The following is a 72,089-nucleotide window of genomic DNA, read 5'->3' as shown; positions in this document are numbered from 1 at the left end:
GGAGTAGACACGTGTACAATCATTGAAGCTATCCATAGGCATTTGAGATGACAGCTTGTACCTTTGAGAAATGTGAGAGTCACCTGGTCTCTCTATTACCTGCCAAAGGCATTGGGGGGGGGAGGGGGCTAGAAAACCTTCCTTTAAACATTCTCCTTTCTCTTTCAAACTCCCTCTGTGGTCAGAGGATGGCCACTGACCATGCTGCTAAATGGCTCAGTGGCAAATTAGTAGACATATCTACCCCCCCACCAAATTAAAGTGTTTACAGTAATGCTGAGTTCCAAGTTCCTCTTTATGAAACATGGGCCCATCCACCTTGTGTCTATTCTTCAATTCCTATTTTCATTCACATCCCCCACCCCCCAGACCTCACTTACAGACACAGTGTGACTCTCACACAATCATCACTCCCTCTGTCTATCTGTGGGTCACTGAAGTAATGTCTCCCTTCACAACGGATCACCTTCACAGGGAAGTTTTTACAAGTCCATGCTACTCAGAGGCACACCCTTTCTGCTCTCAAGTTCCTTAGGAAATGGCCTGAAATGCCAGCATGACAGCATGCTTCCATCTCCCCAGGAATGTGCAGACCTCGCCTGCATCTGTCCGTTAGGCTAGCTCGGTATCTCTGGGCATTTGTGCAGTTGTTCTGAAGGCTTGAGGTGTTTATCTCCCACAGGCAGCTGAGCTGCCTCCCGTTTCATGAGCAGAGCAGTGGAATGCAGTGGAAGAGACCCAGGCCTCCGGCCACCCAGATTAGAGAGTTTTGTGCTGAGGTCCCTATATGGCTGTGTTAGACTGAAGGACCGGCTGAAGTCTGTGTTTGTTCCTTGTTTGGGAAGCGAGTGGGAGGGGAGCGGGCTAAGGGGCTATATAACCCTTCTGTCTTCGGCTTCCCTGAACACCACCCAGCTGGAGAAGCCCGGCCAAGCACTGTCAGGGTAAGTGGCACCAGCCCAGGGATGTGACTTATAGATTTAAGTGGCTCTTTTATTACCCAGTATAATGAGATGCTGTCTGCAGAGATTTGGCTGGATTCATGCACAGATATTTTTGAATGAAGATGGTTGTACTAAAATGATTGTAGCTTTTGGCTGTAATGATCTAATATTAAAGACAAGATTAATAGGTTGCTTGGTGTGGTGGAAGAGGTGGAGAAAAAGATAGGATGAAATTTTATTCATGCTTGCCACCTGTGAAATCAGTTTACACAGCTGCTAGGACCTTGCAGAACCTGACAGGTCTGCACATGAGCTGTTTTCAGTAAGTTATACATACGTATTTAGGCAAGAGAAACTCTGAGATTTGCTCGTGGTTCAGATTCAGCACAGATTTTTCACTGGACTGTACTTTTGGTTTCGCTAAGGTGCCTGAAAGTGGATTTTGGAAGTGAACAGAGGATAGTTGCCTAGTCCCTGATTTGGGCTGAATTTGTGTCTTTGCTTCTGGACTGCCCTGGCTCCAGTTGCTAGTGTCTTATGTTGGAAATCTCTATCTGGTCAGTGTAACTGCAAATTTAAGTCTCAGGATCTGCATCAGTGATCCCTTGCAGCAGAGCACAGCAGGTGACCAGCTGAAGCATTCTTTGCAAAGCTGAAGGGAGCAGCGCTTACATCTGACAGCTGTGTGTCTCTGCCATGGGACATCTGGTTTGCATTTCTTTCAGCTTAAGTTCCTCTCAGCCTGTTGAGGCGAGCGTGACTATAACGCCAGCCCTGCCATCCCCATCCCCGGATGAACTTCGCTTGCAAATCAGGGCTTGGCAGCTTCTGCAGGACTGGAGTTTTCATGCGGAGATTTTCCTTGCATTTTGTAATTCATGACTAAATATGGTTTGCATTTCCAGACCAATGAGCTGGGAACTGTAACGTTCTCTCCCCCTCCCCTCCCGCTAACGACTCATTTTTGGCACAGATGCACGCTCTGGTCTGTTGGAGCAAACCCCCTGACCCGGGTGCAGTTCCAAAAGCAGCCGTTCCAGCGTGTTTTACCTAATTAGGAAATGCTTTGCTCCAAACTGAGCTGCTCATTCAGGTTCGATAAGAGTTCTAAACTCCCCAGCCGGCTCTTTTGCGGGGCACAAAGGCATCTTCTTTATGGCAGTACTCCTTTTAGAGATTATAAAACTCTTCCTGGGCATTTTTTGTCAAATAAAAATACATTTACTGAATTTTGAGAAATTTGCATTCTGCTGATGCTTGGGGCCAGGCAACTTTCACTGAGTATATTCAAATACTCTTCCCAAACCATCACTGCCCAAGAAAAAGGTTGTTAAAGGACATCCCTATGTTTGTGGTGACTGTACCTTCTTCTTCTCAGACCATCCTGAGTCTCAGTGTTTTACCCTGTTTTCAGCCCTTACTTTTGCTTTTTCAAGGGTGCATGGCACAGCCTCAGAGATCCTGCTGACTCCTTGGTCCTGGCCGCCTCTGACAGACACGGTGGCCTCTTAGAGCTGCTTCTACCTTGTCTCTTTTCTAAAGCTGCATAGTCTGCTGGAAAGGAAGCCAAATCACAGGAATGCCAAACATAATTCAGTGTCTGGGGAAGCAAAGGATGAGCCATTTATAAATTCCATTCTTGCAAGTGAAATTCACATGTTGAAAGTTTTCATTCCTAAGCCTTTGGCAATGTGGAAAGAAAGCAAAGATTAGAAATAGAAAGATAAGAATAATGATAATAATCATAGAATGATATGAATCATAATGACGATAAAACTTCTATTAAGGATTTATACAGGGTGTCCCCAAAGTCACCATACATAGGGAAAATGGGAAATTGTATGTAATTTGTAAAGGTAACTTTATTTACAAAATATTCACTGTCAAATTTTACAAGATATTTACAAAATATTCTCTAAATGTTGTCCACTTCTTTGTAAAATTTTATGATGAATATTTGTATATATTATATAGCTACAATTTTCCATTTTCCCTGTGCATGGAAACTTTTAGGAGACTCTGTAGCCTGCAACTGTAAATTATTTAGGAAGCATTTTTAAAGAAATTGAATCTCTATAATCACTGCACAAGTAACGTACCATCCTGATTGCTGTTTGACATTTATGGAAATTGTGGTGTAGAGGTATTAAATGACTTATCACATCACACAGCTTCCAAGTGGTAGAGCCCTGACTCAAATGTATGTAGACACATTCCAGAGTCCAACCTTGGAATCACTGTAGTCTTATAATTTCCATTGTCCTGAAGCTTATCAGCTCAAGGATCTTGGACAAGTCACTCCAACTCCTCAAGTCTCGATTTCCTTGCTTATCGGTTGGAGATAATATTGACATGCTCTGATTTTAAAATGTATCATCTCAACTGAATTTTATAATCTCTGAAAGGATCATGCTACCTGAAGCACTTCTGTGGAAATTATGGGTATTTAGAAAGGAGCAGCTTTGATTGTGTGAGAACAGTATGGCTGAACTCCAATGATAATAGCTATTTTCTTTTCCTACTTCCTAGAAGTTTTCTTGGAAGCTAGATTTGGATGTGCAATCAATTTAAAAGATGGTGAACCTCAACTTGAAACCCTAATTGAGATCTCAGTGCCAGGCAGAGACCTCTGCCTGGGTGTCTTTCCCTTTCCAGAGCACTGCCACCTAATTCTGCTCAGAAAAATGGAGGAGATTCTGAACCGAAAGCCAAGGAGTAGTCCAGGGGTATCCAAGGGGCACCCCATCTCTGCTTAGTGCTCCGTCCCTGGCACCCTGCATGCCCTCAAACACATCACTTCCTCTGGGTTTTCTTATTTGTGAGAATGAGAGCATTGGATGAAAAGGTCTTCTAATAGGCCTTTAATTTCCAAAATTTGTAAGTGGCTATTTCTGCTCTAGCCAATTTTGTCAAAGGATTCATGCTTAAAAGTGAGTTATTTAAAATTATGTTTTATTACTAAAAACATATATGTTTATTTTAGAACATTTTAAAAAATTACAGAACCCAGAGAAGATAAATAAAAACACTTACACAACCAACCACCTCAAAATAACCCTAGTCAATGTCTTGCTAAATAGGATTAATCTCTTGCAATACAAAAAATATATGTTTAATGGGAGAGTACAATGTTACTGTCTCTAACCTATTATGCTTACATAAGAACATAGCTTATCCTTTATCTCATCCTTCTTAATGGCAGAAAAGTATTCTATTACATGATGTGTAATTCATCAGACTCACCATCACTGGTTGCATTTTTAGTTTAACAGTGATTTTTGTTAATGGAGGATAATCACGACCCCTAAAATTTAAAGCACCTTCTTAGGAATTTTTTCATTTTAATTTTTCTCTGAAGGTAAAATGAAGTCTTCCAGATCCAAAAAATGTTTTTATCTTTAAAATTCACATTAAACACATCGACATTTTTAAATTTCTAAATTTTCATAGGCTGCCCCTCCCTTGAAAATATGTCTTTTCGGAAAAAAAAAAAATGCAAAATGCCTATAGCCTATCCAGAAAAACTTGTGTGTGGGTTGATACAGACAAGAAACCCTAGATATTTTGTTAACATGTAGAAGCGACTCAGCCTTGAGAAGGTTTGGTCTCCAAGTCTCAAATTTCTGTCTGTGCTCTTCAGTTCTTCATTCTGTCACTGGGTTGGCCCATTATTAAAGTGATCATGAGAATATGAGATGCACCAGTCACTGTGCTAAGGGCCGGTTGTATAAACATGGGAGGCGGAGTTTCAGCTTATCAGAAGGTTATAGTCTAATTAAGGAACTTCGAGTGCTAGGAGAACAGAGGAAACCCCCAAGCCCAGCCTGGAGGTGAGAGTGGTCAGGTAAGGGCCTCGCCTGCTCACCTGCCGCGGGGCTGCTTCCCCCTGTCTTCCACAGAACCGTGTAAAGCAGCTCCACCATGTGTGAAGAAGAGGACAGCACTGCCTTGGTGTGTGACAACGGCTCTGGGCTCTGTAAGGCCGGCTTTGCTGGGGATGATGCTCCCAGGGCTGTTTTCCCATCCATCGTGGGACGTCCCAGACATCAGGTGAGCAAAATTCTGATTGGAACAGAGAGAGAACCGGGCTACAGATTAGGTCGCTTCGTGTCCATGTGTAGTCACAGATTGCTTATCACTCTCTGACCAGAAGGTGGGTAACTGTTAAAAATATGCCTTTGGCGATTGATGTCCAAGAGTAAATGCCAGTTTCATATAGAATGTAGACAGATTATCTGGTGGCTGTCTATCAGATGTAAGGTCTGCCCCCTTTCCAAGTGTGCTTGTCAAACTACAGTCATCATCATCACTGTCACATAATCATCATCAGAAATAGCTAAAAGTGCTGGGCATGGTGGCTCAGGCCTGTAATCTTAGCACTTTGTGAGGCTGAGGCTGCTGGATTGCTTGAGCTCAGCAGTTTGAGGACAGGGTGAGCAGAGTGAGAGCTTGTCACTAGTAAATATAGAAAAACTAGCCTGGCATTGTGGTGGGCACCTATAGTCCCAGGTACTTGGAAGGCTGAAGTAAGAGGGTCACTTGAGCCCAAGAGTTTGAGGTTGCTGTGAGCTAGGATGCCACAGCACTGTCCCCAGGGCGACTGAGTAAGACTGTCTCAAAACAACAAAACAAAACAAAGTTAAAAGTTATCCTTATGTATACCATAGCCACTCTTTGGGAAGAAACTAAAATAAAAGCCCAGGTCACTCAACTTCATGGAGTTTGGTGTTAGATGAAAGCAAGCCTTGAGACCAAATGAAATTCTACATAACGTCAGTCATCAACAAAATATACTTGAATAGCCACATGGTAATTTTACATACTGTGTATAAGCAGAATATTGGTGGCAGCTACGTGGTAAAAATCTTTTCCACATCAGACATGCATTTTGCACACTGAGGTTATCTGATGGATGTTTCCGGCTCTCAGCTTGGCGTCTATGCATGAGAATAAGACATAGAAGTCTCGAGCAATGAATGAAGCTTGTGTGTTGAACTTGGTGCAGTGAAGATAATTCTGCACGAACCACTATTTTATGGATCCGTAGGAGCTATGAGTGTTTTGCACTTCTAAAATAATCAGTCCAATGCAATTTAAAATCTAATAATAGGGAATTTTTTAACCTTCAACAAAATGATTTTTTAAAATGCAGCTGCTTGGTTTAGGCAAATGTCTTAAAACTTGATTAGTATGGGTTTATCCATCAGAAATCAAGCATCCAGTGCTTATTTGTAGACGTAATGCTTTTGCTAATAATGATTAAAAATATAAAAATAGTATTCATGTACTTTTGGGTATGTGGCAACTTTAAAAATATGGTTTAAAGGACTTATAAGAGGTACAGTTTCATCTAACTAATATATAAAATTTGATATATGCTTATGACAAATGATTACTGAGTGCTAAGATCTGGGCCAGGCAATTTGTTATAGTGGTGAATAAGACAGAGCCGATCTCTGCCCTAAGAGAGCAGAGGAAGGAATAGATAGAAGATAAAAATTTACAATACAATGTCGAGTTGCCTTTCCCACAGTGTTGCTTATTATTTGGAGGCTGATTCAGTTCTGTTTCCAGTCAACGATGGGATGTTACTTAAAAGCATAATGACAGTAAGACTCCTATTATTGTTGGTGCCAAAAGAGGAACTTGCCACTCAGTGATGTAACCTTCTGTGCTTTGATTGTAATCATTCTCAAGTTTTGGGAGAGTTTGACTCAGACTGCACTGAATCTTTTTTAGGGGGTGATGGTGGGAATGGGACAAAAAGACAGCTACGTGGGTGATGAGGCACAGAGCAAAAGAGGAATCCTGACGCTGAAGTACCCCATAGAGCACGGCATCATCACCAACTGGGACGACATGGAGAAGGTAGGGGAGCTGGCCGCAGCGGCAGCCCTCGGTGCACAATCCCCACAGCTGCTGAGCTCAAATTGCTGGGGGAAAGAGCTGGCTAGCATTGCTCAAGTGCTCTTTCATTTGTGCATGTTTGTTCTGGGTTGTTACTCACTGAAAAAAAAAATCCTGAAATATTCCCTTGAAAAAAAAACCCTCTTGCCTACTAGGATTCATAAACTGATTAAAGGGAGACAATCCTATAGATCGGAACAATGGCCCTTTGCCAGGGCTGGGAATTAATGGTCTCTGTTGATCATGTCCACTGGATCGCCCTCTAGGACCAGCACTGGGCGAGCAGGGTCATGGAGAATAAGCCTTCCTTTAATTTTCATCAGAGTCTGCATGTCTATTCCTCTCTGCACAACAGGGCTAAAGAGAAGTTGAAAACCTGGGAATAGCCTTAACTAGCCCATTCTTGAAAACTGTTCACCAACTCATTTTGAATATCTTAAAGAAAGGTTTTTAAATTTTTCACCATAGAAAAGAGGACTAGTCCATTCTAGATTTAGCACAGTTCTGAATGCCTGTCAACATACTGACTGGGTATGGTGGCTCATGCCTGCAATCCCTGCACTTTGGGGGGGCCAAGGTAGGAGACAGGAGTTCTAGACTAGCCTGGGCAACATAGAGAGACCCTATTTCTACAAAAAGTAATTTTAAAAAATAGGTAGGCATCATGGCACACACATCTAGTTCTAGCTACTCACAAGGCTGAGGTAGAAAGACTGCTTGAACCCAGAGTTCAAGGTTATCATGAGCTATGATGGTGCCACTGCATTCCAGCCTGTGTAATAGAGTGAGACCCTGTCTCTAAAAATACATTTTGCAAAATATTGAAGCATAATAACCATTCTCAAAAATTTTTAAATAAATAATTTTAAATCATTCTTCTCTGTTGCACTAAGAACTTATCTTTCAGGTACATTTAGAGCTAACAAGAACAGGATTTAATCTTAGGATTTAATCCTAAGATTTTGATATTTGCTATTAGGTATTTTAGAGACACCAATGATCAAGGAAAAACTGCAAGAATTATGAGAAAGTGACAAAAAAATTTTAAATGCAGCAAGATGTATTAGAACCAAAACATCTGGCCTTTCATTTATAAACTCATCACATACACACATATATGTATTAGTTAAAAGAAAAACATATACTATTGCTAGAATGTATCAGTAGTAATGCTTAAACTCTATCTCTCTACAAAAATTGCTTATCATTAGGTTTGCTTAATCTAAGATTCTAGATTTGGTGAGACTAAAGTTTGCTGGGAGAGGAAGACATTCATATCAGTGGAAAAATAGTTTCTCCATGGAGCTGACAGCATTTCATCAACAGAATTGCTGTTGCTTGTTGCTCCCAGCAAGAGATTATTAGTATAAAAGAATCCTTATTGTGGCCGGGTGTAGTGGCTCACTTCTGTAATCCAGCACTCTGGTTGGCTGAGGCGGGCAGATCACCTGAGCTCACAAGTTCAAGACCAGCCTGAGCTAGAGCAAGACCCCATCTCTAAAAATAGCTGGACGTTGTGGCGGATGCCTATAGTCCCACCTACTTGGGAGGCTGAAGTGAGAGAATTGCTTGAGCCCAAGAGTTTGAGGTTGCTGTGAGCTATGACTCCGTGGCATGCTACCGAAGGTGATAAAAAAAAAAATCCTCATTTCTAAAACTTAAATTTAAAGTAGCTTCTCCGGGAGGAGGAGGGAGAGTGAGAGAGAGAGGCTGGCTGTTATGACTGGCGGGCTTTCTTGAACACTCTGCTGCTTTTACTCCATCAAAGGAACAGAAATTTCAGGAGTATCATTTCCTTTCTAAAAACCACAAATTCAAAACCAAAGGAACTGGGACAAGATAGGATCTTTCAAGTGGCCTTTGTTAACTTATAAATTAATCAGCAGTTTTTACCAGCAGTTCTTGTTTTGTTTCGTTTTAATTCTGGGTGAATCTATATTCCTGGTACTGGCAGAGAATGTTCATGCTCTTAAAGATTAATTAATTTACACCTTTCACAATCATTTGTTCTTTTTGGTATTCAGGAAGTAAAGAGGGTGCTCTGCCTTAAAATGAATGTACCATGTTCAAAGTACACTCACACCAACACTCCACCCACAACCACGGGCTTCTTTGGAAACAGAGGAAGTCTAAATTGGTGACCCTGAATGGAAGGTCCAGTCTGTGCCAACAGAGAAAGCTTCTCCCAGTCCTAGAGTGCAGAGGGGGTGGTGGGTACGAGAGGCAGGGAGTCCTGTTCTCTTCTCCACGTACACTGCAAAGGGCAATTTCTCTAGAAGCGTTAATAGTGGCAGGCGGGTTTTGAGATCAGCCCCATTTATTCACATACGCATTCATTTGTCCTTTTACTTATGAAATGAAATCATTTCCCATGAACATGAACTAAAATGGAAAGAGGAAGCAATGAAGATATCGTTGAATAACAGTGACATTGACTCTGGGCCAGCAGCTGGGTTGAATATGTAGGACTCTAGGATCCTCTTATTTAATTTGTACAAAGACCCAGTGGGGTACATACTAATTCTTTTCATCCACCTATTACCAGGCTGGAGCTGAGAAGGGTTAAATAGTTGCCTAAGCTCACAGAGCTGAGAAGTGGAGTTTGAATGCAGAGCTCCTAACCACTACACATCCTGTCTGAAGGACCTGGGTACTCCCTCTATTTGAGCTTCTGCATCTGTCAAACTCTGGGCACATCATGAGTGCTTGTCATTTTTCCCTTGGACTCAGTCTCAGTCAGCTCATCCCTGTCCCTTTTTGAGATCTGCAGTGCCCACAACCACATGCCATTGTCTTTCTCCTCTGTCTCCCCCCTCGCTAGATCTGGCACCACTCTTTCTACAATGAGCTTCGTGTTGCCCCAGAAGAGCATCCGACCCTGCTCACTGAGGCACCCCTGAACCCCAAGGCCAACCGAGAGAAAATGACCCAGGTAAAGATCCACCCTGCACCCAGCCCTTTGGGGTTTGGAGAAAGTCCTGTTAGTAAGGGCTAATGCAGGACAGCAGAGAGAAGGCCCGAGCCAGCAGGACATCAACAGACGTGGCAACCTCCTTCCTGCAGGATCCAGCCCTGTGTCTCCAGGAACAATAGGAAATTTAAAAGATTTCATTGAAAAGGGGACATGTTAGGTTAAAAATGTCTAAGGCACCATTTCAAAAGGCAATAGAACGTGCAGTAGGATTTGGGTTCTGGAGTCAGACAAAAAACTGGATCTATTACTTATCAGTTAGGCGACCTTAAAAAACTCAGTTTAGTTGTCTGTGAAAACTCAGTTTAGTTGCCTGTACGTTGGGAACATTATTAGTACTATTTTCAAAGGATTGAATGTTATATCATGAAGATTAAGGTGGCAAAATAATAAATATGTATCATGATGCCCTAATAAACATCCAACAAAAAATGTTATTATTATCATTATTGTCACTTATCTGAAGTTCAACACCTTACAGGAAAATACCATCCAGTCTACCAGGCAGAAGATATTTTTAGTTTAAAAGAACTATTAAATAATAACATCTAATATCAGTTCCCCACTTGCTATGGTCAAGCACTGGGATCAGTATTTTATACACATTGTCTCTTTAAATCCTAACATTGTGAAACAGGAACTATTATTATCCTGATTATACAAATCCAGAAATAAAGCTCAGATACAGTAAGTGATTTTCCCAAGGTCACACAGCAAGAAATGGCAGAGGCTGAAATTAGCCCCTGGTCTTTCAGCTATGGAGAATTATAAATGTAAACAATTGCAGGGCCTTTCCCTTAGAGGAGGTTTTGGTGATTACACCCACATAGTTATTAGCAGGGGAACCCCTGTCTGCCTGGGGACCACTTCACAGAGCAAGAGCTATTGTTTCTCATGACAGTTATAGCTCCTGTGAATGGCATGAAGGCAGAAGAATGAGTGAGAACTATGGCTCTAGAGCAAATGATGTCAGACATTCTGGTTAATGGACAAGGACCTTGCAGATGGAGAAATAAAGGCCCCAGGACATCTCCTGATGTACAGACTTCTCATGAGTGACCTGAAGGGACTCTGGCTCTCTTCCTGTCCCTGGACTATATGAGCTGGGGCAACAACACTCATACATGGTCCTCTGTTATGACCTGGCAGCTCCTGCCTTCGAGGAATCAGGGCCCCTCCTACCGCAGCCAGAGGGGCCTCAGGTCCTAGGGCTACACTGACCCAACAGCAACAAAAAAAGTAGAACAGATTAAACAGAACCCCAGACAAAACATAGAACTGGGGCTAATCCCAAGCAATCTGAGCCTTAGGCTTAAAATGTCCCTTTCTTTATCCCAGAGAAATCAAAACATGGATGTTGTCTTCTTTTTTGGCTTTGATGTAGTTAATAAGTCTTGGGCTGTCTACACTGGAAGAGCCTAAGAGCTCATCTAGTTTGAAGTCCTCCCCTGCTATAGTTGAGAGACCTGGAATGACGTTCCCATGAGTCAATTATCAGTTTGGAGAAGTCTCCCAGGTCACTTTCAAGTCAGGGCCGGGGCCTCCTCCTCCCCTCCCCATCCATCCAGCCACCCAGGTGATGATCTGTCCATTCACACCTGCAATTCTCCTCTTAAGTGACCAGGGCTGCCTTGACCCTCCTTCACCTTGGTCCCCTCTGTCCAGAGCCAGGCAGGCCCATCTGCATTCGTCAAGAAGGTGTGCTCTCTTGAATGTTCTTTGTCAGCTAGGCACCGACCCTAACTCAGCTCTTTGGATTGCTTTGCAGATCATGTTTGAGACTTTCAATGTCCCAGCCATGTATGTGGCTATTCAGGCAGTGCTATCCCTCTATGCCTCTGGACGTACAACTGGTATGTGTCTGGGATGGTTGGGGGCGGGTGGGGGGTGGCTGACTGCACCACCAGTGATGGGATTTGCTGGTCATATGCACAAGGGGGTGACAGATGGGGGGGGAGAGTGAGTTAGAATCGACAGGGCCGTTCTCAGCCCTAAAATCAGCCCTTGTCCTCCCATTTCTAGCAGGACTTTTTCTACCGCTTCCCTCTTCCTGCCCCTCCCTCTTTCATCTTCCCCTGCCCTCTCCCACCTCACCTCTCCTAGCGAATGCCCTCTTTCCTCCTATCCCTAAAGAGGCTTGGCAGCCCCTCCCCAAGGCTTCCTTCTGCTTGAACAGCAAGTGACCACTCAGCATTTGCTGTGGTGACTTCTGTCATGCCCAACTGTCCCCCAGGCATCGTGCTGGACTCTGGGGATGGCGTCACCCACAACGTGCCCATCTATGAGGGCTACGCCCTGCCCCACGCCATCATGCGCCTGGACCTGGCTGGCCGAGACCTCACTGACTACCTCATGAAGATTCTGACTGAGCGTGGTTATTCCTTCGTGACTACTGGTGAGGCCTGGGGAGATACGGGGGCAGGACATGGGGTGTGTGCTGCTCACGGTAGCATCCGGAACACAGTCACTCTCCCAGGAGACGATGGGATGAAGACGTGCAAATAGCTAGGCCTGAATGATGACGGAGCAAAGCACAGCCTGTTTTGCTATGTGAGACTGCAGAATGATTATGCTGTTTCCTGGAGGAGAATAGTTACAGCCACCTACTGTTATGAGCCGGTCAGAGTTGCATTACTTGAACATTTTTAAGTCCCTTCCCATTAAAAAAAATTTTTAAAAGATTAGGTAGGGACTAAAAATGGCATGATGTGGTGATTGGTGACCACGGGAGACATCTAGACAGGACTTGGGTCCCAACTCTGCCACTTACTAGCTTTGTGACCTTTGAACAATTTAGCCAACCCGCTATGCTACAATATCTTTATTTGTAAAATATTAATAGACCCTATATCACATGATTGTTATGAGTATTAAATTATAATGTGTGTGGCGTGCCTGCTGCAGAGGAAGCATTCAATAACGTTAGCTGTTTTTTTGCCAGCACAGTGGACAGGAACACGTGTACAGGCGTCTTTCAGTCTCAGCTGGTGCACCACATTTTGCTCCACAAGAGGGCAGTGTCGGGCACCGCCAGAAGCATTGGATGTCCTGGGCTCCTTGTGGCTCCAGCCTGCCTTTGCCCAGTTGGAATTGTCCAGATTTTTAGATTTCTGGACATGCCTGAGGCTTATTTCTAGGCTCTGAATTTAAGCCCTGATGATGTTTAAGTCTCCATTTGCAACATGGAGTTGAACTGCTTTCCTCCTCCGCTTCCCACAAAGAATCCCAACATGCCTCCAAACGATCGCAGGGGCTCAGTTGTAAGCAGTAGCCCAGAGCTTCAGAGAGCAGAAGTCTGGAAGGCACAAGGCTAGCTACTGCTTCCATATCACCTTCACTGTGCACCGCTAGAGCCTTCTGGACTAGGTCTGGTCTTCAGCAGGCACTACCTCTTTCTGGAGGGTGTTAAATGGGCAAAGGGTATGAGCTGCACTGTACCTGGGCCAGGCAACATGATTTCTGAGGCTTTTTGGAAACTGGGAAGGCCCCAGAGAGCTGACTCAGTCCTGAAAATGCAATAGAACAAATAGAGGGTGATTAGTTACCCTAAAAAAGTTATGGCACAAAAGGATCCTGACTCTGCACTTTCTCTAGCCAGCTCATTTTGTTCCTGTTCTGGATTTTCCAGACTACATAGACTGCGGTCTATGATGTGTGAGGCTCTCAACTCGGAGGAGAGGTGGTTCTCTGGCAGTCCTACAGCGTTACTATCAGCTTGGAGTTTGGACTGCAGACTACTGACCTGACAGTCTTTTCTGAGAACGTGTATTGAGGGAGAGACTGAAGTAGGCAGGTAGATCTTCACGACGGCACAGACCCTGATGCTTGCCATGTTTGTATCTGACAGCTGAGCGGGAGATTGTCCGGGACATCAAGGAGAAACTCTGCTACGTAGCTCTGGATTTTGAAAACGAGATGGCCACTGCTGCATCCTCCTCCTCCCTGGAGAAGAGCTATGAGCTTCCTGACGGGCAGGTGATCACCATTGGCAACGAACGCTTCCGCTGCCCCGAGACCCTGTTCCAGCCGTCCTTCATCGGTAGGCAGCAGACCCCCCTTTCCTGAGAAGGGGAGTCACCTTATTCTTCCGTATCCGATCAGCCTTGGCTACCAAGGCCCTTCTGACAAATGACAGGATCCCTAAGACCAAAACATTTCCAAACTAGGGGCAGGGAAAGCATTACAGTTTCAAGGTGAGAAGAGGTGAGCAAGCTGGGAAAAACACTATGTTGCAGTCAAGCCAAGAAAGCGTTCTTGGTGTATGGTGAGAGCATGAAATACTGCCTGGGCTTAGGACACAGTGGAACCATAGGGTGTGCTGAATGCTGAGAATTGGGGAATGGTGGGTAGGGGCGACAAAAATGGGGGAACCCCCACAGTGAACCTGTCACTACATTAGGACGGAGACAGGTTTGCACAGTTGTTTACAGAGGCAGGAGCTGGGAGGGTGAGCCTGGGTTTAAGCCTTAGTTCTACTTGATCTTGGGAATGTCGCTTGGCCTCCCAAACCTCAGTCTCTGCATGTATAAATGAAGACTGTAATGGTCCTCACGATACAGGACGGCTGTGAGAATTGCATGAGACAAATACAGAGCATGTAGCCTAGTGCCTGGCGAAAATGAGCGTTCGGTAATCACTAGAAACTGTTAGGAATTAATGATAATTAGATCCTACTATTGTTAACTTTATTCTTATCTCACAGCACAGCAAAAAGTGAAGGACCACCTAGAGGTTTTCTTTTCAAAAGATCCACATCAGAAATTAACAAAAGATTTAGCCAAAAACACTTACCAAAATTGGAAAAAACAAGCCTTTTCTAAGTAGAACAAAACATTTTTCTGATGATTCAGCACCATTTGGCTTTCCTGGGAGAGAGGATGGGGGGCAGCAGCCAAAGAGGGACTTGGCAGAATTCTGAGGGGCTGCAGTCCTGGCTCAGTGTGGGAACACTTGCAGGGAATCTGAGGCTTCATCCATCGTTTAAAACAGTGAGTTTCAGAGCAGTGAGTCTATTACAAACAAATCAATGATGTTATGTTGGGAGCCCCACCCGGTGGATGCTGCCCCCTCCTCATTAGGTGGGAAGCGGAGGACAGGGATGATAACAAGGCCCTGTGGTCTCCCCGGCAGGTGGTTCCTACATTATTATGCCCACCCAGCCCCTGTCGGTGTAAGATCATCCAGATGCTCAAGTCTGGTCTTCCATGTCTAACGTGTTTATCTACCACCCAAGGACCATGGCCTGTGTCTCTTTTCCAGGGATGGAATCTGCTGGCATCCATGAAACCACCTACAACAGCATCATGAAGTGTGACATTGACATCAGGAAGGACCTCTATGCCAACAACGTCCTCTCAGGGGGCACTACCATGTACCCTGGCATTGCTGACCGGATGCAGAAGGAGATCACGGCCCTCGCGCCAAGCACCATGAAGATCAAGGTACTATTCAGGGACAGACCCGCTGGCAGTGCTCCCAACCACATGAGAAGGACTCTTCAAAGACCACATTGGGGTCACATTCACTTGGGGTTTCTATGGCTAGGCTATGGGCACAAATCCACAGTCCTATCCTTCACAGGATGTAAGTTGATCCAGTTCACACGAAAAAGTGAATAATTTCATACAAAATTTGATCTATATTTATCCTTAGCTCTCAGCTACTTTCAGCAGCTTCAGTCAAGGTCAGCAGAGCTCCCCATGTGCTCATATCTCTTCAAAATATACGCCCTTTTTTGTTCTTCATGGCAAAACAGTGTATCTCACATGAAGAACATATTTTAAAAATACAGCTGAGCTAAACTTATCTCTGAAGCAGTTTAAACACTATAGATACTGTAGCTTACAATTTCTTCCCCTACTAATGTGACCCGTCTCCGTGGCCAGGAGTTAGACTTCTACCTTCATCTCTGTCTGGCACACCTTTTGATGTAAGTGCTCAGAAGCACAGAATGACTCTAGGATAACCAAACTCAGTGCCTGAGCCACTCAGGGCCCCTATCTGGTGTGAGTTTTGCATCCCAGTCAAGGCAGAGCAGAGATCAAATGGAGATCATTCTTTAGAGGCAAACTTACATGTGGCTGGTGACTTCTCAAAGGCTCTTATCACTCTCTGAAGTCAGAAGGCCATGCTGGGAGCCTGTGACCTGTGTTGCAGGAAAAAGGCAGAGGTATGAATCTACTGCAGTTCACACGCAGGAAAAGCATTGAAACACATTCTCTGTTATGTATGTGCCCTTCTCCTTTTGTGGAAAGGGGATACAGCTAACATAACAGAGTGTGCCAGACTGAAACATGCTCGCTCTGTCTCCATGGTAGGCTCTCACAGTTCTGCCCTAAAAGGCTTCGGGATGAGAGGAGAGGGACAGTTTCCCAAAGGGTTTGTGCTTCTTGGCTTCCCGTCTGATCAGCTCTAGCTCCCTCTTACTCCACACGGGAGGAGCAGGACAAAGGCAGCTGCTGGGTTCCTATGGAGCCAGCTTAGTCCAGGGCATGTAACAGAGACAGGCTGTCGCCAGAGTTGGGCAGTTGCTAGTTCTCCGCACTTGGCTTCTTGAACAGAAATGGATGTGAAACTCTGGGCCCCAGTGTGGTGAGAGAGCGTAGAGCACCATGAAATACCTGGGACATGAGGGGAAGATGAAACTAGATGATGGGAACTTAGAGTTCTTTGCAACTTTTCTGAAAATGTAAAATTATCCCCAAATGAGAAGACTATTTTACAACTAAAACAAAACAAAATCCTAGGGGAACCTCCATTTGAGAATTGGGTCTGATATTGATTTAATCAGTGTGACCTGGGCCTACTTAAACCTGTGTCAGCCACAAGCAGGTAATAAAGGAGTAATTTAATATTTACTCTTCAAAGTGCTTATAGGAATTAAATGAGTTAATACACACACATAAAATGCTTGGCATAGTGTCTGATACATAGGAAGTGCTCGGTAGATGACAGCTCTTTGTATTAAGAAATAAACGCTCAATGAGAGCTTGGAGGATTAGCAGAAATCAAAGCCTTTAGCCACAGTTTTCACTGCTCTCTGTGCCTAAGCCATTCGTTTATTTAAGAAACACGAGGAGAAAACACCAGCGCAGGCAGCCTCAGAGGGCACTCCTGCAGGGGAAAGTTCACCCCCACAGGGGACGATGGGTCTCTCGGTGTTAAACAGGGCAGGTGGGCAGAATCTCAGAGAGCAGCAGGGCCCTCAATCAGGTGAAAGGAACACTTGCCTACTAAGTTCTGGCACCATTGAAACTTCTCCTTTGAAAACCCTGGCGTTAGTTCCTGCAGGAAGTGTGTGTCACGCTGACTTTTGAGGTAGAGCTTATGGAAGTCAGCGGCATTGTCATGGTTTTCAAGTGGAGGCCACAGCACGTTTTAGGGCCACCATTCTGTGTGTTCAATGACAGGGTAGGGGAGTTATGAATGCTTGGAATCGACTGCGCAGAGGAAGCCAGAGAAACAAGAGCGCCAGCTGGGGGATCTCTGCAGCCTTCTGCAGCCTTCTCCCACCCCTAGCATTAACAGCCAAGCGGCTCTGCTGAGTAGGAACCACAGGCGCGATGTGGACGTGGGCGGACACCCAGGTGCCCGCCTCCTGCACTAACGACCCTTCTTTCTCATCTTGGCTGACAGATCATTGCCCCTCCGGAGCGCAAGTACTCTGTCTGGATTGGCGGCTCCATCCTGGCCTCCCTGTCCACCTTCCAGCAGATGTGGATCAGCAAGCAGGAATACGACGAAGCCGGGCCTTCCATTGTGCACCGCAAATGCTTCTAAGGCACCTCCCTGCTCTCTGCCTCTATCACACAACTGTGAATGTTTTGTGGAATAATGCCTTCAATTCCTTTCCAAATCATTCCTAGCCAAATCTCTGCCTCGTTACCTATGTGTTTTTTAATAAATCTGAAATATGCTACTGGTAATTTCCAGCGTGTGCCTCTCTGATCAAGGCCCGGCTGATCGCCGGCTTTAGGGGGACCTCGCCTCTTGCAGGGTGGCTCCCTCTAGTGGTCAGGCTGAGAACACGGCATAATGAGGATGGATGTGTTACTCAGGCACAGGACAGAATCGCGACATTCATAAAGGGAAGTTCCACGTAAGTTCTGCAAACCGGAAGAATTTGAGAATACACGAGAAATTTGAAAATTAACATGGATTAAAGTGTGTTAATGGGATAATCCACACTGCTTCATAACTTGCAAAGTGATTACATTGCTTTCGCTTATAATCCCAGTATGTTGATAGCCTGATTGGTGAAAACAAAAATAACAATTATACATACACACACGTACACACAGGGACACATATAGAGACAATTATATCTCTTGAAAGTCATATATATTAAAAGTTGCACACACATATACACATTCCCCGTGTATATAGATACGTATATACATATATGTGTGTGACTTTTAATATACAAGGGATAACTTTAATATGTAAGATATTAAACATATATAGATATAGAGATATGCTATGCCTTTTAAATTTATTCTGGGAAACAGATTTTTCTCTTAAGCACAGAGAATTATTGCATTAAAATCTTACTACATATCTGTACCATCTGTACAGATGATTCATATCTGTCTTTGCAAAGGGTACTATGGATATATTCACCCCAGAAGGGATGGGGCAGTTTCCAAGGACTACAAGTACCAATCATCAAATTAAGGGGTATACACATGTTGCCCGTCATTTTTTCTTCAAAACCATTCAGGGAAAGTATTATCAGCTCACTTTATAAATGAGGAGGAGAGGTTACTCCAGAAATGCAATTTTATAGGGGAGCTACCAACTTCAACTATTCCATTGCCCATCTGGGCTTGCAGGTACAAAGATGTTTTAAAAAAATACCTTCCCTGCCTGTAAGGGTCCTGTAGTCATAGAGCTCTTCCACCCAGGCTGGTTAGCATGCTTGGTGGCCTCCAATGTGTAAATGTCCAAGGGGGTCAGTAGCCACTGGCTGTCCTGAGGAGTGTGCACTCTGTCTGTAGAAATACCTCACTATAGAAATCTTAGGGCCCAGGATTTAGCACTTGTTTGGTCCAGAAAACCTGAGCCTCCCTAGTGTTCTCTGGCCCTCTGACATGGTTAAGTCAGAAACTACAAATAATAAGAGCTGGCATGTCCGGGGTGCCTGCCGTGACCAGGCCCTGTACCAAGCTCTTTATGTTAGGATCTCATATTCTCCTACAATGGACCTAGAGATTTGTATTACTGACTTTTTATGGGTGGACGAGGTCGCAAGTGGTTATGGAGTATCACCCAATGGCACCCTGCCAGCAGAGGCTGTATCACCTTGCTGCTATTGGAGCTTAGTTCCAGCCTACGCTGTTAGTCATTAGGCCAGCATTTCTCAAAGAACAGGCCTCATCGGGAGTTCATTTTAAATGCACAGAGTCCTGGATCATAACCAATGCCTGCTGAACTAGAACCTCTGGAGCTGAGGCCAGGAAGCTGAGATTTAATCAGATTTCCCTGACGATTCTTATGCACATTAAAATTTGAGAACCACTGTAACACGATTGAGAGAAATTTTCCAGTTGCAAATTCATGCTTATCAGGCAAGGACACTCCACAGCCACTAGACTTAAACTTAAGGGTTAATGTATAAGTATTTGCCACCAGATCTTTTTCATATTGCACGCAAAAAATCACCAACCTTTGCTGGCTGCCGTCACAAAGGGGTTTGCTTTAAGTCAAACAGTTCTGTTGTACTTCCCATCTGCCACCAGAGGGCGCGAGCTTTCTGGTAAAGGAATGGGTGCTGGGAGCAGCCTCTCAAAGGAACAGGTTTGCCCAGAGGCAAAACTCAGGCAAAACACCCACCCAGTGTGCATTAGGGAAATGTTCTTTCCTTGTGAGCCACTTAGCCTCAATGCCTAAGCACCCTCCTCTCAGACACAGATCATTAATTCCTCCCCTGGGTTGAAAGAATGCCACTGACTTGAGTGGCCAGCTCACCCCAGGTGGCAGAGTCTCTTGGAGGAGCTTCACATGAATCTTCAATTTATCTCCAGAGGAGATGAAACCAGCAACATATAGATATGGCAGCCTTCTGAATCCTCTTCTCTCTTCTAATAATAGCAAATTAGACTCTGGAAGGAAGGGGGCACACCTTTCTTGTATGATGGCAATTTTCCCATGATGGGCCCTTCACAATGCCCAAGGATGACATAGGTTTCTAATGACATTAATTCACACAGGTAGCCTTTGCTGTGAGCAGATGCACTATTTACTGGCAAAAAAAAAAAATCTTTGTTGTCATCATGGTATCATTTGTGCACCCAGGAAACCCTCTTCCATAGAACTATCAACACAGAACAGTCTGGAGAAGAATCTCTGGTTGAAGTTGGAAGGGGGCTATCTGGGCCAACACACACTTACAGCCTGACTAGAAACTATTGCTGCAACTCAGTTTATTTAAAAATAGACACCAAAAAAAGAAGGGAATGGGACAGCCCTGAGATGTGGTTTTTCCATATCAGAGGAACATCTGGTTCATACTTAAGCCAGATGTTGAAGTACTGTTTATTCCTGGGAAAGCTGAGTCATTTCAAGTGATGTTTGAAGAGCACTGTAGTCTAGGATAGAGAGAAGCGTGACAGAAAGACAACAAGGCAAGGTTCTGCCTGGATGGAACTTAGAGATGGGAAAATGGGCATTAAACAAGAAGAGGGCCCAGTGTACAGATTACAGAAGAAGCGATGCATGAGGCATATCCCTTACAGCCCAGGGCGCTAACCTGAGCCAAGGAGAGGCTTCCTCCCTGGGAAGGTAGTGCGTAAGCAGAGACTAAAGAGTAAAAGTTGAGTAGGGAAGCAAAGCAGAGATGGGCAAGGTGGAGGGGCTGAGGTTGGGGAAGGGAAGCAGGGCACACATGGGGCGTGTTTCAAGCAAAGGCCTAGAGACGGGAGAGTGTGCTGCTCAGGCAGAACTGAAAGGAGAGCCTCAAAGAAGTGACCACACATAGACTTTAGAATGTGACTATGACTTGGCTACAATTTTCCAGGGTAAGAATTACAACATTTTCTACATGAAAAGTGTGTCTTGAAACAGGGACAAGTCATGATGGCAATGTTGAACGAGAAATGTGCTTACCTCTGAATTGTCAGTCTATTCTGAAACTTTCATCTCTCAGGTTCATTCAATTCTTCATCTCGTATGTGGAAAGTGAACATCCAAACCCCCCACTTGTCACTCTAATTTATTCATAGAGGCTACAGCTCTTCTAGAGTGTTCTGGTAGCAACTCCATGCTGGAGAGAATGTAAAATATCACTATTTTCCTGATTGGGTTTATAATATATGCTGTCTTCAAGGCAAACCAATGATGGAACAGGCTACTTTATGGTGCAGTTACTGGCAGTTTTTCGGAGGCCTAAAGGTCAGGTGTCCTCTCCTTAGGGAAAAAATGTAGAGCTACAGAAGTACAGAAACGTCCTTTTCCATTCTTCTCAGATCTTCCCTTTTATGTCATTTCCTCCACATTTATTTTGGGGTCTTGGTACCATCTCAATGCATTGAGTCAGTTACTTTTTTCCCGTTCCTTAGATCTGTATGCATATGCTAAAGCCTGTACCTTCCTAAGAAATGGCCTAAAATTATTTAACTTCATGCTTTCCTTTAAAAAATGGCATCACCTACTCAGGCAAAAATATATTAAATGAGTAATTTCTAGCCTTCAAATTTAGCATTAGCCATTGTTCTTAAAACAAATTGTGGTTTCAGATGGATGTTTCAATAGGGTCATGCTCCCTTGTAAATGCGTGATAAAAAGGAAAAGCAATATTTTATTTAATTTCAAAATATTAAGGGGGTACATATGTTTTCATTACATGAATACACTGCATAAGGCTGATGTCAAGGCTTTCAGTGTATACTTGTCATCAGGACAGTGCTTACTGCACTTAAAAACCATTGTTTTGGAAGGGAGATTAGTGGAAGGAGGGAGGGCATTTGGTGGGATCTCACCTAATGTGTACAATGCAAGGGTATATTTCAAAATAACTAAGAGTAAATTTTAAATGTCTTACCACAGAAAAAAGTAAGTGAGGTGATGGTTCTGTTAATCAGTTTAAGCATTCCACATTGTGTATCACATCATCACCTTGTACCCTATAAACATTAAATAAGAAAAAAGATAAATATATCAAAAAGCACTGTTTTATTAAAGTGCTATTATTACTGATAGCTCTCATTGGTTGTTCTCTCTGTGTATGTCTAATGTCTAATCCTACCCAGCCAAAACAGCTGGGTTGACCATCCTTGATAAGATCAGATTCTCCTTCTAGTGAGTTTGATAAAGACCTGGGACAAGTGTCCCTCGATACTAAGAGAGTGATAAAAGTGAGTAATTTCTCAAAGTCTCTGACATCTTCATCATCAACTGTTTTATCATTAAAAATTAACTTTAGATTGTTCATTGCACCTCAATTCATAATAGCCAAGTCATGGAAGAAGCCCACGTGCCCACTGATCCATATACCATGGAATACTATGCAGCCTTATAAAAAGAAGAAGCCTTTACCTCTTTTATGTTTACATGGAGGGATCTGGAACATATTCTCCTGAGTAAAATGTCTCAAGAATGGAGGAGTAAGTATCCAATGTACTCAGTACTTCTATGAAACCTACTTATATTTACTCCCACTTTCTTATGAAGGATAGAACACAACTATAGCCCATGAAGGAGAGAAATGGAGCGGGAAAGGAGGGGAGGGTGGAGGTTTGACAGAGGGAGGGTAAAAGGCGGGACCACACCTATGGAGCATATGACAAGGGTACAAGTCAAATCTGTGAAATGTAGAACATAGATGTTTTTGCACAATTATCAAGTAAATGAGGTGAAAGCTATGATGATTGGTTAGATGTAACCATGTCAGATTGTATAAAAAAAACAGCACATTGTACCCCACATATGCATGAATGTATTCATAATCTATGCGTATTTGACTTAATATAATTAAAAAAATTAACTGTAGAGGAATTAAATCCATCACACACAGCTCTGTCAAAAGCACGATGAGATACTACTTCACATCATAGTAGATGACTATAATAGGATGGAGAGAAATCAGAAAGTTTGCACATTGCTGATGGGAACGCAAAGCAGTATGGCTGGCATGAAGGACAGTGCGGAGGTTCCCCAGAGGCTAAGCCTAGAGTTACCATATACCCTGCAGTTCTACTTCTAGGTATAAGGGGTGTCCATACAGTTTGTGTGCACACTAAACTGCACGCAAACATTATGGCCACACTGTATCTCCAAAAGAACTGAAAACAGGTACTCAAACAGGCCTGCATGCAGGCACGTGGATGGCACCACTATTTACAACAGTCAAAAGGGGGAAAGTGCAAATGTCCCCCAGCGGATGAAAGGCTAACCACAGCGGGGTACACACACAGTGGAGCGTTAGCCATAAAGGGGTAAAGCCTGACACAGGCTGCAAGGTGATGACCCTGCACAGTGACACACCAAGGGAAAGAGCCCAGCCACAGCGGTTCACATTTGGTTCCATTTATATAAAATACACAAATCGATATAGAATCCAGATTGGCAGATGCTAGGATCTGGGGGATGGGAGGGGAGAACTGTTTAATGGGGAAAGGAGTTTACTCTGGGGTGATGGACATGTTCTGGAATTAGATAGAGGGGTGGTTGCAGGTATATTCAATGCCACTGAATTGTTCACTTTAAAATGGCTAATTTTATGATAGGTAAACTTCAGTTCAATAAATGTATTTTTTTAAAAAGTAAAAAATAGGTTAGGGCCCACAGCTCAGTGGTTAGGGCGCCAGCCACCTACACCAGAGCTGGCAGGTTCAAAGCCATCCCGAGACTGCTCAACAACAATGATAACTGCAACAATAACAACAACAACAACAAAATAGCTGGGTGTTGTGGCAGGCGCCTATAGTCCCAGCTACTTGGAAAGCTGAGGAAAGAGACTCACATAAGCCCAAGATTTTGAGGTACTGTGAGCTGCGACTCCACGGCACTCTACCAAGGACAACATAACGAGACTCTGTCTCAAAAAATAAATAAATAATATGTTGCATTGGGAAGAACCTCAGCATGCATAAAATTTTGCCTTGCTGAAAGAAGCCACTTCCTTTCTGTAGCTGAGAAAACTACATTCTTAAAAAGTAATATAATTTATAATTTGCCCATGGCCCTTCTCAAAGTTAAGGATAGAGCAGATATCTTCTAGTTGTCTTGCTTTTCTTGTTTGTCAACTTTTATATTAGGAGAAAATATAAGAGAGCTTATTTGTTTAAGCAATCTGTAAATGCGTTTTCTCCTGAAAAATGGTACAGAGAGTGATTTTTAAACATCCTTTTCAGATTCAAGAATATAAATTCACCACAAATGCCTTTGGTACATCCAGAACCCAGCCAGTCAGTGACTAATTCAAGGAAAGGATTTTAGGTTTTCACTGCCAACTATTGCTTACATGACACAGATGCATAGGTAATTCTCTTTGAGAGACAAAAATCTAACTATTTTCATTGGGTTTTAGAATGTCTTGTGGTCTAGGTATCTTCACTGTGATGGTATTTGAATGTGGAGTCTTTAGGAGATAAGCAGGTCATGAGGGTAAGGTATCTAATAAGATTAGTGCCCTAACAAGTACAGATATGAGAGAGATGATTTCTCCTTCCCGATATGAACACAGGGTCAGAAGGTGGCTGTCTGCAAATCAGGAAGTGAGCCCTCATCAAGAACCTGACCATACCAGCTCCCTGATTTTGGATTATCAGCCACTAAAACTATAAGACATAATGTTTTATTACTAAAGCCATCCAGGTTATGATATTTTTCCTATAGCAGCCAAACCTAAGACATGCTTTTTGAGTTTTAAAAAAGAGAAAAACTGTTTTCTTAGACATCTTTTGATGAGTCTTTAGGAGTCACTACATGTTTTTATCAGCTGTCCCCAAGGAAAAATATTCTTGCCTCTTGAAGAGTCAAAATAGTAAGAAAAGAAGTAAGTTTCTCAAAGGAACAGAAAAGTTCTTTGCATCTTAGCTGTCTTCACAATAAAAACCCAAATCCTTCTAAGGAGAACAAGGAGCCTGAGGTTTACCTTTTTTTCTTAACTATTGCCAAATACATGACATTTCTCAAGCAGTCTCTTCACAGAAGACATTTTCTTACCATATATTTCTGCAATATACACCAGAAGAGAGCACCTGCTTTCAATATGTGGGACCACTTCAGCTGGTTTTGCAACAAAAACCCCCAATGAAGGTCAAACTGTTGCAATCACACAGTCTCTGACACAGTTAAAGTGGCTGCAATAGGGAATAAATTGAGAGGAAACTAACAATCAATTCTAGGATGTGGCCTCACATAAAATGTCCATTTTCCACAAGCAAAATCCTGTGAATAGAACCTAAGAACAATTCCAGCAGCTGAAAGTAATCCACATTCTTCTTTGCTCTTTTACAACTGACAAGGTCCACAGAGAGAATGATTTCTGCCCTGCATGACAACAAAGAAAGCCATTTCCAATTTAGTCTGTAAGGAAGAAGAAAATACTCAGTAAACAATATTCATTGAGTACTGTATTAGTTTTCTAGGGTTGCCATAGCAAAATACCAGAGTAGGTGGCTTAAACAATGGAAATGTACTTTCTCATAGTTCCGGAGGCTAGAAAGCTGAGATCAGGGGTAGGCAGGGCTGGTTTGTCCCTGGTATCTCTCTGGCTTATAGAAGGCGGTCTTCTCCCCATCTCTCCGCATGGTCTTCCTTCTATGTACGCCTGTCCTAATCTCTAGTTGTCAGGACCCAGTCACACTGAATCAGTGTCTGCTCTAGTGGCCTTACTCTAACTTAAGTACATCTTTTAAAACCCGCATCTCCAAATATAGTTCTATTCTGAAGTTCTGGGGGTTGGTTAAGGGTCTCAGTATACAAATTTGGGAAGGGGAAAATAATTTGGCTCTGACAAGTATATGCTTGGTGCTGGTCACTGTGTACAAACAAACCAGGGGTAAAAATCAAAAAAGCTCAGGCATACTTGGTGCATTTTTCTACAGAAACACACATCTGAAAACAATAAAGAACTATCTTTGTCTTAGGGGGTAGAAGAGCAATAAGTGGGGCTCTGGACATTTAAAAGAGGACACTGCACAGCTGTTGTAATGAGGTTTTCAAAAAGAAACTTACCCAAAACATGGGCGGTCACACACACGTATATACTGGTGTGTGGCTCCGGGCTGGCTGGTGTGGGCTCTAGTCTGCTCCTCAATGATACGGCCTCATTTCTTCTGTTGGTCTTTTTTTTTTTTTTTGGAGACAGAGTCTCACTTTGTCACCCATGATAGAGTGCTGTGGGGGCATAGTTCATAGCAACCTTAAACTCTTGGATTCAAGATCCTCTTGCCTCAGCCTCCTGAATAGCTGGACCTACAGGCACCCACCACAACACCTGACTATTTTTAGAGACGAGGTCTCGCTCTGGCTCAGGCTGGTCTCCAACCTGTGAGCTCAGGCAATTCACCCTGGCCTCGGCCTCCCAGAGCACTAGGATTATAGACAGGAGCCACTGGCCAGCCCTCCTCTGTTGGTCCTTCTTTCAGACACTGCCTTGGGGCTCAACCTGCTGCAAAGCTTTGATCACTGGTTTGCTGCCTCCAAGAGTCAACAAACTCCTTCTGGGAAGGCAGGTTTATACTTGGCAATCAACTACATGCCCTTCAAAACAACCTTTCAAACTTTACCTCAGGCCTGAGGTTTTCCCTCTCTGCAAGGAAATCAAAGTGCCAGAAGTGTAGCTCTCTCCTGCAGGGGATACAATGTACCTCTTAGTGAAAAACGGGTTTTCTGATTTGCTATTGAGAAGGGATTTAATTGGTTTTGCATACTCACAGCTTCTCTTTGTATTCTCTCTGGAAATCTAAGTAGCCAAATGTTCTTGGCTCTGAGCAGAGTCTTTTCTACCTCTAGGCGCCATTCAGTAGCCGTAGTTTTTTCATCAAACAACTCACTTTACATCCTCATGCTGTATTACTGTATATTTCAATTTCATACAGAGAATATCATTTACTTTCGACTATCCATTGTCCAAACAGTTACTTGAATGAAGTATATAATCTTTTCCTTTGATCAAGTATATCAGAATATCACGATGTTTTTAAGCATTAAAAAATCAAGAATAGCATCACTCAGGTTAAGAGCAGGTTGTCTGTGGAGCTAGCCTTGCAGAATTAACCTGCCTGCCCTCAGCTAGTGGTGCCAGTAAACTAAAGTCGCCATGTACCATGCAAGCCAAGCTCTACTTCCCAGGTCGGAGACCTGAACTTTCTAAGGCTACAAGTTGCCCTAAAACAGAAACAAGCCACTGAGCTGCCCATAGCAGTTTCTTCCTGAATGAGAACTGGAACAGAGATTGAGTGCCATGATACCAATATTGAGGAACAGATAAGTGGGGAGGAATGTGAACCCCTCCAAGCACAGACTATAGGGAATACAGAAATAAATGTTCATGCATGCAACCAGGAGTTATTTAGCAACTCAGATTGATGCCAGGGGGGACAGCAAAGTCTTGGAAAGCTGTGGCTGGTGTCCAGGACATCAGGCATAGAGAGGGTTGGATAGGATTAGTTTCACCAGTCAGGGAGAAACCTGGAGATCCAGGAGATCTGCTGATGAAGAAAACTTAAAAGTCGAAAAGAGAAGAAAGCTAGACTAGAGTAAGGTAAGATCCAAAAAGTGAGGAAGAGACGAAGAAGTGACCTGAAGGCTGCTGTTGCAGGAAAGGGCAGCCAGACCAGGACTTCCTGGAGTAATTTCTGCCAAGATTAAGGTTGTGCCTGGAAAACCTGTCTTCTGGGTTTTGAGGAATATTTCCATATTCTCAAGGTACCGAGCAGTATCACTGCCATTCTTCCCTCCTTATATTTGCAGCTAAATTCTCTCCACAATGTTTCCCTCCTCAGGTTTTTCCTACCAATTCAACTTGCCACCAGACTTCCTAAGTCTCTTATTCCTTCTGTTTCATCTGTTATCTTTGGATCCAGGTAAATGCTTTTATTATCAAGACGCCAGTCACAAAGGCCATTCCAAGTCCTAGTGCTACCACAACATTGTATTTATGTCACCCTGTTTAGTCTCAAACTGATTTTATTCCTATTCTCTGTGTGTTAACTTATACACAGATACCTTTAATCACAAGTGTTCCTTCCAAATTCTTTTTCCATACACTCTTTTTGGCTATGAATTATCGGTTATCTCCTATGCCTCATTTCTTCTCCCTGACAGCCCTGCTGGCTTTCTCAGTGACTAGCTTTATACTCTTATCTGAGCCTTTTTAAATTCCTCTCTCCAGCTTCTCTGTTTTTAAGTCTTCTAATTCAAACTAATGAATGGTCTGCTATCGGAGGCCCCCTGAAACCTGGTCCCTCCGTGGAAGCCTGGCACAACTACACTGTGATTCACTGAGGCTGGGATTAGATGACACTGAAAACCCAGCGTGAGCTCTTCTAACTGCAGCCACGGTTCCTCTCACAAAGAGAAAGTACTCACCTTCCCCCACAGGAAAAGGCTGCAGAAATGTGTGGCGATTCCACAGACTTAGCATTTCTTGCTCAGAGTTACATTTTATAATAAATTAAAAAAATACAGCAAAATGTCTAAAGCGCTAAAAATGTATGCAGAGACCTCTATGAACACCAGACGCATTGTTTGCAGCACAATTTATTATCTGGCCACAGTATCTGGGTACGTTATTAGAGATGGATTTAACACCATAGAACCTCTCTTGACACAGAGCAACTCCCCTCCCGGAAAAAAAAAAAAAACAAAAAACTTCAAAATGTGCAAGAGCAATAAATATCAAACTTTCTGATCTAAAATATATAAATATAAAATGTCAGTCATTTCTGGAAACATCTTAAGAAAATCCGGCAACCGCAGGTCCAAGGGCAGGCAGGTGTCTGGGTGTTGACGGTGCTTGCATCTGGAACGTATCACCTCAGATCCAACACAATTATTTTTATGTCTTTTACCACCACATGTTTGCAGATCTAGGAAAGAAAAAAATGGGTTTTACATCATTAATACTTCACATACAATTTTCTTTAGGGAGGGAGTTTAGGTTTCCTAATTTAAAACTGTTTCTAAGTTTTAATTTCCAGTCGGAAAAAATACAATCACATTCACTTATGTTCAACGAGAAAATATTTATACAGGTTGCCAAGTAACTTTCCTTTTAAATAAATTCTAACTTCAAAGTCATGTTTCTCTGATGTGACAGCCACAGAACCTCCAAGCAAAGTTAGAAAAAAAAATGCAGTCAAATAACACTTCTTTGGAACTATACAAAGCTAATCAAGAAGTGTACATTTTCATGGAATTGTTACGAAAACATTAATCTGGCTATATCAAGCAGAGAGAGTTCATGCAACATTTAATATTTTCTCTAATAATTGTTGGCAAATTTGGACTCTGAAGAAAGCCTTTTTTAAGTGTCATACAGATACATAATAGAAAGGTACCTTTGTACATCATCAATTCTGCTACAGAAATACTGACATTTCCTTGTAAATAAAATGAGAAGCAGTACATTTATTTTCTAAATTTCTTAAACACAAAGACTATTTAATACTTGAGACGAAACTCTAAACTAAGCAGCATAGTGTTTTATCCACCCCATAGTAGACTGCTACTATTTCTCTCCTTAAATAAAGGCAAGGGGCAGCAAAGCATAAATATCTGAAAAGTAACGAACAGGATGGACTCACACTGAACAGCCTGGGCTCCTTGGTGTGTGGGTGAAAGCCCTTCTTTTTACAGGCGGAAACTTCCAGCATCCCAGCATTGGTGAGCCTGAAGATGCCAGTGCTAAATGGGAGGGTGAACAAACGTGAGAGAAAGTAAGGATCATTTGCACTTTCCAGATGCTTTATTTGAGAGGCACAAGTGTCCATGTTCCTCAAAGGGGATGGAGAAACCACAGACTGGGAGTTCCAGGGTGATTTTTTTTTTTTAACCAATCCTAAGACTGACACAGAGGAGAGAAATCGTAACGGAGACAAGGCAGATGAGTTGTTGAGCCCCAGGGGGAGGCCAAGGCCGCACAGGAGGGGGCCCATGGGAGGAAACGGCAAGGGGCAGATATTCCCAATTCTTCTAATCATGTTAAAACTGTTTATATAACAGCAACAGTGAATATTTGTGACATGCTTGCTGTGGCACCAGGCAGTATGCTGAGCACTTTACATCCACTATTATTGAATTTCACCTTCACATCAGTCCATGATGGGCAGGGAGAAGGGATAGAGAAGCCGGGCTCTCAGTGGCCAGGCGTCCGGCCAAACACACCACTCAGGGTGGTGCTGGGGTCCCCATATAACTGTGTTTGGTTCCTATGCTTGTAACTACTCTACGATAAGCACTGTCTCCCCAAACTAGAAAGGTTTTATAAGTAACTAAGGCTGGAAAATTTCTTATAGTAGTACAAAACACAGAAGAACTAAGATCTCCAAAGGTAAACTGGGGTAATATCCCTTTTGAATATTATCCACGTCAAGGTCACAGAAACTGAAGAAAGAAAATCAATAACTGTGCCACTGAAAGGACTTAAAAAGTTAGAGAGCAAAGAGCTAGAGGTCTCTGGGAGCCGACCACCTAACATTTCTTTTTTCCCAAGGGCATCCTGGGCATTGCCTATCCAAGTGCCACAGCAGGTGTCTGCACACACAGGAACCCTGCGGTCCCACACAAGGCCTTCCAAGGGTCCCACTTACTCTTTATGCTTTGGCGAACAAACGATGGCAACAGCCTCGGGCAGCATGAGCTGATAGGAACAGTGAGTGTGCAGATCCACGCTGGATAAGAACGCAGTTTGGGTTGGATGTGTCTGTAACAAGAAAAGGAGACAGTCTTTCAGGGTCCTAAGTCTTAGCCAAGGCCCCAGTCCATCCGAAGAAAAAATTCTATTTATTTGCTGGCTTTTTTTTTTTAACCACTATTAACCAAACGAGAATTTTTAAAAATGTTTTGCTAGCACAGTCCTTCTCTTTATATATTCCTACTATTTGCTTTTCTGGAATAACTACAACTTCGAGAAGAGGCTCCTAGGAGTGTTAGAGCACTTTCTTCGTATTGGGAAAGAAAGAGTTGGAAATTAATATGTCAGAGCTTTAGGTAGATTCTCATGCGATTATCACACCTCATCTATGACATTCTTATTTCATTATCTCAGTTTTACATACAAGGATCTGTAAACAAGGCAGGAGCGCTGTGACTGCCTGGACCAGAGACCCTTACACATAACACCATGGACAGGAAAAGAAAGTTTTTACTACATATGCCACACGTTGCTTCTGTCCTTTTGTAGATTGCCATTTTCTGTAAATGACAGAAGGGGGTTCTCCAAGTTGTGGAATGTATTTGAGGCTGACCTGGCACCGCATAAGAAAGGAGGGCAGATTATAAATTAAAGGCAATCTTCCAAGTTCCTGGTTACATACTAACCTGTGTTTATGCAAATCATAGGTTCTCATGTGCACAGGAAAAATACAAGGATACACAGTGATTTAAAAATTTATATTAAACCCTAATTAATCCTTGAAAAAAGAATATGACTATTTTAATTATGAAACAAAGGTCCTTGGCATACACCGGCTGGGGCCTGGCTCTGTTATGTGCTATCTGCCACAGCAAAGATTGCTCTTGCTCAGTTCATCATTCATAAAATAGGGATAATAATAACTTTTTTCATGGGAGTGTTAAAAAGACTGAATGGGACAGTCCATGTTTAATTCTTAGAATAGTGCTTAGGACACAGAAAGGACATCAGAATTGTTCACTGTTATTATTGCTTGTGTTATTTTAATGTTGTCATCAACTGAAGGACATAGGCCTATAGTAGTAGCTAAATATATTTAATATAAAACTATGACGCATTGAAGAAATACAAGATTTTAAAATTTTTCTACTTTACTTGATAGAATAGAGGTAAAATCAGCTGATTATTTATAGAAAGATACATGTTCCTCAAAGAAAAGATAACTCTTGGTCTATGAAGACTTAGATTAAGAAAAGCAATGCACATTTAAAATGCAAATCATTAGGTCAAGGCACGAGGCATAGGTCTGACAGCCTTGTTATCTGACAGCCTTGGGCAGCATGAGAACATCTTCTCTGGGTAAAATACAGTCTTCTATGTTTTGGTGAGAATGTAAGAAACGTTCAAAAGAACTATAGTGCAGGATAGATTATTTCATAGGTTATCAAAGAGACAAATCACTCTGCCAATCAATTTATTTCCAGACTGGACACCAAATGACCTTCTGAGTCCTTCATTCTTGTCAAGAGGAATCATGACTATTGCAGTGAGGACTGCTCTCCCCTGGGAAGATCATGCTCACACTCCCTCACTCTATGAATGATGACAATGATGACAATGACAGCAATAGCAGCAGATGCCATTTATTACAACTGAAAATATGCCAACCACTGGACTTCCCACTCTCTGGGAATCATATCACCGAATCCTCACAATAACAAGATAAGTGCTATTTTTTATTATCCCCATTTTACAGATGAGGAAAGTGAGGTAAGCAGGAGAGAAGGTAACTTGCTCAAGCCCATCTAACTAGTTAATCTAAGATGTCTACATTCAAATCCAGCTGTATGATTCTGATTTAGACCTTTCTGATGACTAATTTTTATCTGGAAAAAAGTCAGCTCTAAAATTTGTTGCTACTATTATGCACAATAAAAACCATCACAGAAGTCCTTAAACCACTGAGGTGTAGACATGTGACACTTTTGCATTTTCATCAACCCACAGTAATTTGATGTGGTGAAATAAGTTAAACAAAAAGCAAAGTCCTAGGATTCTACAACTATGCCAAATTTATTCTTCAAACAACTTACCTTCATTATTTCATAAATTATACCTAAACACAGCAGATCAGAAGGGAAAAAATTTTGTTTCTAATCTGGGAAATGTTTGTAAGATAAGCTAACATTGACTTGTCAATGTAAGTGTATGATTTAATGGACTGTCGCTGTTAATGTTACAATTTCTCTGCGACGGTTTTTGCTTTAAAATGCATTCTTGTAACAGAAATTACATTAAGCTAAATGATGCCTCAAAAATACAGCGATTTCCAAGCAAATAGCAAGGCATATTTACTCACTGTTAAATAAAACAAACAGACATGGGGAAAGTTTTGTAAACTCCTTCACTATAAATAATTTCTTACATCTGAAAGGCAGTTTAGACTTTTCAAAGGGCTTTTACACCTAGTGTCTTATACACTGCTCACTCACAGTCAGTAAGGAGAGAAAGCATTCATTACTCAGTAAAAGAACCTAGAAACAAGGAGGTTAGGAGTCCTGACTAAAGACACACAGTAATTTACAGGTGGAGCTGGGACTAAAGTCTCCTCTACCCTCCTAAACTATGTAACAGCAAATGCTGGCAACTGCGTGAGTTTACTAGCACGCACATGCGCACATGCACTGCCCCACCCAGTCCTCTATAAAGCAAGTAAAATACATAATGATCACTTATCATTCTTGAGGGCCACTTGGAGGTTCCTAGAATGTGTCTTGGAAACTTCTTTGGCCAGCATTTCATACCAGTAGGATGACTTGTCCCTGCCGGATATGGTTCGAATGATGTCCCCACCAACACTCATGTTGAAACTTAATCCCCTATGTAATATTATTAAGAGGTGTGGCCTTTGGGAGGTGATTAAACCATTGGGGCTCCACCCTCATGAAGGGTATTAGCAGCCTTGTGAAAAGGCTCAAGTTTACAACAAGGTGCCACCTTGGAAGCACAGAGCAGCCCTTACTAGACACTGATGCTAAGGCCTTGATCTTGGATTTCCCAGCCTACAACACTGTAGGAATACATTTCTGTTCTTTATAAATTACCCAGTCTCAACTATTGTGTTATTGCAGCAAAAACAATAGACATTACTCTAGGTCAAGCAACTGCATGGAGAAGTGTCCTCCAGATAGAAAGCTATGTATAAAAGAATATTATCACCAGTCACAACAGCTGCCATATTCTGAGTTCCTAGAAAGATGGGCTCAAAAAATCACTGACATTATCGCATTTAATATTCGACATCACATAAAGTCACTTATTATAATCCCCATTTTATAGATGATAAAACTGATGCTCAGATTGTTTTAATAACTTGCCAGTGTTCCCACAGTGAACTCTTAGAGCTGAGATTTCATCTCATGTCTATTTGATTTGTAAGCCCTTTCCTGCTCCTATGGTGGCCCAGTGGACATTGGAACCCAATGTTTTTGGCCCTATTCCTTGCCCTACTCTGTGGCTATTCATACAGAAATACATATATCATCTTGTTTAAAAAATGTTTTTCAGAAATTTTCTTAAAATAATCTAATTTGGTCACATAGCAAAAAGAAAGAGAATATTAATAACTGTTTAGTCAGATCAGGTGACAATCTGGCTAAGCTTGCCCTGGAGTATGTAAAATCATCCAAAAAAGTCATCTAATTTCCAAATGTTACTCTTTTTCTCTTTTAACTTTAGATGGCACAAAAAAAGCATAAGATTCCCTCTCGAGATTTGACAGATTTAGGCACAGTGCAACACTGAAAATCCTTTAATACAATGACCTCTATTACATTTGGGAAAAAAAAAAAAGTAAGAAGCTATTTGAATTAAGCTAAACTTTTTCAAGGAGGAAAATAGCACCACACACACAAAGAAACAACAACCCAGGAGGTTAAACGTACGTGGATCCACCCCAGAGTGAGAAGATCGTGTTGGTCTTGGACACTGAATAATTCTTCTACATTCTCCATGTCACAGTAGTCTGGTCCCGCAGACTGCTTTGGCACAATTACATGGGTAATAGTAAATTCATTGTGTGTCTAAAAAACAATTGACAAAAAGAATAACATGTATCTGACAGAAAAAAAATAAAAACCCTGCACAGGAAGAGTAATGCTTTGTCCAAGGTGAGTACCCCCACCTCTTCCGTTATTCCTCCTGGCCTCAGACACACTCCCCATCACAGAAACAAAGTCCCAAAGGTAAAAATAAACTCTTTGCCAAGAGTCCGAGAGTCAGTTGTTTGGAGCCTGAACCCCATTTTCACAACCCCAAATTCCATACCTTAAGTAGGAATTACCATTCCAGACTGGTCCACTGAGATTGAGTTAATGAACAATGTCTCAATACATTACGTCTCCAGTGGAAAAAGTCAGAACAAAACAAGGGCAGGTTTATTTGAAGGGGGAGAAGCTAGTTAATTTTGAGGTGTTGCTGAAGGGCATTTCTTAGGGTTACAGAGGTTATTGGTTTGGTTTGGTTTGGTTTGACTATGAATGGCTATATTAAATTTCACTTCAAGACAAGACTTTCTTCTAATATTGGGAAGAGTCCCTAGAATCTTCCACAATTAGAAATTAGATAATGTTTTAGATTTACGATTAAATAAAGGAAAAACAAATCCTCCCCCCACCCCGTCCCCGGAAAAGATAAGAGGTGAGAGGAAGGCTTGTGAAGTGTGCTTAGATCCTCAGGTGAGAGATGTCTGTGCCCTGAAAGGCTGTCTTCAGCCTCAGGTGGCCTTTCCACCCTGCACAGTGCTGTCCTGGGTTCAAGGCCGTCCTGCAGACTGCACGCTATTCCTTCGCTTTGCCTGGTGCTCTTCCCTCCATCCCACCCTCTTTCCACGGCTACTTTACTACTTTACGTATCCTTCAGGACTAGCTCCAACATCACTGCTCAGGAAAGTGCTCTCGACTCCCCAAGATGAGGTGAGGCTTCCAGATATACATTCCCACGATAGCCTGGGAGAGCACACTGAGCCCCCTGTAATCGGTCATCTGTCTGGGTCTTCCCAGCATCGTCTAGGCTGCGTGTGGCAGGGGCCGTGGCTGTTGCCAACACCTAGCACAGCACCCAGCCTGGCACAGACACGTATGGTTGCTCAGTAAATGTTCATCTGATGAAGGAGTGAATGAATAAAGACGAATGAGGGAATCAAACTAAACACAACATATAGCACAGAGGAGGGAGCGGCAGCTGCACACAACCGAGAGGCAGCGGTGTGTGGTCGTTCTCCTGTGCTAGTCACCAGCACTTCCTTTCTCTGGGGGAAGAGGGACAACAAAACCCTAGAATGCAGCAGGAGAACATGCATCGCCTACAACATAGTATTACTCATTAAACAGCCATTCCGAACTAACTGCTGAGGGCTTAAAATGTGCCTGGACTCAAATATAAACCGATACCCAAAGCAGACCACAAGAGGACACTTCTAGAGAAACATTATTCATCTGAGCTGCACACAGGAAACTGAATGCATCTTCTCTCTTTCCTCTCCTGCTTTGGCATTCTCATTACACACCTCTGGTAACATCTTCCATAATTCAATATGACCTGTGCCTATAGACTTTAGTCTGTTGCAACTACTGCCTTAAACGAAAGAACACAACAAAATCTGAGTTTTGTTCCAAGAGTATCTGAAAAGGGATGGCAAGATGATACTTACCAGAGGTAGTAATAGGTAGAAGATGAATTATATGAATGTATGTAAAACTAACGGTTACAATGGAAACATGTTCTAGCAAATTAGATGGAAATCCACATACCCACAATCTATACCATTTTTCTAAGCAAAGATTTAATTTTGGTTTGACTGACTCTTTAAAACAAGGCTTCATTGTGACCCTGAAATTTTACAATCCACTTTCTAGAAGGATAATTGTATTAATAACTGTAGCTTTAGGAAATCAATCTACATAAAGTTAATTTCACAACATTTGCAACTCCCAGCAAGCTTCTATTCTGTCCTGCTTATCCCAAGAAAGCTAAAGATGAAAGCTAAGAAAAAAGACCATACCAGTTTTCCACAGAGTATTCCACAGGTTTCTATTCCTCTCACTGTATTAGATTCCGCCAGCTGCAGAAATCTGTGGCAAAGATCTCTTGGTAAAACGACACATCGCAGTCCTTCAACCACTAAATCTAAGAAACAGAAAAAGGAGAAGCAGCTAAAAGACAAATCTCTCATCCCCATCCTTCAGAAATGGTCTTGGCAAGCAGTTGCAGTTAAATATAATTTTCAAACACAAAATTATCAGGTGCTCCACTTTCCATGTTTTATTTAAAATTCATAAAGGTAAACATTGTCTAGAAGGAAGGTAAAAACCACATTTTGTATCTAAATTGTTTACAAACCAAGTGGCAAAGTGCCAGCACCTTACATGTTTGTGCTCTTGACCGATTATTTACAGGTGTGTTTTCTTGTGCAACGAGCCTAACCCAGGCTTTCTGTGAAATGCATCGGCTGCACAGAACGCACCTCCTATGCTGTAAGACAGGCTAAACATTCTTTACCGCATTTACTATGGACTCACATCTTTATGAAAGTTGGTGATCAGTAAGTAATAGCACAACATTTGGGGAAATAATTATTAGCAGTAAGGTAACTTATGAAAGGGTCATCTATCATAACTCATTTAAAATAAATGAGAACACCAATTCCACCTGACATGTCAGGAAGAATTCGCTAATTGATTTTGGAAACCCGCCAGCACCGATGGGGCAGTACTGAGTAGCACTAACTGCTGTAGAAACACAGGCGTAGTCTGTTCAACACTCTGTGGGCGTGAGATTCTCTCCAGAGATAACGCTAAACATACTAGGGTTAAACATTCGGTTTTCTCTACATCTTTCCTCTCTCCAGTACAAGTGTTTACCTTTAAGATGTATGTGTTTCTTAGTTAAAATACATGGAAGAAAAAGAAATGATTGGGATTCTCATTTAAAATCTCTGTTTAAGGCCAGGCACGGTGGCTCATGTCTGTAATCCCAGCACTCTGGGAGGCCGAAGTAGGTGGTTTATTTGAGCTCAGGAGTTTGAGATCAGCCTGAGCAAGAGGAGACCCTGTCTCTAAAAATAGTCGGTTGTTATAGTGGGCACCTGTAGTCCCAGCTACTCAGGAGGCTGAGGCAAGAGGATCACTTGAGCCCAAGAGTTTGAGGTTGCTGTGAGCTGTGATGCCAGAGCACTCTACTGAGGGCAACAAAGCAAGATTCTGTCTCAAACAAACAAACAAATAATAAATAAATAAATAAAATTTCTGCTCAGTGACAAAATACAGTCTCGTTCACTGAGGAGCCTCAAGGTCTTGTAGGGCTGAATTCCTCACTTACTCTGAACAGCACTTAGAGTCGCAGCTGGTGTTAAGGCCCTGTTGACAGGAGGAGAGTGGCCAGCATGACTGGTCGCTTCACTTTGAGTCGGTTGATCTGCAAATACATTCAGCAAGGAATTGTTCTGGTGTGGGGAAAAGCAGGACAAAGCGCTCCCATCGATCTGCTCCGACAGCACAGCCGCGGGCTCCTGACTTCGCATCTGACCGCGGGCTAATTCTTGCTTCTTGAGTTGGTCCTCAAAAAACAGAAACTGCTCTGATTCTAGCTGCTGTTGGCGCATCTGAGCAATCCGCTTTCTTTCGGCCTCTATCAGTCTCTGATGCTCCAGTTTTTTGAGAATTTCGGCTTTGTATTTGTTCTAAAAAACGAGGTGGCCAGAAGAGAAGTTAGTTTTTCAGGCAAAAACATTGCACTGGGATTAGACACTTTCAGTCTTCTAGCAGACAGAGAACAGACTAGATGCTGGAAGTACACAAAAGCCCCTGGATCTGATTTAGACAGCAGATCTAAATCCACTCATATCTTACCAGAGACAGGCCGTGGCAATCCCGCAATTTCCTTGCACATCTAAATACTAGACAGTCAAGGTCAAGGTTGTCTGCTCAGCCTGATCAACCAGACCATATGGAATAAATGCCTCACCCCTAGACTGCTCTCCCATACAGTAGCTGCCAGCCACCGGTGCTTACTTAAACTTATATTAATTAAAATTAAGTGAAGTAAGGAATTTAGTTCCTCAGTCTCACTAGTCATATTTAAGTACCCAATAGCCACATATGGCTGGTGGCTACTAAACAGAACATGTCCACCCTCACAGGAAGTGCTACGGGACAGTGCTGCCCTACAACCTTCCGTATTTGCCTTTAGAAATCCTCTGCTGGAACTTTATAGAGAAAAGGAAATCACTACAAAACAGTTCTCCAAATACATCTCAATCAACCATCTCTATCAGAACTTAACAAATGTTGTGCTAACAATGAGTCACCTAAGCTCTCCAGTCCTAACCAGATATCCAAGCATTATTATGTCAGAGAATATGAAATTCTTATAAGCTCCACAAAGGACTTTGAATAAAACCAGATTTTAAAGTGGGGGTTGCGTGAAGGATACAGTAGCGTTTCTAGGTGATTAGGAATCACCCTGGGTCTTATTACAGGTGCAAATTCTGATTCAGCAGGTCTGGACTGGGTCCTAAGACACTGCATGTCTAACAAGCCTCCATGTGATGCTGCTATCCTGAGGGCTCTCTGGGCACAGAGGCTGCCACGCCATCCCCTGCACAGATTTCTACAAGGAATACTAGTGTGGGCTGTGAGGTGATGGGCAACGCCAAAGGCAGACCAGACAGTAGCTGCCAAGGCTGCTCCTCCCAGGGAGGTGCTGAGGGGAGGATGGTACACCCTGCACAGAGGGGAAGGGAGTCCTGAACTTGGCTCTCCTCTCTCTTGCTACTTCTTTGTCCTCACCTTCAAGATCATTTTTATCTTTTAGATTTCAAAGCAAATTATTAATATCCACACTTGAGGGAAACTTCCAATTTCAACATCCCTTCTACCACTTAGTGGAAACATCTTGCTCAAAGCAGTCTTCCGGTTATGCCCATAGAACATCAAAAAGCAAAATGACGGTTTTCAGAGCTGAAGAAACTGAACTGAAGAGAGAGTCAGTGAGGGACACACCCTCCAAAGCAAATAGAACACAAGTGAGAAAAGCAAAACCACGTTTATAATAAAGCCATAAAAATTATGAATTCACAAGCTGAACTTGAGTATCCCATAAGCTGACTGGTCATTTTCCATTCAATGCCTTCTTGTTTATTCTAAGAAACAACTATCATGTTCACTCTTTATTTAATAACAATCTAGTAGAACATCTAGATTGGTGATACAATTACATTTCATTATATAGGTAGCTGTTATTCCATCTCAATCAAATATTGATAGTAATATTTAAGAATCAAATTCACATTTCCCAGGCCTATGTAATTAGGCCCATCTGAAACCAGGCACTGCTCTCCGTACTTCCTACTATGTCTGTTCATCTACCAAAGAACAGCCACCAGGCTCAAGGTTACCACTGGCAAGAGTTGGTCAAAAATCTCTACTTAAATCCCTGTGAGAAATCTATTTTCTGATGCGTTGTTTCATTAGATGTTGTAAGGAAAAGGAAATACCATATCTTTGGTCCATGTGCTTAACCTGGACATCAACATAAATTTTTTTTATTGGTTTCACATCATTGCGTCTTTAATTTAAATGCATATATTTAAAAAGTCATCACATAAAAATGATACTCTGAAAATATCTGCATAGAAAACAGTCATGAAATAAATGTACCAATTGAACTTACTTTGCTTTGCAAATATTCTTGGTATTCTATGTTATATTTCTTTAAAAGGTCCTTTTTCAATTCATCTGTCCTTGGGAATGCAATCTCCTTCAGTTTCTTTTAAAAAAAATATTCGTATTGGTTAGTGGGATTTTTAACATACTCTCTCAGATCGTCAGCTGAGAAAGAAAAACAGCTGCTGTGTGTAGTAGAAACCAAGTGAAACGGAGTAACCAAAGATGATGGCACGAAAACAAATCTCTCTCTTTTCAGGGATCTAAAATATTCTTTTTCTGCAGGGAAGAAAAAATATTATCCCTTCTGAAAGAACTTTACTGACTCTATTGTTTAGATAAGCACTTTGTTTAGGCAGGTTCACCACTTTGAGGTACCGAGTTTGTAATCAACAACACATTCCACAGTACATAAGTCACACAGCATCAGAGTTAGATGGGACATTAGAGAATATAAGGTGGACAGAGATTCCTAGACATGCCAGACTGTAAAAAGCAGATGAGGCACTTTTCAAAAAATACAGATTCGCAGGGCTAATCCCAGATGAACTGAACAAACATCTCTGGAGAAGATGCTGGGGAATCTGGAGCTCAAACACCTTCCACAGTGATTTTTAATGGTAGGAAGATCTGGGAAACCTGATATAGTCCAACTGCTAGTCCTCTTGTTAGAGGTGAGGAAATAAAGGTTTAGAGAGATTGAAAGTCTGGTCCAGTCTTATCCAACCAGCTAGTGGCCCAGTCAGGCCTAGAACCCAAGTCTCCTGACTCTAAACCAGGCTCTTCCACCAAAGTTTCTGTTCTCTTAATTCTTTGTCATTTGTTCATTTATTCATTCACCTGTCCGTCTATGCAACAAGCACAACTAAATGAAATGTATTTGTTTTTGGAGAATTTGTTTTTGTCCTACAAATAAGAATAACCCTAAATTATAGTGTAAGGGTTACCTTGGCTGCCTGGAACCAGCCAAGTTGGTTGGAAACCAACCACGTTCTGCTGGTTTCCATACAGAACTCTTTGAGGTTGAATGAACAAGAGAAGAGAAGAAAAATGCTACAGAAATAACATGATAATGAGTGACTCTGCAGATAAGCCAGTGTATACATTAAAAAAATGTACGTGACAGTTTTGACAAAATCCAAGTTTTACTTCCATGCAGCCTCAGGCCTGAAAAGACTTGCAGGAAAGCCTTTATATCATTGTATGGTAAAAGAATTTTCAAAAGTTATTTAAAATTTCATCTGTGATTTGTGATTGGCTTTGCAGACTTTGTTTTTACCTGCTTTCATATAAGATCAACATGAGCTAGCTAAGGCAAATAAACTGGAAACATTTAAAATGTTTATTTAACAGAATGTTATTTTCAGCTAGAGATATTTGGAAGTATAAATGTAGAAAATGTTGATGATTCATAAATGCATTGGCAACAATCTTTTTTCTTCCTTGAGAGTATTTTAGACCACTCTCACCCCTACCAACAACACTGTATTATCTAAAAGCCCAGGGCCACAGGAAGTAAATGGCTAGAGCTCTGTGGCTACCTTAATAAGCAACACTGATTTTGAAATAGTTTGGTTCAGGGCTGTACAGAATAATCAAAGCCAGCCAATATGATTATCGTATGCATGTTCAGAGAAATAGACACCCATTCTCTCAATCTCTGGGAGGAACTATAAAATAATTTCTTTTCACACCCTAAGGTGACCTTTTTCTTTGTTTCTTTCCCCTTACCATCAATTAGACACCCCACACTGGCTCAGTAATGATCATTAAATGTCTAAGAAGGAATCGAAACATCATGGCTAATGGAATGAATTCTTGCCCTCAAACTCTCAAGAGGAAGAGAAGGAGGAAGGGCGGAGAGGGCTGAATCAATAATGGATACTTAGGGAGCATTTGATCCCACAGTGGAAATCAACCCCGTAATACCTTCATAATGTCCTGCTTTTCAGGTACTGCGCATTGCTGGTAATCTCGATGGCTAGGAAGCTTTTCTACAAATAAGCTGGAGAAAGAGAAAACATGCCCTTAGGATTAAGTGACAGCAAAGGTTCAGTAATGCTTGCTACCATGACAATGAGCATCAGTTTCAAAAATGTCATATTTAATAAATTATTTAACCTACAGTCTTGCCATCTGTCTCCTCACTAAAGGTTGGCATGAGTATTATTTTGGTATTACGGGGTAGTTGAGCTCAAAAAACTAAGCATTGATGTTAACTGGCTTAGGAACAGGGTATGCCCTAAATAAAACAAGTCACTTTGACCATTCTCAGGTCCTGGACACTTAACCCCACCAAAGCATCATTTTCTTCTTTACACTACTGCTGGCAACAGAGAGGACCACATAAAAACATAAGAGTTTGGAACGACTGATATAAATCCCTTCTCACCCTTGAGAAAGAATCAAATGACCATGGAGGAATCAGTACCATTGGGTATGTGCTAAGAACTCTTAACTGAAAATCATAATGAAGGGAAATGGCAACCAGACCCCCTAGTTAAGTAGAAAGTGCTGATTAGGAGTTAATTATTTCTCATCACCTTTTTGAGGAACAAGAGACTTAAAAGAAAATACCTATGGCAAACCAGGTGCATCACTTCCAGGTAAAGTGAAGGTAATACTTCCACAAGGGCAGAGGATTCCCCTTTTTATTTGCTGATATATCCTCAATCTGAAGAATAGTATTCAGCTCAAAGTAAGTGTCCGATAAATGTTTGTAAAATGAATGGACTCTTTCTTGATAGAGCATAGTGGGCTGTAAGGGCTGTTTTCGATCCACTCCTGTGTTATTCTTTATATGTAATGATTCTGTTGTTTATGAACCTCTCTCTCACACACAAATATACACACATATTCTTTGTATATTTTCATCATCTCATCTTACCTAATGAAAAGGCTATAGAGTAGAAAGGAAAAGTAGCATAATTCCTACTTCTCAAAGGAGAGCATGAAGGCTTAAAGGGGCTACATAAAAGTCGATCATTGCCTAAGACTTTATAAATAGAATAAAATCACAGATACGTAGTTTTGCATTTATAGATGAAGAAGGGAGGCCCACAGAGAATAAATGAATTACAAATCATCCCACCACTAACGTCAGAGGAGAACTCAAATGTTCTGATTACTCAGCAATTCGGAGGGTAGGGTGAATTTTCCCTTTCACCACATTCACAATTCCGTGGTTCATACGCAAAGCCAAAGCAGGAGGTGAAAAGAAAGTATCAATTGGTAACTTTCAGTTCAGAAATAAAAAGTTTGGAAATATCTGGCTAATAATAATGGATCATAACTTTTAATTTCATATTTAAAGCTTAACTTTCCAAACATTAAAAGAATTCCCCAGGTAGGGTAAACATTGCTAGCCATTCTCTAAATTTTCAAGTTAAGCAGCTTTTTGATGCTGATCCCTACCAATCTACTGGCTCATGCCTGGAATCCTAGCATTTTGGAAGGTTGACACAGGAGGATTTTCTGAGGCCAGGAGTTCAAGACCAGCCTGGGCAATAGCAGGACCTCATCTCTACAAAGTAAGCCACATGGCTGTGCACGGCTGTAGTCCCAGCTACTCAGGAGGCAGAGGCAGGAGGATAACTTGAGCCCACGTGTTTGAGATTGCAGTGAGCTAAGATGATGCCACTGTCTTCTAGCTTAGGCAACAGAGCAAGACCCTGCCTCAGAAAATAAAATGCACATCTCAATTTGTATGCCATGCAAACTGATTTTAATTTTGCTCTTTGTAGAATCATGGAATACAGTTTGTAAAATATTTTCTTCTCAACTTCCTTAAACGTTATTGGGGGAATTCGCCAACTGCGCTAGAGAAATTATAAGTGAAATTAAATTAGTCACAGAAAGACAAATACTGATCTCAGTTATATGTGGAAGGAATCGTAACAAGTCAAATTCACAGGAGTAGAGAACTAAAGTAGTAGTTATTAAGGGCTGGGGCGTGGGGCAACAGGGCAGGGCAGAGTGATGTTGGTCGAAGAATACAAAATCTCAGTTAGACAGGAGTCAGGAGAGGCAGTGTACAGCGTGGTGATTATAGTGAATAATAGAGTATCGTGGACTTAATTGCTAAGAGAGTTTAAATGTTCTCACTACAAAACAAAACAAAACAAAAAAACCAGTATGTGGGTAATGGGTATGTGAATTAAGCTTCATTTAGTTATTCCACAATGTAGGCATGTATATATTAAAATATCATGATGCACACTATATATAATTTTTATTTGTCAGCTAAAAATAAAATACGAAATTAAAAAATAAACTAATAAAATATGTAACTCAAAACAAAAAAATTATTGATAACAGGAAATCCTTTCAATCTGTAAGTTGCCAAATTAGTAAGGAAAGTCCAAATCTCATTTTGTCAATTCTTAAACTAGGAGCTGCTACTGACAAGTATTTCCCTAATAGGAAATATATTTCTCACGGCTGTTTTGCTGTAGCCATTTTCATTCAACCTTCTGAAAGCTCTTTTGTGTATGGCACTCTCATGCAATCAAATGCACTTCTTTAAAAAAATAAAAACGGGTACTCCATGAAACTGATCACTATATCCTGTCCCTGAATCGGAATCGGATCTTTCCTTTGTTCCACAGCTTGCCAACTAGTCTCAAACTACCAAATCAAAGTTTTAAAGTGTTGATGGCAAGTTCCATCACAAAGGAACATTTGTTCCTTTGTTCCATGACAAAGATGGAGGTGCAATATAGCTCCTGTTCTCACAAAGTTTACATTCCTGCAGAGGAGAGGATACACATCAAGAGATTGGGTTTGTGAAGGGTGAGACTGGCAGGCTACCATGCTGGCCTATTGAAAAGAAATCCGATGTCCTTAAGCCTCATCCCCGCCCTGACCTTCTTCCCACCCCCATAGGACATGGGGATGCCTCTGAGTGTACTCCTAGGTAATTAGAAACTTAGACATTTAGTACTTCTGGAGATGGTAATATCGGTCTGAATATGAAATTATTCCCAGTATCAAAAATGTCACATCAAAGTATCACGTAAATATTTTCCCAATGTTCTCATTTCAAAGGCCTCTAAAAAAACTTACGTTATAAATTTATTATAAAGAACGAAGGCATTTTCCAAGTTTCCTTCTTCCAAATACACAGACGCCATCCTTTCCATTTCTACTCCAGATCGAAAGTAGCGCCGCGGAGTGATGTCTTCGCTGATGGTGATGTTACAGCCGAGCTTGCTCAGGGCACGGACTCGCTCTTCCGGGCTTAGAGAAACATCGGTATGGTCAGGCATAGCAGCTAACTTTTTCTGCAAAGCAAAATTTAAGTCTCTGATTAAGAAAATATGACTAGCATCTACTAAAAACCTGATACCGATACCTAGAAAAATCCTTTTGTAAGAGTCAACATGATCAAAGTCAAGTCTTCTTGCTGTGACACATGGTCTGTATCCCAGAAAGACATATATCCAGGGTAAATGTATTTTTATTGCAGAAAGATGTCTTGTTACATTTTGGAGTACAATTTTGTGGAAGTTTCTGGGCATATAAATGTTTTAGGTTATTTTGGGTAAAACATCTAAAATATTTGATACGAGGATATTGGTCTTCAAATCCCTGTGAATGTTTGCATTCTGGATACTGAGAAGCAGGCCGCCAGATGGATGCCTGATGGTAGGGCTCACGTCATTCTATTCTACTCCAAAGGGTCTCCAGGATGTAGTTTGGATTACAGGTTATTATAAGGCAGTGATTTCAACCGTGTGCCAGGAGACGATTTTAGGTGTGATGTGAAAATTTTTAAAGATCATGAATTAAGTTATTTTTGAAAGAAATTAAGTATATTCTTTTTTGACTTTTCTTTTATCATTGGGGATTCATTGAGGGTACAAAGAACTAGGGTTTTTTTGTTTGTTTGTTTGTATTTTTGGGACAGTCTCACTCCTGTCTTTCTGGGTAGACTGCTGTGGCATCACCCTAGCTCACAGTAACCGCAAACTCTTAGGCTCAAGTGATCTTCTTGTCTCAACCTCCCAAGTAGCTGAGACTACAGGCACCCACCACAATACCCAGCTATTTTTTTTAGAGATGGGGGTTTCACTCTTGCTCAGGCTGGTCTCAAACTCCTGAGCTCAGGCAATCCACATGTCTGAGCCTCCCAGAGAGCTAGGATTACAGGTGTGAACCACCACACCCAGCAAGTTTTTCTATTTTTAGCAGAGATGGGGTTTTGCTAAGGTTGGGCTGGAACTCCTGAGCTCAGGCAAATCTACCTATCTCAGTCCCCCATAGTGCTAGGATTATAGGAGTGAGCCACCATGCCTGGCTTATCTCTTGCTTTTTTTATTTTTTATAAACATAATTTATATATGTGCCCTGAAACTAGAGGTTCAAACGTGCCATGAGATAAAAAAGGTTGAACAACACTGCATAAGAGTTCAGTTCTATTCTAGAATACATCTAGTTTAATAAGTTTTAAGGTCTTCTCTGCATCTTCTTTAAGTAAAAAAAGAACTTACCAAAAGGCCCAGAGAAAGCTTTTCAAGCACAAAAACATATACTTTTCTAAAAAACGTAAAAACTCTTAGACCTCCACAAAACAGTAATTACACTGTTAATGAGCCCTTAACTGAGGACATAAGTTACTAAGAAAAAGTCAGTGTTAATAATTAATACATTTGGATTTTATTCATAAAAACTGTATCTATACACACTTGGTAAACCATAGAACACAAACATTTAGAATAATTATTCAATAAAAAATCAGTGCTTGAGAAAGCCAAAAATGTCAGGAAACTGTTTTCTGTTACGGCGGCATAGCCAATATCTTAGGCTTTGCCAGCCATATGGTCTCTGCAGCAACTTGCATTCATCTCTCTCGGAGAGATCACTGCCACAAACAAAATACAAACAAATGGGCCCGGCTGTGTTTCAAATATTTTTATTTTATTTTTATTTATAAAAACAAGTAGGTGATTTGGCCCTTAAAGCACAGTTTTCTGACCCTTGCTTTAGACCAATGTGTGTTAATCTATGATGTACCAGTGGCATCAGCATCAGCTGGGAGATTCTCACCAATAGGCTCAGCCTCATATCTACAGCTGCAGGATCCTTAGAGGGTGACTGGAGAATCTATGGGCTCAGAGGCATTGACACAAGCTGCAGTTTGAGAAGCTCAACTCCAGATCAACCACTCTACCCTCACTAAGGTTCCAAGAATGGAGTCAGTCCAGAGCAAATTTACCTTTCCATGGCCTCCTCGATCAGGGAAGGGTAATTTGCAAGTCTGACTACACTGTACATGAAGCACTTGATTCAGGTCTATAGGAAGCCAAGAAAGAAATCAAGCAGGCATGCTTTCAGTCTAGCCATAATTTACTGAACCAACTTTCAGAGGCAGGGTGCAGTAAATTAGATAGCTGGAGTTTCTCCAATGCCATCTGGTCTACTTTGGTGGTAATTTTATAGCCGACAGAACCACAGAGATTGGTCCTAAAGGTTTAATATATAACAAGAGCACCATAAACTTGTTTCTCAAGGCTCCATTAAGTTAAAAGTACATTGTTGTCTCCTGCATCTTCTATTATGTGGCTTCCCCACATCAGAGACAGGAAGCGGAGCTTGTGAGCTCCGAGCGTCAGCTTTAAGTATTTTGAGACATCTCAGATACCACAGCAATCTATTCACTTTTACCCCATCACACTCACTACAGCACTAAACGAATATTGTTATTTGAGCACAGATCATTACTTCAATATCATAAAATGACTGGAAAAAAAATCCATGAAAATTAGAGCCTGTTCTCTAATTCCAGCCTTCCACATATACAAAAAGAATGTGTTTATGTTTTTACTGTTATTCAGCCCACACTGAATTATAATTATTTCTGTACAAGTGTTTCTAACCCCTTACAAACTCTTTGGGATTTTGAAAGGAATAATTTTCTGTTCCCTGGGTAACATATGCCCTGCTACCAACCCAGGTGATAGCACACGTATCAGGTGAAAGAGAAAGAACTGAGAGAGAAAGAGGAGAAAAAAGAGACTAGATTGCCTTTTCCCCCTGAAGACAGAAATAAGATTTATTTTTCCTTTATCAACTGAGCCTATTCTTCCCCAACTTAAAACTGATTTCAGAAATAAGCTGGAATACAGCCTAAAGTCTGTATCAACCTGTAAGATTTCATTTGCATGCGAGCTTCTTGGATAAAGATAAATTTTCCAGAGGAAAAGGCTTAGTGTTTATTTTTCTAGTAACACATGTAATATAATACAATTTTAATCATTTCTATAGAATGCTGTAGAAAAACACGGATGGCATACCATAAAGATGGCTTCTTCCTCTTTAGAGGGGAAAATGAAAACATGAGGTCAGAAAGTAGAAAAGTATCTTCAGTCATCCACCTCTATACATATTCTGAAACAATGAAGCTTTTGTGAAGGACTTTTTTGATCAAGAGAAAACATTAGGTCACCATGTGTTTCAGTGCAAGAACCAGACCCTCTTTTTATGTGCTGATGCCAGGCTTTGTGGGTATGGGGTATGGAGTATGTACTGCTGGGCACCACACAGGACTGCCATGAATGGGTTGGGGAGGGTCATCAGGCAGATGGAAATGTCAATGGCAGCTTCCATTTATCAAGCCACAGTAACAGGCTGGGAGCATCAAAAATATTGTTCTGGTAGAGCACAGTGGCTCACATCTGTAATCACAGCAATCTGGAAGGCTGATGCAGGTGGATTGCTTGAGTTCAAGAGTTCAAGATCAGCCTGAGCAAGAATAAGACCCTATCTCTACTAAAATAGAAAAAACTAGCCAGGCGTTGTGGCAGGTGCCTGTAGTCCCAGCTACTCAGGAGGCTGAGGTCAAAGGATCACTTGAGCCCAAGAATTTGAGGTTGCTGGGAGCTAGGCTGACAGAGTGAGACTGTCTCAAAAAAAAAAAAAAAAAAAATTGTTTCCAATTGTCATAAGGCAGAAAAGTACAAAATCGGGGCCATGGAGATTACATAACATGCCTATACTCACACTCAGAGACTAATCTGGGACGCAGAATTGAGCCCATGTGATCCCACAGCCCCCGTTATTTCCTCTCTAAGCACAAGCTTCTGTGAACACGGTGCTAGAGAAAGTGAGTGTGGTTCTGGGCAATGAGGGGACAAGTGAGAACAAAAGTTTCAAGTGTGCAGGTATTTTCCCAGGAGATTCCAAAGGAACACCTGGGTGTCAAATAGACATTTTCCTTCGTTATTACCCACAGGGGAGCCTCCATTTTTATCTACAAAGAAGCTGAGGCACGGGTTTCAGTACCTGCTAAGATGTCAACTCTGAAACTTTTCTCTCCAATGTTTGCCTCAAAATTACACTCCTGGAATCTTGCCAGATAAAATCTCAGACTTGGGGGGGGGGAGAATCTATTTTTAAGTCTTGTGAAGATGGCTATATTAGTCACTTCCTCAAAGGGATGGCCACACTGATGAAAAACGACAAGTGTTAAAACCTTTTTAAAGTCATTGTGACTCATTTCACATTTGGTATGTTTTGTTCTTCCTTTTGGGCTTTCCAACCATATGTTAGACATCAGTTGGTGTGACCTACCAGAGAATTCACAGTAAATGGCTGATCCATGCTGTTCTGTCTCCAAAATGAGGATGTTCACTGCTCCTGCCCAATCACTTCATCTGTGTCAAAGACAAACAGCAGAGCTATGGTTATTTTGTGAGAAACAAAGTCTCAAAGTTCAACCCCCAAAGTTATTCCTGCCTCAGAACATAGACAAATCGAAATAACTTATATAACCGGAGACTGTCAGGAATCTCTTCCTGACCACCAGGCATGATGGCTCAGGCCTGTAATCCTAGCAGCCTGGGAGGCTGAAGCAGGTGGATTGCTTGAGCTCAGGAGTTCCAGACCAGCCTGAGCAAGAGCCAGACCCCATCTCTACTAAAAGAGAAAAACTTGCCGGGTATTGTGGTGGGTGCTTGAGGTCCCAGCTACTTGGGAGGCTGAGGCCAGAGGCTCTTTTGAGCCCAAGAATTTGAGGTTGCTGGGATCTATGATGCCATGACACTCTACCCAGAGTAAGACACTTCAAAAGAAAGAAAAGAAATCTCTTCCCGAAAATACAAAACTGAAGGTGGTTATGGTTGCTTGAAGGTGACTATCAAAAGTGGACGTATGAAGGGAAGTGATGTGTGACCAGCCATCAATATGAATCCTCTGAAGACTATTTTTACTTAGAACTCTATGCAGGGTTATAAACTAAGTTCACCTTCTTCTTGAGCTCTAAAGCTGCAGGTTATAAAAATGAACTCTAAGTCTGCAGGTTACCACATCTAAGAAAGAAATGACCAGGAGAGAGCCACAGTCAGAGCATAGTTTCAAACCTGAGCTGAGGGCTCTGGCACCACTGAACGCAAGCAATCCCAGCCGGGGATCATCACTTCTCAGTGAGAAGAAACAGACTTGAAAAAAAGACTTTAAGAGCTAAAGAGACAGAACAAAGGCTTCCGGGACTGTGAGTGGGAAGAGAGGGGGACCAGGGAATACTATCAGTCATTGATTGGGGACTTGTAAAAGACCAGAATTATTTATTTTAAGGGTTACTCAGCTCCATAAAAAGAGAGAAAATAATTTTACAAGTTGGAAACACTGAAGCAGCGGTTCTTAAATTTTACTGTACCCCCAAATCATATAAACCTGAGACTTAATTAAAATGCAGACTCTTGGGACTCACCCACAAGGAGTCCGAATCCATCTGTTTTCAGTCCACAAAGTGGCACTGTCAGGATATGATTCTGACACATGAAGTTTCCAAACAGCACCTTGCGAGGGCATTTGAGAATGTATTAAACAGGATTCTTAGTTGTAGGCAAAGGCACTGACTCTTGAATTCTTAGAGAAATAATGGAAAAACTACAAATTTCCAGGAGGGCTGGAGATATCAGGCTTGGAACCTCCACAACCAAGAACATCGCTCAAAATCACACCGCAGTACTGTGTGCTGTTTGTTACCTGTCTGCAGCCTCCACCACCAACACCAGCAACTCCAGCAACTAGCTGCTGCCTTGGAGATGACATGCAGCTGCCATGTACTTCTATATGGCCCTAGTTTCTATTTCAGAGCATGAGAGGGAGGTGTCTGCCTAGCAGAGTCTGGGTCACATGCCTGCAACCTGGCTACCTGGCTACAAAGATGACTGAATATGTAAAATGCTCTATTTTCCCGAAGGAGGCAGTGGGATGCAGGGTTGGGTGACCACAGAAAACAATGATATGTGTGCACAAAAACAAACTTCTCTGTAGTGAGCCTCTATATGTGTGAAATGTTTAAACATATCTTAAACACCAGAAGTTATTAAATTACTACAGATAAAAACAACTGCTGTTAATTCCCACATACAAATTTACCAAGAATTGAGAAAGAGAGGGCCAGGTGCAGTGGCTCATGCCTGTAATCCTAGCACTCTGGGAGGCTGTCGTGGATACGTCCCAAGAGTCTGCATTTTAAATAAGTCTCAGGTTTATATGATTTGGGGGTACTCTAAGCTCAGGAGTTCAAGACCACCCTGAGCCAGAACTAGACCTCATCTCTAAAAAAAAAAAAAAAAAATAGCAGGGCCTTGTGGCCAGTGCCTGTAGTCCCAGCTACTTGGGAGTCTGAGGCAAGAGAATTGCTTGAGCCCAAGAGTTTGAGGTTGCTGTGAGCTATCACACCACCGCACTTTACTGAGGGTGACACAGTGAGACTCTGTCTCAAAAAAGAAAAAGAAAAAAGAAAGAATTCAGAAAGAGAAACCAACTTCCCTCAAAGCTAAGATGAAAGAAGGTCACAGGTATTTTCTGAATCATTAATTACTTGATGACAGTGATCTTGTCTTAATTTCTTTATGTTTTAATCTCCAGTCTTGGTACTTATAGTTGCAATATAAACAATTACAAAGTCACCTGAGTAGGTAGCTTCTCTAGATCAGTGATTCTCAGAGTATGATCTAGGTTCCCCAAGATCCTTTGAGGCGGTCTGTGAAGTCAGTATTATTGTCATGATATTACTAAAATATTACTTGCTTTTTTATCATCAATTTCTCACCCAGCAGAGATTTGCAGGGGATAAAACAGTTAATGGAATGTTTATTTGTACACTCATTTCAATGTCAGTTTTAATTTTTAAGACAGCAAATATAAAGAAATATAACTTCATATAAAAAAAGCTTTTTAGTGTCCTTAGTAATTCTTAAGAGTGCAAAGGTGTTCCCAAACCAAAAAGTTTGAAAACCACTTCTCTAGATCTACTATGCAAACAAACAAAAACTCACCATGCTATTAAATGTAATCATACCATAAGAATCTAAAATAGGAAAAATTAATGGTGAGTATCACCTTTCATTGTGCTAACAGGGTCTTTCTAGAATAATTAGAATTTTTTTTTTTTTTTTTTGCAGTTTTTGGCCAGGGCTGGGTTTGAACTCGCCACTCCCAGCATATGGGGCCAGCGCCCTACCTCTTGAGCCACAGGTGATGCCCAATAATTAGAAAATTTCAATTGAGGGTGATATAAGAGGTACTTGACCTCACAAATCCTAAAACCCACAAGTGCAAATGTAGAGGACTGCTAAATCCTGGACTATACCTATTCTCTCTTTCTGATGTCATATATAATTGTTAGCTGATATACAGTCCTCTAGCTAAAACACACATTCTCTGTCCTTTCCTAGAATAAGGTGTAGCCGTGTCACCAAGTTTTGGCTAATGGGCTGTGAACAGAAGTGACTCAATCAGAGGCTGGATCTTGTCCTTTGAAGGAAGCGCAATGGCCTTCATCATCCACCCTTTCCTCTCCTTCCAGGTGACAGACAGGTGACTCACCTTGGGTCATGAGGATGAGCCATGACAATGCAGGAAGAAAAAAAGCGAACCCTGGTCTGTTTTGCTCATACTCAGACTACTATGAGACAGACAAACTTCTATCTTGTTTCTGAGTCTTTGTTTAGGCAGCTGACCTGTCTCCTGAAAAAGGCAGCAAGTTTAACCTAGAAATCCAGGATGATTCAGTATAACCCATGGGAGACTCCTGCCAGTCCAGGTAAGGAAATACACATCCTCTCTCCTCCCTCAGCACCCTGTACGTCCTACAGCCACACGTTTGCCCCAGGTGCAGGAAGTAGCAGTCTCCTTTCCTCACCTCAATCCTGCCCAGCCTGATTCTACTTATCTAGAAGTGTCAGACTTCAGAATCACACCATGCAATCCCTCAGCCTCATTCATCCCTTAGCCTGGCAGGTACTATAAGAGACAGTTCCAAAGCCAGCATTTGGTCGTCATCATGTTTAATTTGGTTGTGATAATAAACTTTACTTTTAAGGTATCAACATTTAAAAATTGAGATTTCTGGCTTCTCTTTAAAAAAGAAAAGTCAAAAGATCTGCACATGGTGATATGCACCTGTAGTCCCAGCTACTTGGGAGGCTGAGGTAGGAGGATTACTTGAATCCAGAAGTTCAAAGTCAATTTTGGCAAGATAACTCCTATTTCTAAAAATGTAAAAAAAAAAAAAAAAAAAATAGATCTAGCACAAGCACCACTGGGCTTTGGCAGCAGCATCTGGAATCTTTTTATTTATTCCAGCTGTGAATCAAGCAAATAGACTGTTTTTAGTCTCTGATGAGGAAACTGAAGCCATTTTCATTTCTGTTTTCCATTCCAAAAGGAGAAAAAGAAAGGCCAGGCAAACAACTTAAGTGCCACAATTATAAGCAAATGGTTCTTCTGGAAAGGGAGTGATCCACAGAACATTAACTACACAGGACAGCAGGTATGAGGCTGGCAGGGCTGCCTTCTCTCAGTCCTTACAGCAACTAGCAGGAAGAGGATGACTTCAGGTAGTAAAGAGAAAATAAACACTGCAATTTGGAGGATCAGAAATGTATTGAAGCAGGACACCCAGAGTGCCAGAGGCAGACAGAAAGTATTTGACATCAAGCACAAATAAATATAAATTCCCCTTTCAAAGCAGAGGTCTGGGTGCTATGAAGCCTAGAGGGCAGGCAGCCTTTGGATCAAACAAGCTAGGTGTGACCTGGGCTCTCCCATCTGCTTACTGTGTTCCTTACTGAGCCCCTAGGAGGTTCACTTTCCTCCTGCTTAGTGAGGCTTACTCCATCCTTCTGGGAGTGGCTGACAACTACTTGAAAACATTCATCAGGAATGCCTGATTTAATCTCAGCCTGCTCCCTAACCTCTGCCCCCAGCAGAGCCTACATGCCTTGCTAGCTGGCCCTGTGATCTATGTACCCTGTCACATACTTCCTGAGAGCTCTCTTTAAGCACCTGTCTTCCTCCTTTAATCGCTAGTCCTTTTTCCTCACCGTAGCTTCCAAAGACACAACCGTGGTTTTTATTTTTTTCCTTTTTAAACTGACCTTTTTTAGAGAAGTAGAGGAGTGTCTGTTTTCTGTTAATCCTGACTCATAAGGGCGTGGGGCACAGGCCTGTCAGAACCATATATATTCACAAGGAGCCCACGGCCCGCCAAGCCTGTCCCAGAGACTCAGCTAACCAGCAGCTCCCAGGATCAACTGAGCGAATAGTTCACTGCCCAGAGGGGATGTGGCAAAACAAGGGGACCTTATCTTTGAGTATCCCTGAGCAGCCTGGGAGGGAGCCAGAACCCTATATAAAATGACGCTTAACAGCTCTGAGCTTATAAAAGTCTACTCTCCCCATTCCCAGTAGCAGACTCTTCCTGGCTTTTGGGTCCCTTCAATTCCCCAAGTTTCAACTCCCCTAGGGAAGTGTGGAAGGAGCCCAAGGATTCTGCCTTGTAAAACCAGCAGCACTAATGCCAGGACTGAACAGAGGAAAATATCTGACCTAGTATGGTGCTTATTTTGTGATGTTGCTCAGCTTTCATTTCCTTTTGTTTCCTCCTCCCTTCCTCCCTTCTTTTCTTCCTTCTTCCCCCTTTTCCTTCCTTTCTTTAAAATAATTTTTATGTGTGTGTGTGTGTGTGTGGCTAAACTCAGAATCCTGACCCACTTTCATATCCGAAGCAATGTTTTCAGATATGAGCAATTGGGCAGTGACAGTTTCCTTAGAGACCAGGCACACAGCAAAGAGCAAGAGCTGGTGTGACCATCACTTAAATATGTCATTTGCCCCCTTCTTCTTCAACCAGAGTGCCCTAGTGACGTGGATAAGCAGTGTAGCCGCTGGCAGGCCAGAATACCTCACGCCACTTTCTGGAGTCTCATTTCTAATTGGCCACACCAAAAGCCTTTTCCTTCCCCACTGGGTTAGAGTTCATGTTTTCCAGGAAGAACATAGTACAATTTACACAGTTGGAAAAACATAAAAGGAAATTATTGTAACCCAGGCTGTAGGCTGCACTGATCTAATCTTATTTAGATAAAGGGAGGTAAAGGGTCATTCCCATGCCCTAAATGACAGAGGCACAAAGAAGGATTGCTTGAGTCATACTCTTACAGATTGAGATATACTTCAGGAAAAAAAATGATAGTTTAAGGGCCTAGATTTGAGGTTCACTGTTGCTGGCCCTTTTGAAAGATTTAGAAAATTCAGATGTGATAAGCAAAGATTACACTGATTTTTTTTTACACTTATCTGTACTGTCTGCACATTGGAAACACGCTGTGATCCAGATGATACATTATCTGTACTAAAACACTGGCCAGATAAAAATGAAGCATAATCGGGCGGCACCTGTGGCTCAAGGAGTAGGGCGCCAGCCCCATATACCGGAGATGGCGGGTTCAAACCCAGCCCTGGCCAAAAATAAATAAATAAATAAAATAAAGTAAAAAAAAAAAAAAGAAACATAATCACAATATTAGACATATTTACTGGATACTTTTTTTTCCTATAATGTTTAGTCTTACATTTGAGTATCACTAGGTACCAGGTGCTGGTGCCTAAACCCCAGAGGTATTCCAGGTTAAACACACCAATCACAACACAGTGGTTTAGAATAGATCAATCAGCAAGAATGCAGTTGCTACAGGACAGATGATTAAATAAACCACTCCTGATGCATGTTTTAAATTACTATGAGATGAGTATAGCTTCCCTCAGAGCAATCAAGTTGTGCATTGGGTCATAAAATAATTATTTTGTATAACGCAACACAACACTTTTAGCCTGACACCAGGAGAAAATGGTTGGGTGCCCTCAGCACCAGAAGCTCCATCAGGGGGCCACACAACCCTTTGAGAGGCTCCTGTTCCATCACTAGGATCTTATTTAATCTCTTTGTGTACCTTATCTTTATTTATTAAGTGAGGCTTTCCAGAAGATCTCAAATAAGGCTTAAATGAAGTAATGTATAAAAGCTCCATTATCGTTCCCAGTTTACTACAGGAAACTCAAACTTGCTAGTTGGTGAGTGAACAAATCTTAGACAATGGGACCAGAGTAAAAGTATGTTGGAAACAGTCAGTGAGAGATTTTCATTTCTAAGAGAAAGAGATAGCCTACAGAATTTGTGCCTTTTCATTAGCTGGACGTGTAACTTCTCCTAAGTCTTGAAATGTAGTCGACATCCTGCAACTCAGACGGTCAAGCCTCAGGACAGCCCAGGCTCAGGGCAGCTAGTGTCCGGAGGACAGTATAGCCTCGAGGTGGGACAAGCTGGACTCCTTGTTCACATGGCTGAGATGCTGATCATAGCCTGCGTTTTTCTCCTCTGAATTGTTACTATGCAAGATTAAAAACATTCCATTATATAAGGCACTCTTTGCATTCTGTGACAGGCTGCCTAACTGGTATTTCTCTGACACTATAAGGCAATTTCCAGTTATATGAATCCCATGACAAAAGAGGTGATTCTGAACAGTTAAAAATAGTAAATGATAGTGATAAAGATTTTAGCATTACTGAAGGAAATAGTGCTAAGATATTATTCTTTAACTTAAAACATAAACATTAACCCTCTTTTGATAATGCACAGTCTCATCTCAATGCACCTGCCAATAATGAAGCTGCCCTCCGCTTCTAACTTACTCCTTTTAATCTGTCATGGGTTTAGGAAAATCAATTAAAAAGTAACCTCTTTACTAAACTTCTTGATTTCACTCTTTCTTCTCCTCTAACCTATTTTATATCATGGATACAATTATTTAAGTTTGTATATGTGTATAAAATTGAAGTGTGGACTGGGCATAGATGTGAAGGGATTGCCTATGAATGAACCGCATGGTGATTCCGGTGAAGGTATTACACCATTTCTAATTCTACTGCTCAAAAGGCCTTTTTTTCTTGCTATTTTTTCTCCACCGTCTTCTAAGTAAGAGTGAACTGAGTTCTGGGCAGGTAAAATACTATTGTAGTATTATATGTCACCTTTAATGTAGCAAAAGATAGCAAGAGAACTGTGTAATAGAACTGTGTAATCCTAACAGCTACCATTACTAGAAAGCTTTCCTTCCCTAATTAGCTGAATGCATTAATACATATGATCTCAGCCCCCGCAACATCCTTTTCAAATAAGAGGCAGTTGAGCCTTGAGATTAGACATGCAATCTCTAGGTTTAGAACACCAGGTTCAAATGCCAACCAGTAAAAGCAGAATCACAGCTTCCCCAACTGCAAAAAGAGGTTGATAAATAGTAACCGCGGAACAGGGGAGTTAAAAAGATCATGTCAGATAAAGCCTGTAAAAACAAATAGCACAAAGCTTGGTGAAAGTGAGCACTCAACAAATGATAGCTATCATTATCTCCATTTTACAGATGAGAAAACTAAAGCCTAGGAGATTTAAATAACTTGAGCAAAAGATAGAACAGGGACTCAAAAGTAGGTGCAGAGGTGTCCAGACCTCACTCTCCTAGTCACCCAGTGACTCTAGAAATTAGTCTTTAATAGTTATCAGTGAAATCCAGGGGAAGGTCAAATCCTGGGACCTCAGACAAGAAGGACAGCACTGACCACAGAAATGAAGATTTCAGTTCAGCATTACATAATCTCCTCCCTGCCAAAGAAATAAAAGGGCATTCATTCCCTTCCCTTTTTTCTTAAGCCGAATAATTTGTTATCTGTGGACTGGTACAAGTAGTTAAGAAACTCCAATGCATAATTATTCTACTAAGACACAGTTCAATTCAAAACATTTGCTGATTTTTAATATCAATTCTATTTGGTGGTATTCAAAAAGCATATAATGTGCTTATAAATGTACTAATTTAAGATTCTGTTTTTTTAATGTGATGATTCAATTAATATATATTATAAAACATTTGGTAAATTAATTTTAGGTGTCAAGGAGAAATTCATTATTTGTACAGAGATTTTTTTTTTCACTACAAATCCATATGGGTATGCTAATTTTGCTCTCCTACTGTTAAAATACTAAAATTTCCTAAAAAGAATGTATTCTGAAGATGAGCCACCTATAAGCCACAGAACTTTAATGTACACTTTAATAGACTAACAGTTTTATTGCAATTTGCTTTTAAGAAAATGCTATCCAAAAGGAACTTAATTTAATGAAGTATAATAACTCACAAATACATTTTAAAAAGAACATCATTTTCCTGCCTACCACGTCGCCCAGAGATAGGATCAATCAATCAATTTTACTTAATTTTCATCATTTCCTTATGACAGTACTTTAACAAAAGGAATTGAGTCCAGCACTACTATTCAAAAGCAAAAGACAGCTCTCCTGAAATACTCAGCCCCTGCTTCTCCAGTTCTCCAACTACAAGAATCTTAACAGTTTGACATGTCTTATCCTAGCTGTATTCATGTCTGGTTTTGCACCACACAATCTCTTAAATACAGTGGACAAAAGCAAAAAAGATAGTGTCCTTCCATAACTTTCACCGGCAATCCATTTTAAAACTCTTGAAGATGCCCTTATACTGGCAAAGTTATCAGCAAGTGGCCACCTGCTGCTCCTCTTGTCCCCTGCTGTCTCCCTTCCCTGTAGCCAACAGCCCCTGACTAATGCACTGTTTCCTCTGGGCCTGGTTCCTGGAGCACCCGACCACAACAACATGGTGGAGGAGGTGGGTGCTGGACATAAGAAACTAGATTTCTAGGCTCCCCTGAGTCAGAATTTCTGGGAACAGTGCCCCAGGGATCTCTCTCTGTTTTTTTTTTTTTTTTTTTTTGTCAAGGAGCCAAGGATATTTTTATGCACAATAAAACTTGAGACCCACTGGATAAAAACTTGTAACAGCCTTGGTTGGCTGAACATTCTCTACTTCAGAACCAACTCCGGCCTTGTCCTCTACCAAGTAGAGGTGCTTCCTTTTTCCTTCCTCCTCCCTCACTGTGCATCTCAAATATTAATTTTCTCTCTTTTCTCTTGACATAGCTTTATGCTATAGAACACATGACTTCAGCTTAACTCGAGCTGTAGCACGGTACCTGCAGACGTCCTCAGTCCATTTCCAGCAGGGTGGCTAACTGTGAGCTTTCACTCACTATGTTCCAAGGCTACATACATCCTTCCCACAAATACTACTAGGTCCAGATAAACTCATTTATTCACCTGTATTTACTAAGCCCCTACTCTGTGCTAGAAGCTGGTGATAGAAGGTGAGCCAGGAGACAGACGCATCTGATGTTACGAGCCTTTCTTTCTGCTATGGGCTCGGGCTGGGGCAGGTGAAAACATATTCATTCTATATAGTTAGAAAATAAATATCATAATAACTATTATAAAGACGAATACAGGAAACAATGACAGTCGTGCATCTTTTGGCAAAAATACCTCAGCAGCGATGGTGTGTCACATGCGTCAGGTGACGCGTGCCATCAATTTGATAATGGATGACGTTAACTTGGATCACTTGTTTTAGTTACATGTGTCAGGATTCTCCCTTGTAAGGATACTATTTCCTCTTTATAATTAAGAAGGACCTTATAGGAAGTTATTTTAAGACTATATAAATACACTGTTCACCACTAATTTTAGCAACTAAAGATTGCCTGAAACGATTACTAATATGGTATTTGAAAATAGTGATTTTTCTTATTTCCATCATTCCTTCTACATCTATTGGTTTGGAAGTCGTTTTATTTTTATATCAAAATTTTAAAACTTACACTGTCAAGTGGATTTATGTTTTTTATGGTATCTGAGTCAACATCCTTTGAAAGGTCTTCAAAATCACTGATCATAAAATTTTTGTACATAAGTCCACCTATCTTTTCTTCTGGTATTTTTATGGTTATATATTTTTATATTAATATCACTGATTCATGTGGAGTTTATTTTTATGCAAGGAGTAAGACAAGGATACAGTCTTTTTTGATCACTATGCAAATGGCCTTGTTTCCTGCTCCCTCAGTTATGATTGGAAATTGATCTGAGTCTCCTCAATTGTATTTAACTTATTTAATTTCCAACTCTACCCAACAAGTTACCCAAACTAGGCACTTGTACCATTTCAATTTGTGAAACTGAAGCAAAGAGGAGCTGGCAGCCCAGAGAGGAGGCCAATATGCAACTGTGGACCGAAGTCACCGTGGTCTCAACTAAAGAGCAGTGAAGGGAATGGAGAAGGACAAATAGTTACTGCGGAAGATTTTGAGGAAAAAATTCATAGAACTCAGAAAGTGGATACAAGGAGATATAGGAATATAAATAAGCAGAGACTTTGTACATGTTGGCATCTAAGGGAACTGGAGGTGGTGACACTTCTGACTCCCCCCCTCAGAAGGTGAAGGATCACCTTTCCCATCTCAGTGAATGGTACAGACATCCAGTCAATTACACAAGACCCGGCAAACCCCGGAAATAGCCCCACTGCATCTGCCCCTCCCTCAACCCCCTCCTGCTCACCACCTATGTGTGCAGATTCAGTCCACCCTCCAAGACAGCTCTCCAATCTGCATCTTCTCACCGTCTTTCCAGGAGTCACCCTAATCTATGCCATCCTTTTTCTGTCTGCAGTGCCGGAACTGTTTTCTAATTTTTCAATTAGCTTTTGTCTTGCTCCCCTTTAATTAATTGTACATACAATGGGGTAGTGGCTTTTTAAAAATCTGATTCAGATATTGTCATTTCATTGCTTCAAGCCCTTACATGGCTCTCCCCTGCTGTTAGCTGGATATATAAGCACCGCAGAGCTGGGTCCGACCCACCTGCCTCCACACCAGCCTTCTTAGGCCCTTTCCTCCACACACTGGCTGCTTCTAACTGCCCAGATGCGCTATGCAAAGCCAGTGCAAAGGCTCTCCAGCCTCGGCTCACTTCTACTTTCTATCTGCCTTTCTTGCATTAGCTCAAGCATCTCCTCTTTGGGCAAAGATTTTTAACTACCACCAGACTGGGTCACTCCTGTTATTATATATGCTCATGAAGTAACATCAGATGAACCCAAGTCAGGGGGATTTTCTGCAAAACAACCAGCCAGTACTCTTAAATAAAAGTGTCAAGACCACTAAAGGCAGAAAGACTGAGGAACCATTCCGGGTTCAAAGAGACTAAGGAGAAAAACAACTAAATGCAATGTGTGATCCTGAGTGGATACTCACCCAGAAGAAGAACTCAGGTGAAATCAGAACAAGCTCTGTAGATTAGACAGCAGCACTGTACCAGTATTAATTCACTGATTTTGATAACTCCTGTGGTTGTGTAAGATGTTAATGTTTGAGGAATCTGGGTAAAGAATATAGAAAACCTCAGGGGGTATAATTCCCACAGTCTTTTGGAAGTTTGAAATTATTTTAAAACAAAATATTTTTTAAATACTCAAAAATGTAACAAGTAGAACAACAACAAAGGAAAAATATATTTGCTTCACCAATCGCTACAATATATACACTGCCTCAAAACTATAAGAAACATTCCCAGAATAGAAAGCAAGAGACAAAGACTTGAATAAAAAGGAGCAAATGACTATGATCACCTCCGAGTGATGAACGCCGGGAATTTGGAAGGACACTTGTTGCCTTGTTATGGGACTTAGCTGAAGCCACCCCATGCCTAAAAGATACATAATGAAACTGACACCAAAATACTCATGATGTCTCAGGTGATGTGAAGGAGAGTCAGGAACAGCTTTTTCCTTTTGAGCTATTTATAACTTAGAGAAATTGGTAAAGTAACCTTTTGTAAGCAAAATTTATCCTTTCCTGTACATGATCTACCCAAAATTTGGAAACTATTTTATAGCAATATAGAGTTATTTGCATAAATTCAGCAAGAATGGATCCTTTAGTAACAGGACACAATTGGAGACACTGATTATTTCACCACGGATTTGACTAGAATGGAGTATTTTCAGATGTGACCAAATTGCTTTGAGGAATTAAGGCTGCTCTTATAAAACCAATAAAATACATTGGAAAGACTGGCCTGGTACACTGTGTCTATTATAAGGTTCCTGGCCCTGGTGGTAAGTAAAGAATGTCACTCTCTGATGAACTTAGAAACTCCAAGACAACTTGGGACCTGAAGATCTTGGGACCTGAAGAAGAGGGAATGGGCCCAGTTCCTACAGCACTACAAACGCAGTCTGACAGGGAATCTTTGGCTTGGCTTCTTGATTTTTAAAAAGTCTAACCTGAAATTTCTTATGAAAGTTCCAGCAAAACCAACTTAAAAATGAGCCTATATGGCCAGTAACTATTCTTGCTAAATAATCAGGTCAAGTGAAATGAAACCAAAGTTTGTTTTGCAAATAAATTGATCCTACTCTGATTTATCCTTGCTTGGTAGAAATGGATAAATTGGAAAGAGAAAAAATGTTTCAGAAAACTATGGTATGCTCACTATTAGATTCTAGCCCTAACCATTGTTTTTAAGTTTTTCTACAATTTGTACTACATTCTGAATTATTTCCTGGCTATAACAAGTCTCTTAAGAAGCAGCATGTCTTAATTTTCTTCACAATGCTTTAAGTTGGCTCCTAATGGAATAGGTCCTTTTGGGTTCCTATCCTAGCATAAAGATTCTCTCTCAATTGTAATACTTGTGTACATTATATTTAATTAGTAATGTTATGAATCTCTTATTGTTTTACCTCTTTTGAGAAAACCAAAATCATAGTATTCTGAAGACTGGAAATGATTCAACAAGGCCTATACATCTCCCTCGCTGAAATCCCAGTGGGCCTGATCTATCTTCCGTTGTGAAGGTACTGCTACTAAAGTTACATGGTACCAAAGTGCCCTTCTTCTCAAGGATCAGGGAGCATCACAGAAGAAGACCCTGTGTGAGATTGTAAGAGCTAGATTCCGGGGATGGAGTGTGGAGGTTAAAGCAACTCCAGCTTGGATGCAAAACCACCTTGCTGACATCTGATTAACCTCTGTTCTAGGAATTCCTCTAGGATATCTGTAAATCCTGCCTTTGGATCAGAACAACCCTGACCATAAATCCGGCCCACGGTCACATCCACTCAGCATTCAACTTCCCTTGCCCTACCCGTTTCTTCCTCTTACCACCACCACAGGAGACGTGGCTTCTGTCAGTTAAGTCCCTATTACATGTTTCTTTCTGAGAAAAAAAAAAGGCAAATTTTTTTTGCCAAGAACAAGTTATTTTCATTTAAACATGAAAAAATGTATAAATTCACTAGTAATTAAGAAAGTGTGAATTTAAACAAGATATTTTTACTTATTGGATACAGTTTTACATGATTGATCATACTCAATATTGATGAGGATTAAAAGAAAATTGGCAATATTCCTTTATAATAGGCATCCTTGTTGGCTAACAATTCCAATTCTAAGATTTCCCTATAGATTGTCCTGCCCACATAACACATGCTGTCTATTCATTTCCATATTAAAATTCCGGAAGTAAAAATAACCAACAACAGGGGATTATTTTAAACAAAGAATCTCTGTAGTGAATGAAGCCATTAGAAAAGACTTACATCTATAAGCACTGAACCAGGATGTTGTCCAAGTTGGAGCAGGTTACAGAGTAACATACAAAGTGTGAATGACTCCATCCTTGTACGTGAATACATGCCTATTTAATATGTATAATGTGCAATAAAAAACATGTATCCTTCTTAGCTGTTCTCTCAAGGGCGGGATCGTGAAGGTCTTTCATTTTCACTCATTTCAGTATAATTTGTTAGAATTTCTTTATCTCTTTATAATCAGACAACATATACTTTTTTAAGCCTAGAAGTTTTGAATAGGTGACCCCAGATTTGTACCCGAGCTCTGCCAATTTCTACAAGTGTGAATTTTGATCCATATTTTACTCTCCAGTCTACAGTGAGAGCAATTATGCCCTCCTCCCCTCACCATCTTAAGGTGGTGGTAGGTATACTGCTCACCAAGTGCCTGCCAGCACAGATCTGAATATCCTTGTGATCTGACCCCTCTCCCCTCCTCTGTATTTCCCCTGATCCTTACTATCTTCCCCATTTCCCTTCAATCAAGCGCATTTCTGCCTCCCAAACATCTGCCCTTCAGAAGGATGTAAGGCATTCTCTCTAAGAATTCCCACCAACCCTGTGGTTTTCTAATTCTGTTCACAAAAAAGCAATTGTAGCATTGACAAATATGTTACTAGATGAAAATGTCTACAAAAAATCAGGAAGAATAAATGTTTAAAACATAAAAATAGAAACCCGTATTTGTATACAAAATTAGATTTAGCTCTTAAGTAGATTTTTCTCAAAGCTGGTCTACTAACCACCTGCATCAGAATCTTACCTGAGAGGATCTAAAACGAAGGTCGCCATGCTCCACCCAAAGCTTTGGAACAATAATTTCTGAAGGCGGGACAGAAGACATTCTCCTTTTTTGAGACTGGTTTGAGAATCACCGCCCTCATTACTTTTCCAAGTCTTTCAATAATACTCTACTTGACAAAAGAAAAATAACTATATATATGCCACAAAATACGATAGTAATACTTCTTTCAAGACCCACATTTTAATTTCTTGTTTTATTGATTGGAAAAAATAAAGTTGTACACCCACCAATGATTCCAAGTGATTTTAATTTTATTCATTTATATAGATTCAGCAAACGGTTTCTCTGTTCCCATTCAATAGGAACACTGGCATATGAGGGCTTTTTTCAGGCCTCTCTTTTCTTTTCTTTTTTTTTGAGACAGAGTCTCACTTTGTCACCCTTGGTAGAGTGTCATGGCATCATAGCTCACAGCAACCTGAAACTCTTGGGATTAAGTGATTCTCTTGCCTCCGTCTCCCAAGTAGCTGGGACTACCGGCGCCAGGCCTCTCTTTTCAACCCCATTCTATCTACTCTGTCCATTTGTTCAAACTGTTAAAGTAAACTTATGGGACAATTTACAAATCAACCTTTCAAGGACACAACAAATTAAAAAAAGAGCTAGAAGCATGAGACCACAGACATAAAGGCCTCTCTGAATTTCTTCTCAGTTGTTAAAATACACATTCCCAGTTTTAAAAGATATGGTTCTACTAACAGGATAAATAAAATCACAGGGTCCTCAGATGAGCTGGACCTAGCCGTAATCACCATTACTGATTGTAGTTTCCCTTATGTCTTTAATTAACGGTGCACAAGTGACTACCGGCTCAGCTACTGAAGTCTGAAATGGAGCACACCCTGAGACGGACCCCACATGGGAGCATCTCTCTGAGAACAGGCACATGCAAAATAGGCAGGCAGAGCTCACAGGAAGCTAGGAGAATGAAAAATGAGTCATCACTGGCCTCCAGTTTCTAAATTAACCTAAAGAACCATCAAGTCACACAATCAAAATGAATAATTTGTGATGGGTATCTTAACAGTTATCGCTTGCATGAGCTTTTGCTAAATCTTGGTTCAGTCTCTGTAATAGCATTGAAACTAAGTACAGCAGGAGTTTAAAAAGCAAAACAAACGCCCAATTCATCAAATCTCACATTTTAAGTTATGAGGACAAAGAATAAGGATCAATGTGATAAAGCCAAAGGTTTTGAGTCGATGAGGGCAGATTCTATCCTAAAGCTCTGGAGGAATTAAGAATTGCATATTCTTTACTGCCACCCCAGTGTTCTCACCTATAATTAAAATCTGGCCTCTTGTAATTAGACACAATTACTTCAACAAGTCAAAGAACAGTTAAAATTTACTTTCCCGTTACTGTATAAAAATTCTGAATAAGCTGAATTAAAAAATGGTTAGAAATGTTATCACCACTCAGTCATGACTTATGAACAGGAGAAGTCTAAAATTATGGGAGTGTAGAAAGGGATGGATGGACTAGAAGTTTTCCAGAGTACTAAAACTCACTCCAAAATCTGCTACATATATTAGGGAGGTGTACCCTGCCTGTCTCTAGCAAAGAATCATTCAATACAAGGAGAGATGTATGTATGCCAACTGTTACGTGAAAAAAGTAAAAACAAAAAATAAGTCCCACCATTTCTAAAGCATATGTAAAAACACAAATTGGAATATTCCTTAATAAAGGACTTAATGAAAAACATTATTTACAAAATACCAAACATAAAGGGAAAAGAGAAAAACCTTTTGGTAATAATGTGGGTACAAATTCTAAGCCCTGAGACTCCATGAAGACAAGCCCCTACCTTTCTTGCTCCAATCAATATCCCCAGCCCCAGGCTCCAATCAGCTCCCCAGCAGTACATATATAGAGGACAGGGTCCAGGTTTGACTGACAACTCCCTCACTTGCCAGCCTCCAATAATGGGCAATTTACATAGCTTCTTTGTACCTCAGTTTTTAAATCTGCAAAATGATACCTGTTGTATAAGGTTGTTCTAAAAATAACAAGAATGATAAACACACAATACACTTAACTTTGTGCCAAACATTGTTCTAAGCACTTTTCATGTGTATTTATTCATTTAATCTTTCCCCAAACTTTATGAGATGGAAACCAATATCCCAAATAAAAGATGAGGAAACTGAGGCTCAGAGAAGTCAGTGACTTGCCCAATGACACACAACTATCATGTTTCCCCGAAAATAAGACACTATCTTATATTTATTTTTTCTCAAGAAGACACACTAGGGCTTATTTTCAGGGAATGTCTTATTTTTATTAAGTATAACGCAACACAACAATCTACATTTATTCAAATATAGTTAAGTCATCTTCTTCTGGAACCTGACAGGGGGGCCAACCTTGTTGGTGGGGCTGGTGCTAGTGATGCGTGAACTCCTTTCCCCTAGCCATTCACACATGCACAATAGGATGCCTGTGACCACAGTTACCACACACGTACCCGTGTAAGTGTGAATGTCTCAGAGAAAGGAGCTGTGGCAGATAAAAGGTATTCCACTCTTCCTTACCACTCCGCTCCAAAATGCATGGTGTATCTGCATAGCCACACCCATCACTAGGTCTTATTATGGGAGTAGGGCTTATATTTAACAAATGCATAGAAATCCTGCTAGGTCTTATTTTTGGGGTAGGTCTTATTTTCTGGGAAACATGGTAGTAACTGGGAAAAAAAAAAACTCCTGTTCCTAACCACTCCCTCATCCTTAAGAAAAAGTGTGTTAAAGCAATGTCTCTGATGTTTGCAAGATTCTGAGGTTACTCCAGGACTCAGCAGGAAAGAATGCTATGATCAACTGGTAATGCCTATGTGGGTGGGAGAGGTTAGTGACCATATCTGTGCCATAGGTTTGCAATCCCCCTTGCACGTAAAACAAAGAATCCCGATGTCTGACTGTCTGAAGTTTCCCTTCTGTATCTCAGAGTCCCTGGGATCTGACGTCAGGCTGTCATCATCTAACCCCAGATTATTGCCTCCACTCCCTCCATACTAATCCACTCCCCACCCAACTATCAAAGTACTCTTCAGAGAAGAAGCCTTGCTCCCTTTCAAGGGTCCTACAATTGACTACCACATCAAGTTAAAATTCCACCTCTTGGCTTACAAGAGCCTAAGAAAATATGGAGGGAACATGTCTTTACCCCTCAATCAAATACTCAAGCGCCTACTTATCAAAAAAATAGTTGCTATGAACTATTTTTCATTATCCAGAGAATAGCAATGTTTGTGTTACTTCAGAAGGGTGATATGCTTTTTTTTATGTTATGAATTTAATTTTGCACATAGCCCAATTAAAAAATGAGCTATTCGACGATCTCATTTTTATTCCTAATGAAATACGGTTGATCTGAGAATGACACAAAGGAAAGAATATCAAAGACAAAAGCTGCTTTACTGTCATACACCACAGTATTAATATCCAGGTAAATATCAGATAGCTTTCTAGTCTTTCATCCAGAAATTGGAACCTGTATCACGGGAGACCCTCTAATGATTAGAGATAGAAAGTTGGAATGAAAACAAAAAAAGTTGTATCATTCTTAATATCAAGACCAAACAATGTACCCATTTCCAAGAGTTTCTTGACAGGTTAACTGGAGCAAATCAAAACATAAGAATGACTGGTGCTTACATCCGTGGGCTGCTTTAAACACAAGTTACTAAGTAACCACCAGTCTGAACTAATGTCTCTAAACTAACCAATCACATCAATGGAAAAAAATAACCAGGATTTAATTTAAAATTTAGAGAGAGAATCAAGCAATATGGGCTTGGAAGACTTAGCAACATGCCAAATGTTTAATCAGCCTCTCCACCTGGCATGAAGAGAGGCAAGATTGTGCTAGAAGTTCATCTGATTTGCTTAGAAATGCAAATAACTTCCGACAAAAGCCACATCCAGATGTAGCTACATCCAGATTATTCCTGAGTTGAACATTCTGATGTCAACTCAGGATTTCTGAATGTACACTCACATCCAACTGGACTGTTCACATGTTCAGATAGCTGGAATAAGCAAGTGAACAGGTACCAATACAATGCTTTTTGTTTGTTATTGTTTTGTTTTGAGGGACTGTTATTGTACCTTTAACTGAGCAAGTTGGTCTTCTTAGTTGAATATAGGAACTGGGATTCAATTTGATGAAGTGTTCTGTGATTCGTATAAAGTTACGACTAAAAAAAAAAGCTAGAAAAGGTGATGTAGTTAGGGTTGGGAAAATATTCTAGATTTGTTACTTATTTAACAAACATTTATTGAACAGCTACAATCCATCAGCCCTAAGGGATGAAATGGAAAGCTAGCGCTAACATCTTCAGGGATGACCATAAGTCATTTCTCGAAGTTTCAGTTGAAGCTACTTACAAATCTATCATGGGTCAAGAAAAAAAGACGTCAGTGTTAGACAGAAGCACAGATGTCTCTAATTGGTAAACGTATCCCCTTAGAAAGTGCCTGGCATTTCCTGGGAAGCATCTGCATTATTTCCTCTCACATCCCTCCTACCCCTCATGTTTTTGAGCAAGACTTTTCTTCTCTGTAAAATTCAGTCTCTCTCCCTGGACTGCAGCTATAGGTAGGCCTCCGAAGGGCCCTTACAGAAGTAAAATGATCGAGCTGAGCTAATTAAGCCCTATGTGCCACATGTAAGAAGACAGAACTATTATTAACAATCCTTTATAACTATTTTTGTTAATCAGTTCTTCTCAGGAACCAATTCAGAGATACCCTATCCTCCAGGAGCAAATCTCTCTGCCAAGGATACCCTCAAGACACTGGTCCCTTCCCACGCCCTCCAACCCTTCCATGGGCAATAAGAATCCTATGAAACACGGCAAAAGTAAAGAAGAAATTGGCCTGGATGCCTGAGATATGGGTAAAAGCTATTTGCCCTATAATTTAAATGGTGCTTACTTTATAAAACAGGATTAAAAAAACAAGTTTCTTCTTAAAATTTCCAAGAACCACCTGATACATAAATTACAGCCCTAGTGTATTCAAAAGCACACTGCCAACTGGCTAACAATTGTGCTGTACATACACTAGAACAGAGCACAGCAGCCAATTTATTTTCCAGGTAGATTCCAGTAACATTTCATGCCTTTCAATGAAGCTCAAGTGGTGAAAATGGCAAACAAAAAAGCGTACTGCTCAAAGACATTCACTTTTGCTAAAAATAAACATAGATACTATTTGCATTGTAGCTACAAAATGCCCACTATAATCCAGGCAGAATGCGTTTGTTAAATTCAATATAGCACCCATCCTGAAAACGAAATTGCCCATTGAAACATGTCTTGAAGATTAAAACACACACACACACACACACACACACACAGAGCGGCGTAATCTCTGTGTAAAACAACGCTCAAGATCTGCCCTCAAAAAATAGAAACAGACATTCAAACATTCAGGTGTATTTAATTTGCTGAAAGAAATCTGTATTATTGACCTTGACAGGGCCTGGATGGAATCAGGAGACCACAGGTCAGCATCCTAGTGATCTCCATTACATTTTTGGAAACGCCCTTAACACCTAGGATTTCATGTTATTCCCAGCCATTAGCAGGATGTTTGCAATGCTGTGTGCTCACTGGACTGACTTTGGAAGATGTCCGCTTTACTTACTACTACTGAACACTGATTTCCAGAAAGCAAGCCACGCCACCTACCTAAATCAATCTTCTAGATCAGGTTCCGTTTCCTGAATCATTTACTCCTCATAAAATTTTTCTTTTAAACTTCAATAAGTACAAAAGCATAGGCTCTGGGTCATAAGTAGCGTGGGGGTGTTGTGAAGAAAGTTCTGGAAAATTGTGTTTTAATAGTGACATTCTGTTTCTTTGTGCATCTCACTGGAGGCTTTCAGGGCAGGCTTAAAATATTCATTCCGGTGAAGGAAAATAAGAGTCTTAAGTCTCTGATAAAGGGCAAAAGGAGCATCTCCTCCAAAGGAGGGCCACATGCTCGTCGGGGGCAAAGGTCTGTTTTTTAACCCTGTCTCTCCTCCTCCACACCACACACCGCCAAAGACAGTGCAGTGAGTTCCCCAAATGTCGCCATCCTCTCCAAGGCTGCATCCCAGGTCTGAACCCCCAACAGACGCTCCCACACACAGGTCCCGCCCCGCCACCAGGAGCCACAGCTTCCTGCCTTCCCCATCAAGGTGAAACGAACCCCCGGGGCTGGCTGAGGGGCGCACGGGCAGCGCCGGCGGAGGCGGAGGCTGGCAGGCTGGCAGGAAGGAAGCGAGCAGCCGCCAAAGCGCGTGTTCTTCCCCAGAGCAAGCCCGGGACCGGACGGCGCCGGCGGAAGACGGGCCGGGGCGCGCCGGCCGCCGGGCACACGCGCAGGCCGCGGGGCACACGCTCCCGGCGTGCGCACCTCCCGGCCCGGGCGCGCTCTCGCTCGCCCGCACGCGCGCGGCTACTCACCAGCAGCCCTGGATGTCCGGAGCCCGCGTGGGACGGCGACTGCGGCGGCTGCCCCCGCGCCGGCCGTGTGGCCTTGGCATCCGTCCTGCCGCTGCAGCCGGGCCCCAGTGGCTTTGGCTGACAGGCACGGCGGCGGGGCGACTCCGGCAGCCGCGGCCGTGCCTCCTCCCCCTCCCCGGGGAGCTCTGCCGGCTCCGCGCGCTCGCGTCCGGGGCTCTGCGCTCGCTGTCGTCTTCCTTCTCGTCGCTGTCGGACACCCCGGTGCAGGGGAACAGCGCCCCGGCAAACCCACGCGCAGGCCGGCGGACTCCCAGCCTGCAGCGGCCGTCCCGGCTGCCGCCGCGGCAGAAAGAGAAATTGTCACTGCGATGGTCCGGGCCTCCCCGGCCTCGGCCCTGGGTGCCGCCTCCGCCTCTGCCTCCGCCCCCTCCCCCGCGGCGGCTGCGGCTTCCCGCATTCTGCGGCTGCAGCTCGCAGGTGGAAGCAGGTCCCTGCGGATGGCCCAGAGCGAGAGTGAACTGCTCCGGCGTGACTTTCCCTTCTGAAAGCCGGAAGGTACCCACACCCTCCCCCCACCCCGGGACCACCTGGACTCCCCCTTTACTCCACCTTCAATTTCACTTCTGAG

The 72,089-nt window shown here is 41.7% G+C and overlaps 2 protein-coding genes across 2 annotated transcripts; one reads left to right on the top strand and one right to left on the bottom strand.

Annotated features, from left to right (window-relative positions):
* Positions 1 to 798: 798 nt before the first annotated feature.
* On the top strand, positions 799 to 17,747 carry ACTA2 (actin, alpha 2, smooth muscle, aorta). The gene is made up of 9 exons (XM_003783685.2): positions 799 to 944; positions 4,844 to 4,994; positions 6,684 to 6,812; positions 9,673 to 9,783; positions 11,591 to 11,675; positions 12,056 to 12,217; positions 13,670 to 13,861; positions 15,082 to 15,263; positions 17,458 to 17,747. Exons 2-9 carry the CDS (start codon positions 4,866 to 4,868, stop codon positions 17,599 to 17,601), a joined length of 1,134 nt encoding a protein of 377 aa, XP_003783733.1. The 5' UTR covers positions 799 to 944; positions 4,844 to 4,865; the 3' UTR covers positions 17,602 to 17,747.
* A 10,764-nt stretch (positions 17,748 to 28,511) lies between these two features.
* STAMBPL1 (STAM binding protein like 1) lies at positions 28,512 to 71,740 on the bottom strand. The gene is made up of 11 exons (XM_003783686.2): positions 71,462 to 71,740; positions 49,915 to 49,997; positions 45,409 to 45,626; positions 42,274 to 42,349; positions 40,352 to 40,447; positions 38,000 to 38,360; positions 36,684 to 36,808; positions 34,567 to 34,704; positions 30,579 to 30,691; positions 29,574 to 29,673; positions 28,512 to 28,856 (listed from the first exon to the last, which is right to left on the bottom strand). Exons 2-11 carry the CDS (start codon positions 49,942 to 49,944, stop codon positions 28,800 to 28,802), a joined length of 1,314 nt encoding a protein of 437 aa, XP_003783734.1. The 5' UTR covers positions 49,945 to 49,997; positions 71,462 to 71,740; the 3' UTR covers positions 28,512 to 28,799.
* Between the last annotated feature and the right edge of the window lie 349 nt (positions 71,741 to 72,089).

Source organism: Otolemur garnettii, unplaced genomic scaffold (assembly GCF_000181295.1).
Source record: "Otolemur garnettii isolate 467f Iridium unplaced genomic scaffold, OtoGar3 scaffold00008, whole genome shotgun sequence".
Classification (NCBI taxonomy): Eukaryota; Metazoa; Chordata; class Mammalia; order Primates; family Galagidae; genus Otolemur; species Otolemur garnettii.
Note: the sequence above shows the minus strand (reverse complement) of the source record. Positions and strands in the feature narration are given on the sequence as shown.

Bases quoted from the DNA above. Each gene is read 5' to 3' on its own strand.
- ACTA2 (XM_003783685.2), top strand. From the start codon at position 4,866: ATGTGTGAAGAAGAGGACAGCACTGCCTTGGTGTGTGACAACGGCTCT. The intron at 6,813-9,672 runs GTAGGGGAGCTG...CCCCCTCGCTAG, and splicing joins ACTGGGACGACATGGAGAAG to ATCTGGCACCACTCTTTCTA. The intron at 15,264-17,457 runs GTACTATTCAGG...CTTGGCTGACAG, and splicing joins CAAGCACCATGAAGATCAAG to ATCATTGCCCCTCCGGAGCG.
- STAMBPL1 (XM_003783686.2), bottom strand. From the start codon at position 49,944: ATGGATCAGCCATTTACTGTGAATTCTCTG. The intron at 34,705-36,683 runs GTATGGTCTTTT...ATTGTTTTTTAG, and splicing joins GAATACTCTGTGGAAAACTG to ACACACAATGAATTTACTAT. The intron at 30,692-34,566 runs GTACGTTTAACC...TTCTTGTTACAG, and splicing joins TCACTCTGGGGTGGATCCAC to ACACATCCAACCCAAACTGC.